Raw genomic sequence first — 72,089 nt, 5'->3', positions numbered from 1 at the left:
TTAACAAAGTTTGCACAGCTGCATAACAGTGATAGTAGATTCCAATGCAGTTTGTTAAGTAATTGGACTTGCCAGTTTTCTGTGATACATAAAAAGAGAAAAATGACCTTACAAAAAATGTTTAGGTTCTGTGTCTGTAGCAATTACCATTTACATAATTAAAAGTACAACATTATCCAACTTCCTGCACAATAAACTCACCCAAAGGCCGTCTTCCATATCTTAGTAATTTGTGTAGATTTACACTTTTTTTTTTTTAAATATATATATTGAATGTGCCAAAACTGACACACCCTAGTGTTGCAAGATTAGTGGTTTGAGTGCAGTGAATCCTACTTTCGCAATGTCCTCCAAAAATGAAAGCACTGGGGGGAAGGAGTTAAAGAAACGGCCTTTGGAAACAAAGAATGCTTTGGGTGAGGTGAAACTTTGGTGGTCGGTGGCGAGGGGCCTTGAGAGTATACTCTACAAAATGGTGCTGTAGGTTTAAGGGACTGGGAACAGTGAATATTTACTTCAAAGCTCATCTTATTTCCATAACTCTGGTACTGTGCAAAAATAATAAGGTAGATGTTCAGTTTCTTCCTGTGCAGTAACAGACAACAGGGAAAATTAATTCCCATTCCTGTGATAAGCATGCCTATTTGAAAGAATTATGAATAATATTACTGCATCGGAAAAGAAGCTTGCATCACGATGTAAAGTCATATGATCCAGATGGTGGCATAAGTGAATGAAACATATTGCAGAGGGTTTGGGAAGTGTGATATCCCAGGAAACACTGAGCTTTGTAGTAGTGGTAGCAAAGAGTATAGAGAAAGATAAGAGAGGACAGACGCACCATCCCCGTGTAACTGTGGGTGACAGTGGCGCCCCAACCGGCGGGTGCGGAAACAGAGCAGAAAAATGCAAACATCATGCCGGGCAGTCAGGTCTGTGCAACTATTAACTGTGGAAATTCTAGGCAAAAAAGGCCGGGATTATCTTTTTTTCGATTCCCAAGGGACAAGGAAAGGTGAGTGATATATTGACAATCGCATCTTATCTAAACTAAGTTTACGCTGATGAAACTATCAGAAATATTGATCTGGTTGGTTATTCTCTCATTGTTGCTTTGGTATTTAATTCACCGTGATTTATCTAGACACTACAAGTGGTTACTGAGCGTTGTTATTGGGTATCAGGCTCTTTTTATGTTGCTCGTGCTATGTAATTTCTCAGTGTTTTATCTATAGACTACTATGGTTACTGAGTGTTGTTAACTTAGAGGTCAAGGAGAGGAGGGCAGATCTGGGGAGAACATCCAAGTCTCCGCTAGAAGTTGTGTTTTTTGTGCTGAGCATTTCGAAGACAACCAGTTCATGAACTCGGACATAAATAAGTGAAAATACGATTCCTGATTTAGTCTACGGGCAAGCTTTTATCAGCCAGCTACACTTGTTTCACATGTTTTTATCAGCTTTTATCAGCCAACTACATTTGTCTCACATGCTTTTATCAGCCAACTACATTTGTCTCACATGCTTTTATCAGCCAACTACATTTGTCTCACATGCTTTTATCAGCCAGCTACATTTGTCTCACATGCTTTTATCAGCCAATTACATTTGTCTCACATGCTTTTATCAGCCAACTACATTTGTCTCACATGCTTTTATCAGCCAATTACATTTGTCTCACATGCTTTTATCAGCCAGCTACATTTGTCTCACATGCTTTTATCAGCCAGCTACATTTGTCTCACATGCTGTTATCAGCCAGCTACATTTGTCTCACATGCCTTTATTAGCAAGCTTTTTATCAGCTAGCTACATTTGTCTCACATGCTGTTATCAGCCAGCTACATTTGTCTCACATGCTGTTATCAGCCAGCTACATTTCTCTCACATGCTGTTATCAGCCAGCTACATTTGTCTCACATGCTTTTATTAGCCAGCTTCATTTGTCTCACATGCTTTTATTAGCCAGCTTTTTATCAGCCAGCTACATTTGTCTCACATGCTGTTATCAGCCAGCTACATTTGTCTCACATGCTTTTATCAACATTTATCAGTCAGCTACACTTGTCTTATATGCATGGAAGACTTCTTTTACTTTTGCAATTGAAAAATTTTTAAATTTAGTTGTAGGGGAGAGAGAGAGAGAGAGAGAGAGAGAGAGAGAGAGATTTGGTTAAAAAAAAGGCTAGGTTTAAACCATTGGTTTAAAGCCACCAACCCTGTATATACATTTATAAGATTTGACATTACACCCCCCCCCCTCCAAAAAGATCCAGTTATTCTTTTTCTGTTGTAAAAAAATACATTGTTGGTACAATAATTCCTCATATGCAGCAAAAATGCTTTGATTAATATTGACATTGAAATTATCATTTTTCCATGATTCTTAATATGCAGAGGTTGAAGTATTTCACAGAATAATTTGAACCAAGAGATAATCTTCAATAACCGATATATATTCATCACTATTATATATTTCTTGTAATTTACTGGTAACCCTCCCTTCCTCCCTCTTCTTTATCATTCTCTCTCTCTCTCTCTCTCTCTCTCTCTCTCTCTCTCTCTCTCTGGGGGTCATCCCTATGCTGCCAAGGATAGGTTAGGTTAGGTTAGTTTAGGATAGGTTAGGTTAAAAAGTTAGGTTAGAAGAATAGTTTAGGTTAGGTTAAGTTAGGATGTAAAACTGGGGAACATAGATATGCTGCCTGTCTGCATTCATAGCTATACATGCAGACAGAACAGATATTTTCTTAAAATCATACTAATGCTGACCAGATACAAAATTGTTATTACTTATTTGCAGTGGAGAGTTTCAATTTCTTAATAAATTGGCCTGATATACAGTATCTCATTTATTTACTCCTTAAGTCTCAGCCTTTTGAATGACACTTGATTTAGTCCCAGGAGTTTTAAATGAAGATGTAACCACAGTCAGAGGCCAGTGTGTGAAGTCGTGAGGTATGAGTTGTCAGTGACGAACGCCACTCTCATTTGTATTTAAATTTTTTTTTTCTGCAGAATATTTAATAAGATTCCCAAAATAGTGCGTCGTTTTATATATATATATATATATATATATATATATATATATATATATATATATATATATATATATAGGCTATAATGGAGCTTCAGATAGTGTTACAACCTACATAAGTGCTAACATTTGCCATAAACACTGGTGTGGTGTGAGCCAGCACAAACGACTGCCATCAGTTTCCGCGCCCTCCGTCGGGCGGCGCCACTGATCCAAGAGTTACACTTTTCCCTTAGAGACTTGCGTGACTGTCCCTTCTTATCTTTCTCTACTCTTTGGTAAAGCAGTATATTATCTTTCTCTATACTCTTTTGTAGTAGCAGTAGTAGTAGTGTAGTAGTAGTAGTACCGTAGTAGTAGTAGTAGTAGTAGTATTACAGGTGGTGGTAGTAGCAGTAGGAGTAGTAGTGGTGGTAGTAGTAGTAATAGTAGCAGTACAGGTGGTGGTGGTGGTGGTACTAGTAGTAGCAGCAGTACAGGTGGTGGTGGTGGTGGTACTAGTAGTAGTAGCACAGGTGTGCTGGTGGTACTATTAGTAGTAGTAGTAGTAGTAGTAGTAGCTGATGTAGTTGTTGTTGGCAGATGGGAGCCCATTTTACATTATTCGAGCAAGCGATGCGAGCGAGAACACCAAATTTAGTCACAGTTTGGACCCCTGACACATGTACCCAAGCGAAAGATTAATCGCAACGGCAAGAAATGGGGGCAGGGGTCGGGAGGAAAACTCTGTAGTACAGTAGCGAACTTTTTAGGATATCTCTGCCAATTTTGAAGTTACAAGAAAGACAGATACCAATTTGGAAATTGCATAAAAATCTTCAATTATTTTCATTTCATAGACAACCCGTAATTCCCAATAGCCTTCTGGTAAATCAAGGAAACGATTTTTTATTGTGATACCAACTCTGATGTATGGAAGTGAAGCTTGGACCTTGTTGGAGGGACACAAGTCAAGAGTGAGAGCAGTGGAAATCAGTTATTTGAGAGGAGCATGTGGAGTCACATGGAGAGACAGACTGACAAATGAGGATGTGGAGGAACGTTGTGATGTGGATGTGATAGAAAGTGTTAGAAGAAACACGTTGAGGTGGTTTGGCCATGTGGAGAGGATGGAGAGTGAAAGACTGACGAGGAGAGTATATGTGAGAGATGGAGGGGGAGAGAGGGAGGGGGAGGCCAAGGATGAGATGGAGGAATGGAGTGGAGAGGTATATGAGGGAGGGGGTGTCAGCTGGGAGCAGGGCAGTGAAATAGCGGGGGACAGGGCGACGTGGAGGCGATTTGTTTGTGGGCACCCCATATGGTATTAAGGCGTCTGGCAATAGGTAGATAGATGGAGAGATTTTTTGTAAGGCAGATTAGCGAAACAGCCGGCTGCACATGATGTAACGGTCTAAAGCTGCGTGAGTAGCGCAGCAGTATTTTACGACGTTTATTGAGTGCAACCAGGTTTTGCATTTTCAAAACAAGTAATACCTTCTGTTTGGGTTGTTAGGGAAATTTTGGACTGAATCCGAGTCAGACTAATACAATACCCTAATCTACGAAAGAAACTCTGAATTTCTGATTTCTAATTTTAATCAGAGCACACTGAGAGATTTGGCAAAAGTAATTTTTGTGAGTAGTGAGTTAGCATAGAGCTAAGTCATTATTAACCTGCTAGGCCCCAAGCCCTAAACCTAAAACTAATACAAGATGAGTATTGATTAATCTCCTTAACTGTGGGGATGTCTGTAGAACGCCATGCCCCTCCCGTGGGGATATTTGTGCTCCAACTGACTTTTTAAAAATATTTGCCAAAAATCAGTTATTAGTCCTAGAATATTATAATCAAATATGCCTATGGCACATACCTTCAGTTTTCTCCTGGGATGTTTGTTGAGCCTTCGTCTACTACTGTAGGACTTGTGGAGACTTCTGCAGTTGGGTAACGAAGTCTCCATTTTATACTTCCCGATACCCCGTAATATGGTTACCACTGCCTGATATTATCAGTATAAACACTATTCTATGAATTTCAAGTCGTTTGGAATCCATATTATAAAAAAAACACTGTGAAAGCAATGTAAATTATGAACACGTACGAGCTTTCCACCCGCGCACGTTCCCCATTGGTATTCTGAGGCGGAGCTGTCATTTATTATTCATACACACACTCACACTTTATATTCCTAGTACTTTATACACTTATTTATACATACAATATTTATCCATACGCTTCCATTAGAACTAGTAGATTATTTCCACTCCAGGCATTCACTTTCTCGTTCAGTAAACTAGCATAGGGAGCGAAGCTTTCACTTTCACTGTCATTACTTCAATTATTTATACTCATATTCTTATATTACTAATTTTTACATTTCTATTTACATTCTCTATTTAATTTACATTTCTATTTTATTTACACTATGCTATGCACTGTCACTTGCAGTAACTTATAAAACTATTTTCCACTGTACAATTATATTTACATTCATTACTTTCACTTGCTATTTACACGTTTTTACCCTTTCCCACTGTACTGTCAACTCTGTGATCCAGACTTTTACATGGTCAAAAGGGGCAGAAAACAAGTCACTATTGATGACCACTGTGTGCTGGAACAGTCAGGAACTCAGATTGATGGAGATTCTCTCCCATTAGCGGCCTCTTCGGTTTCGTTTATTACATTTCAAGTGGCCAAATTAAGGGTGGTAGCATGCCAAAATGACAGGGCCAGGCTCCAACTAGGCCAACCCAAGCCCGACCTTCGCAGTTTCCCAGAATGCTTCTAAGTTGTACATTAATAAACTACTAAGTAAGCTCTACACGACCAGTTCTCAAGGGTTATACAAACAATAAAGTTCGAGTGGGAGGGAATGTGTATTAACAAGACCAAAAAGTAGAAATCTTCTTCAGTTACCTGCTTTACAGATTAAACATGAATCAGTTGGCACATTGTTCGAAAAATATATGGTCCTAATATCAAATCCACAAAAAACTTAGCTCCTCTGTCCCGGTCCAATGTGTTTCTTCATAATCGTCCCTGAGCACAAATTTCACTGGTCCAGTCCTCTGCCACTCCCGACCTTAACTTCCACACTGGCACCTTCGACCACCACGCCTGGACTTGGATTCTCACTGGTGTTTAGACCTCCACACTTGGACCTTGACTCACTCAGGTACTTCGACCTCCACACTGGGACCCGCTAGAAGTTAATATGAATAATGAATAACTATTCTTCCCAATGCAAGTAATCCCTTCACATGATCAGGAAGGTCTCATAATAAAGAAACATGAGTTACAACACTCGGCATCTCAAGTAATAACAGAATAACACAGGGCACTACAGACACATAGGTCTGCTCAAAATAATACATATTGTAGGGATAATATAAAAGAAAAAATATATACTGTAACATACACAGTAAGCATAAATAACTGTAACTCTATCCATGAAAATCATGACTGCATCAATATCAATGTGTCTCACAAAGTAACTACATGAACATTAACTCACAACATAGCCCTAATAAATACGGAATTGCAATGTCATTTTGACACAATAATAAACAATTCACAGTCCCTGGGCACCTGATACTTGGCCTACAAAAATCACACATTTATCTGAGGCTCAGACAGAACTAGCTAGCATTCTCGTATCCTAGTTACTAAATAATATAGTGTACAGTACACAAAAATATAAGAAATACCTCACTATCCAGCTCAAAAATGTAGGGGAGGTGAGCGGGAACACAGGACTCGCTTCTCCAAAGGCTAATGGCGTCACCGTTACATTTCCTGAGGTAAGACAACACGATTCTACCCGAGTCCGTTTCACTATTTCGTCACTATTATCACTTGTGAGATATCACTATTCGTGCTTCAACATTTCAGACATCATTAATATCAAATTACTTACAGAATTCCTTGGAGGGGAGGGGGAGGATGACAACCGTACCGACCATCTGCCACTTATCACGGTCGGTCAGCGAGTGAGACACGCCAAAACTGCGTGGTGCAAGGGGGAGCGGGGGTGATGACGGCGTACGCAATTAAAGATTTTAATTATTACAGACTCGTGATAGACTCAGTGTGATGTCTTTCCCCTTACAATCGATTACTCACAAAAAAATAACATTCTCTAGTTACAATAATTACTCAGCAACCTCTCTCTCTTTATACTCTTACATCAAAAAATAATGAAAATCATCGTGCTTTACATCACTTTGCCCACGCGTACATTTTGCTGGATCACGTGACCAAAGGCATATGTTCCCATCGACTCGAGATTTTATATTATAAAGAGATTTAATACTAGTAAATTACAGTAGGAAAAAGAAAGTGACTTAGAAACTATGTAACTTAATCTATATTCTGGCAACGTCCGCATGGAAACAGCCATGCCCGGCCACACTCTCTCACTTAACCGAACTTTTCATCATATAAAATAAACTAGATACAACTCATTATCACTTCCGGGCACTACATCCGCCCATGGTTAGGGAAGACCAAAAGTTCGGGCGACTGGACCTGAACTCCTCCGAAATACCCAGTACCCATACTTAACACACACGGTACGCAAGTTCACCTACTTGATCAGTCTCTCTCAATACTGCTACTGTGGGGTGTTTCACACGCTCCTTGCTCGTGAGGGGAAACCAATCTATACACCTCCAAAACACCATCCAGCGTGTCCTATACCGCGACTGTGGGATATTACATAAGCTCCATGCTCGAGAACAGTCGGCTGCTATCATGTCCAAAAAAAAAAAAATCCTCTACCACAAGTAAATTTTCTCCTGCTACTCACTATATGCAACTGACGACATATGCCACTCACCAGGCATATTATTCACAAGGAGAATGTCCTGCTACAAGGAGAAACTTTGTGCTTAGCTAAGAGTAACACGAGTCGCTCCATTGCGTTCTGTCCAGAGAGACCGAATGAAACCTACCTACCTCTCCTAACATGCGAGAGCCCCATAGTTCAACTTCTCCAAGCCCTATAGAGAAACTGGAAACTTCCCCTCTCTCTCTGAGCAATCCTATACTGCAGTTTGGGTATTACATACACTCAGCGCTCGAGGTTCTCAAAGCAAGTAGGAAACCTCCAGGTGGAGACCTTCAGGTAGAACTGCCCCTCACATCTACAGTTCCCTAACTCTGGGAAAAAATAAATAAATTCCTAACTGTGAGATCTCATTTTCCCTATCTGAACCTAACAATCTAACCTAAAGAAAAAAAAGAATCGAGGTAAGGCAAGAACGATGGTCTATACAACGAGGTGCACGCGATTTGACAACACGCAGCTTCCACGCCTCATCTCTCCAAAAGCTGAACATACCCTAAACAACTACTCAACCCTATTAATCCAAAATTACAACATCATAGGTACTGGTAGAAAAGATAAATACGCAAGTACAGTCCGGAGAGACCTGGAAGGGCACACCTGACTCCATGTTCCCAGCTAGTTAAGGCAAGGACAAGACGCGTTCAGAGAGAAAAAAAAATGAGTATATACAATATATACACCATACACCCATCATCTATGTGTACTGCAACCTCTCAGGCAGTCTCCGGGATCTTACACTCTAGTACTACCGAATTTCTCTGATAGCTCTGCATGCCTCCTACAGGCAAATTTGACTACTGTGGAGTTGACTGCCTAAATGGATTTCCAGACTTAACGGGAGTATACTGTGATGGACCTCCAACCTTGATCGGGGTGAGTCCAGGTGGGCCTAACATCTCCTCCGACGTTCTAATACACTCAAAACACTCATCAATTGTGGATGGTTCCTGTTTCACCTCTACTCCTTCAGGCATCTCAGTCTCAATGTCAATCAATATTTCAACACGGGACTCCATCATGAATTATACAAGCGTGAGCAACCCCAGGAGGTGAATGCTCAACTACGAAAATGCCCCAACTGTAACTTGAGCAACCCCAAGAGGTGAATGCTCAGCTGCAACACCAAAATAGTACCCACTACAAATACACATACCTTATAATGCTACACATAATGCTAAGTACATATACTTTTGAGAACTGGGGATGAGCTATTACCTTAATTTCAAGTTAAATTACCCTCATATTAATAGGTCATCCCAATGCTGTGCCACCACTTGTACTGTCACCTCTGCAATCCAGACATTTACATGGTCAAAAGGGGCAGAAAACAAGTCACTATTGATGACCACTGTGTGCTGGAACAGTCAGGAACTCAGATTGATGGAGACTCTCCCATTAGCGGCCTCTTCGGTTGCATTTATTACATTTCAAGTGGCCAAATTAAGGGTGGTACATGTCAAAATGACGGGGCCAGTCTCCAACTAAGCCAACCCAAGCCCGACCTTCGCAGTTTCCCAGAACGCTTCTAAGTTGTACATTAATAAACTACTAGGTAAGCTCTACACGACCAGTTCTCAAGGGTTATACAAACAATAAAGTTCGAGTGGAAGAGGAATGTGTATTAACAAGACCAAAAAGTAGAAATCTTTCCCAGCTACTTGCTTTACAGATTCAACATGAATCAGTTGGCACATTGTTCGAAAAGTATATGGTCCTAATATCAAATCCACAAAAAACTTAGCTCCTCTGTCCCGGTCCAATGTGTTTCTTCATAATCGTCCCTGAGCACAAATTTCACTGGTCCAGTCCTCTGCCACTCTCGACCTTAACTTCCACACTGGGACCTTGATTCACTGGGACTTCGACCTCCACACCTGGACTTGGATTCTCACTGGTATTTAGACCTCCACACTTGGACCTTGACCCACTCAGGTACTTCGACCTCCACACTGGGACCCGCTAGAAGTTAATATGAATAATGAATAACTATTCTTCCCAATGCAAGTAATCCCTTCACATGATCAGGAAGGTCTCATAATAAAGAAACATGAGTTACAACACTCGGCATCTCAAGTAATAACAGAATAACACAGGGCACTACAGACACATAGGTCTGCTCAAAATAATACTTATTGTAGGGATAATATAAAAGAAAAAATATATACTGTAACATACACAGTAAGCATAAATAACTGTAACTCTATCCATGAAAATCATGACTGCATCAATATCAATGTGTCTCACAAAGTAACTACGTGAACATTAACTCACAACATAGCCCTAATAAATACTGAATTGCAATGTCATTTCGACACAATAATAAACAATTCACAGTCCCTGGGCACCTGATACTTGGCCTACAAAAATCACACATTTATCTGAGGCTCAGACAGAATTAGCTAGCATTCTCGTATCCTAGTTACTAAATAATATAGTGTACAGTACACAAAAATATAAGAAATACCTCACTATCCAGCTCAAAAATGTAGGGGAGGTGAGCGGGAACACAGGACTCGCTTCTCCAAAGGCTAATGGCGTCACCGTTACATTTCCTGAGGTAAGACAACACGATTCTACCCGAGTCCGTTTCACTATTTCGTCACTATTATCACTTGTGAGATATCACTATTCGTGCTTCAACATTTCAGACATCATTAATATCAAATTACTTACAGAATTCCTTGGAGGGGAGGGGGAGGATGACAACCGTACCGACCATCTGCCACTTATCACGGTCGGTCAGCGAGTGAGACACGCCAAAACTGCGTGGTGCAAGGGGGAGCGGGGGTGATGACGGCGTACGCAATTAAAGATTTTAATTATTACAGACTCGTGATAGACTCAGTGTGATGTCTTTCCCCTTACAATCGATTACTCACAAAAAAATAACATTCTCTAGTTACAATAATTACTCAGCAACCTCTCTCTCTTTATACTCTTACATCAAAAAATAATGAAAATCATCGTGCTTTACATCACTTTGCCCACGCGTACATTTTGCTGGATCACGTGACCAAAGGCATATGTTCCCATCGACTCGAGATTTTATATTATAAAGAGATTTAATACTAGTAAATTACAGTAGGAAAAAGAAAGTGACTTAGAAACTATGTAACTTAATCTATATTCTGGCAACGTCCGCATGGAAACAGCCATGCCCGGCCACACTCTCTCACTTAACCGAAGTTTTCGTCATATAAAATAAACTACATACAACTCATTATCACTTCCGGGCACTACATCCGCCCATGGTTAGGGAAGACTAAAAATTCGGGCGACTGGACCTGAACTCCTCCGAAATACCCAGTACCCATACTTAACACACACGGTACGCAAGTTCACCTACTTGATCAGTCTCTCTCAATACTGCTACTGTGGGGTGTTTCACACGCTCCTTGCTCGTGAGGGGAAACCAATCTATACACCTCCAAAACACCATCCAGCGTGTCCTATACCGCGACTGTGGGATATTACATAAGCTCCATGCTCGAGAACAGTCGGCTGCTATCATGTCCAAAAAAAAAAAATCCTCTACCACAAGTAAATTTTCTCCTGCTACTCACTATATGCAACTGACGACATATGCCACTCACCAGGCATATTATTCACAAGGAGAATGTCCTGCTACAAGGAGAAACTTTGTGCTTAGCTAAGAGTAACACGAGTCGCTCCATTGCGTTCTGTCCAGAGAGACCGAATGAAACCTACCTACCTCTCCTAACATGTGAGAGCCCCATAGTTCAACTTCTCCAAGCCCTATAGAGAAACTGGAAACTTCCCCTCTCTCTCTGAGCAATCCTATACTGCAATTTGGGTATTACATACACTCAGCGCTCAAGGTTCTCAAAGCAAGTAGGAAACCTCCAGGTGGAGACCTTCAGGTAGAACTGCCCCTCACATCTACAGTTTCCTAACTCTGGGAAAAGATAAATAAATTCCTAACTGTGAGATCTCATTTTCCCTATCTGAACCTAACAATCTAACCTAAAGAAAAAAAAGAATCGAGGTAAGGCAAGAACGATGGTCTATACAACGAGGTGCACGCGATTTGACAACACGCAGCTTCCACGCCTCATCTCTCCAAAAGCTGGACATACCCTAAACAACTACTCAACCCTATTAATCCAAAATTACAACATCATAGGTACTGGTAGAAAAGATAAATACGCAAGTACAGTCTGGAGAGACCTGGAAGGGCACACCTGACTCCATGTTCCCAGCTAGTTAAGGCAAGGACAAGACGCGTTCAGAGAGAAAAAAAAATGAGTATATACAATATATACACCATACACCCATCATCTATGTGTACTGCAACCTCTCAGGCAGTCTCCGGGATCTTACATTCTAGTACTACCGAATTTCCCTGATAGCTCTGCATGCCTCCTACAGGCAAATTTGACCACTGTGGAGTTGACTGCCTAAATGGATTTCCAGACTTAACGGGAGTATACTGTGATGGACCTCCAACCTTGATCGGGGTGAGTCCAGGTGGGCCTAACATCTCCTCCAACGTTCTAATACACTCAAAACACTCATCAATTGCGGATGGTTCCTGTTTCACCTCTACTCCTTCAGGCATCTCAGTCTCAGTGTCAATCAATATTTCAACACGGGACTCCATCATGAATTATACAAGCGTGAGCAACCCCAGGAGGTGAATGCTGAACTACGAAAATGCCCCAACTATAACTTGAGCAACCCCAAGAGGTGAATGCTCAGCTGCAACACAAAAATAATACCCACTTCAAATGCACATACCTTATAATGCTACACATAATGCTAAGTACATACACCTTTGAGAACTGGGGGATGAGCTATTACCTTAATTTCAAGTTAAATTACCCTCACATTAATAGGTCATCCCAATGCTGTGCCACCACTTGTACTGTCACCTCTGCAATCCAGACTTTTACATGGTCAAAAGGGGCAGAAAACAAGTCACTATTGATGACCACTGTGTGCTGGAACAGTCAGGAACACAGATTGATGGAGACTCTCCCATTAGCGGCCTCTTCGGTTGCATTTATTACATTTCAAGTGGCTAAATTAAGGGTGGGAGCATGTCAAAATGACAGGGCCAGTCTCCAACTAGGCCAACCCAAGCCCGACCTTTGCAGTTTCCCAGAATGCTTCTAAGTTGTACATTAATAAACTACTAGGTAAGCTCTACGCGACCAGTTCTCAAGGGTTATACAAACAATAAAGTTCGAGTGGGAGGGGAATGTGTATTAACAAGACCAAAAAGCAGAAATCTTTCCCAGCTACTTGCTTTACAGATTAAACATGAATCAGTTGGCACATTGTTCGAAAAGTATATGGTCCTAATATCAAATCCACAAAAAACTTAGCTCCTCTGTCCCGGTCCAATGTGTTTCTTCATAATCGTCCCTGAGCACAAATTTCACTGGTCCAGTCCTCTGCCACTCCCGACCTTAACTTCCACACTGGGACCTTGATTCACTGGGACTTCGACCTCCACACCTGGACTTGGATTCTCACTGGTATTTAGACCTCCACACTTGGACCTTGACCCACTCAGGTACTTCGACCTCCACACTGGGACCCGCTAGAAGTTAATATGAATAATGAATAACTATTCTTCCCAATGCAAGTAATCCCTTCACATGATCAGGAAGGTCTCATAATAAAGAAACATGAGTTACAACACTCGGCATCTCAAGTAATAACAGAATAACACAGGGCACTACAGACACATAGGTCTGCTCACAATAATACTTATTGTAGGGATAATATAGAAGAAGAAAAATATACTGTAACATACACAGTTAGCATAAATAACTGTAACTCTAACCATGAAAATCATGACTGCATCAATATCATTGTGCCTCACAAAGTAACTACGTGAACATTAACTCACAACATAGCCCTAATAAAGACTGAATTGCAAAGTCATTTCGACACAATAATAAACAATTCACAGTCCCTGGGCACCTGATACTTGGCCTACAAAAATCACACATTTATCTGAGGCTCAGACAGAACTAGCTAGCATTCTCGTATCCTAGTTACTAAACAATATAGTGTACAGTACACAAAAATATAAGAAATACCTCACTATCCAGCTCAAAAATGTAGGGGAGGTGAGCAGGAACACAGGACTCGCATCTCCAAAGGCTAATGGCGTCACCGTTACATTTCCTGAGGAAGGACAACACGATTCTACCCGAGTCTGTTTCACTATGTCGTCACTATTATCACTCGTGAGATATCACTATTCATGCCTCAACATATCAGACATCATTAATATCAAATTACTTACAGAATTCCTTGGAGGGGGGGGGGAGGATGACAACCGTACCGACCATCTGCCACTGCTCAAGGCCGGTGAGCGAGTGAGACACGCCAAAACTGCGTGGTGCAAGGGGGAGCGGGGGTGATGACGGCGTACGCAATTAAAGATTTTAATTATTACAGACTCGTGATAGACTCAGTGTGATGTCTTTCCCCTTACAATCGATTACTCAAAAAAAAATAACATTCTCTAGTTACAATAATTACTCAGCAACCTCTCTCTCTTTATACTCTTACATCAAAAAATAATGAAAATCATCGTGCTTTACATCACTTTGCCCACGCGTACATTATGCTGGATCACGTGACCAAAGGCATATGTTCCCATCGACTCGAGATTTTATATTATAAAGAGACTTAATACTAGTAAATTACAGTAGGAAAAAGAAAGTGACTTAGAAACTACGTAACTTAATCTATATTCTGGCAACGTCCGCATGGAAACAGCAATGCCCGGCCACGCTCTTTCACTTAACCAAACTTTTGTTCATATGAACTAAACTAGATACAACTCATTATCACTTCCGGGCACTACACCACACGAGGTTTAGTAGGGGTAAAGGTCACACGGCTCTTTGCAGTGACCTCAGAAGCGGCAGAAGTGGACGGGCGCAAATCAGACATGGTTTCACCTCGGAAGACTACAGTAAACTGAGTGATGTGGCATATATTGGCAGGGGAAGGATTGACAGTGTCAGCGTGGTGACAGCTGCTAATTTATATGCTATAAAATGACTGGCAGGAAATCTAGACAATACATAATAAATTAGGTAATTCCAGGTGAATGTAAATATCACTTAGGCTTCTCCCTTCCTTTCATATATATATTTTTATTATGAGAATAGGTCATACGGCATATTTCAAGGGGAAATAAGCAGGGAAAATTAGCGAACGAGTGTATGTGGGGTGTTGCCAGGTGATAATTAGCCAATTCCTGGTGTATGGGACTATTAATTGCCTTTTTTCCTTTTTATATATATTATTTTGTATAAGAAGAGGGCACATTTCAATGGATGAAATCAGTGGAAAAATCCAGGCAGGATTTGCACAGCACGGCGCGGCTGGGCAGGTGGGAGGAGAGGGTAATGGAGGGGAGGTAAGGAGGGGGAGTCAAGGACAGGGAACAATGGGTAAATTGTCAACAATGGAATGGGAGTACAGATGACATTAGCAGTGCTGAATATAGCTGGACACTGACAGTACTGACAGACGATACAAGCCACCACTTGAAAGCCCGGGTGAAATCAAAATGACACAGAATCAGAAAAGCGATGCCCTGCGGTATGATCCATTGCGCCTGAGCTTCACGAAAGTGACGCCTCGCAGTTAAGGGGTTAAGGAAGTGTGAGGGAATATTTTTGGTGTAATCTAATAAATTCGTTTTTGTATTTTCAGGTCAGGAAATTAGAGGAAGATGATGAGCCACATGAGACAATATTCAGCACTGCCTGACTTGTTCGCTTGACCACTCAAACACGTTCCACCTATTACATGTTTAGAAAAATTTGATAACAGTGAAAGACATTATTAAGGAACCAGACGAACTAACCTGAGAAGTCTGAATCAGTTTGCTCAGTGTCCCCTATTTCTGATTGTTTTTATTGTTGGAAGATGAGTTGATTCCCTTTGAGGAATTGTGGAGGCAGGTCACGCTCCCATAATATTGCATTACGGATGACAGTCTATTGTACAACATTGCATTAAGGTCTCAAAGCTATATCTGGCCTCCTTTCACTCCTTCAGAGAATTTTCAGTTTGGTAAGCAACTTGATCGCACGAAAAATCGTGGTTGGAAAATAATATTAAGGGAAGGCTTTTGGAGTAACCAGATGAAAATCAAACGTACAAACATGGGAAACTTAAAAAATAAAAAAGAATAAAAAGCTTGCTTATGAGAAGTTAAGGCACAGACAGACAGACAGTTAGACACAGAGACAGTGTGATTCTTGCACAACGTTTTTGGATGCCTTGCCAAAATTATGCCATCCTGTATCACTAAACTGATAATAATAATAATAATAATAATAATGATAATAACAATAAAATAACTAATAATAACTAGAAAATAGAAAGTACCATTAGCAGATTCAATAACTCACCACACAACAAGCTATCACTGGACCTGGTGATTTCAATGCCTTTCATATAGTGAGCATTTCGAAGATATGAGCTCGTGAAGTAGGGCCCCCATAGAAGAGTGTCAAACATGTAGGGTGACGGCAAAAGCAATAAATCCTGTCAGAACAAAAATGGCGGAGCCCAAACAACTTTCCATTGACACCTGGGAGTTCTCAGAAACTACTGTCCCAAATGAACCCATAATCATTTCAGACCTGCTCCCCAACCTTGGCTATGTCCCACAAGAATGTGGTCTGTACCTTTAGGTTTCTCTGAGATTCCACAAATAGACTTTTTCTTTCTTTTATGCAACTTGAAAACCAGTACTGGGAACTAGATGATATGGGGCCATACGAAGCTGCCAACTGAGGGACTCAGATGGCAAAGCATGTTGGCCATAGCTTTGAAACTCAGTGAACACGACCAATTTACTTCGTCATAAGAAAGAATAAAAATAAGAATAACTAGAAAACGGAAACTGCCATTAACAATTTCAATAACGACACATGACATGGTCATCAGTGCATGTGGCCTCAGTACATAAAAAATAAGCAAATTTTGACATTTGACCTTGTCTCTGTGACCTTGAGTTTTGGGTCAAGGTCATTCATACTTGGTAACCATGTATAGCTTATCAAGTTCTATAAATGCACCAAAGTTTGGCGATTGTAGCTCAATTATATATATATATATATATATATATATATATATATATATATATATATATATATATATATATATATATATATATATATATATATTTACTCTGCACTCAATGACCCCAAACTACTTTCCATTGACCCCTTGGCTATCTCAGTAACTATTGGCCCAAATGGGCCCATAGTAATTTCAGACCTGCTCCCTGATTTGGCTACGTCCCACAAAAACCTCGATTCTGTACCTTTAGCGGTTTGTGAGAGGCATCAAATCTACTTTTTTTTTTTTTTTTTTTTTTTATGTAACTGGAAAACCAGCACTGGGAACCGGATGATGTTGGGTCATATGAAGCCGCCAGCTGGGGGACTCAGATGGCCAAGTATGATGGCTTAGCTTTGAAACTGAGCAGATACGAGCAATTTACTTCTTCGTAAGAATGAATAATAATGATGATAATTATCTTAATAATAATAATAATAATAATAATGATAAGAATGATAAAACTCACCACTTGTGTGGTGAGCCACAGTAATAATAATAATAATAATAATATTAATAATAATAATAATAAGAAGAAGAAGAAGAATATGATTCGCCACTGGTGTGGTGAGTTATAACAATTATAATATTGGTCAGACATTATCGAGAGTTTGAACCACCCAGCCATCTGCAGTTATCGTTTCTCCTCATACTTGTACCACAACTTCGGCATTTTGAGGGATAACATTTAGATGGGGTAGCATCTCTAAGTGCCGTTCCGCTCGTTTGTCTGTAACTAAAGATTTTCCGACTCGAGGTTTTCAGTTCCGTACATTTTACCGATTTTAGCAAAACACGCCAGAGTACACCACGCAACGCAACACATCTTGGCCCTTTTTGATAACAGACCACACAAAATCACCCTCCCCCACAATAATACAACACCAAATGCATAAACCGAAGGGCCCTCAGGCTCCCGCAAGTACAGTGGTATATTTTGTTTCCTCGGGTGGTCAAAGACGCCGATCCACCCTTAGTTTTTGTCACAGTTGACGATATTGTCAACACTTTGTTTCTTCGATTGTTGGAATATCTTGTTTGAAGGCATATGTTCAGTTGCAAAATAAACATAGTTTTTCACAGGCAGTATTACAGGAAAAACTTAAGCTCCACAGATAATTATATCCAGTCCATTTTTCTTTGTAGAAATTCAAAAAGGAGTCTGCAACAAACGACCAATACATGAATTCATGTTTCTTACGGTATGTATAATGTGCATATAATAATGCCGGTACTAAAATGCTTATGCATCCATTGTATTTACAAGTATCTACCTATCTATCCATCCATCCATCCATCATCCAATCCTACATTGCTCCATGAGAAGCGTAGGAGCCCGGGGCTAGGCATTTGGTCCCGACATTTAAGATGAGAGTGACCAGCCTGACTCACCCCTGAATGGCTCCACATGAGCAGTCAACCCCATCCACCCCTTAGATACAAACCTTCGCTGGCTCAATCCGATTGGAGCGCAGTAATTACCCACTAAACTACCAGGCACCAAAATTTGGTTATATGGTTACCACCCAGCGTAGTAAATGGCTTCCTGGTGTACAGGAAACCATTTGGCTTCTCACTCTGTGTAGTCACCCACAGGCAGAAGGAAGAGGAAAGAATGATGGAAAGAAAGACAGAAGAGGGAGTGTAAAGTCACCCGTAGGCAGAAGGACAAAGAAAGAATGAAGGAAAGAAAGACAGAAGAGGATGGAAGGAAAGAAGGATGGAGGAGAGGAAAGAACAGACACCCGACAGCAGCACTATATCGAGTGAGTAGATGGTGAGTGTCCCCACCTACCAGAAACCTATCTATCTACCCATATAATTATCTATCTGTATATGTCTATACCAACTGTATATATCTGTCTTTCTACCCATATAATTATCTATCTATAATTTATCTATATCTGCGTATCTATCTGTTTAGCTATTTATCTATATCTATCTATTTGTGTATCTATATATCTAATGTATATCCATCTATCAATCTATATCTATCTATCTATCTATCTATCTATATATGTGTGTCTATCTATCTATCTATCTATCTATATGTCTATCTATCTATATCTATCTATCTATCTATATCTATCTGTCTATCTATCTATCTATATCTATCTATATCTATCTATCTATCTATATCTATCTGTCTATCTATCTATCTATATCTATGTCTATCTATCTACTGTATACACATATATTAGGGCTATCGGCCATATATTATGCAGTATAACGTTTCTATAAAAAAAAAAAAATCCCGCACCCTGCTCCAGTTTCCACCCCTAATTGTCATGATAACAGTATAATATAAAACTTAATCATTCTCGGGGGCTGTGAAGGTCTCTCCCAATCTCTTCCCGAATGGTTTATTATGAATATTCTCATAACATTCTCTCCTTTTTTTTATTAATAAAATATTTTTTTATATATAATGTTGATAAGACTATTAACGTATCACATATATCAATCTTAATGAATTGTAGTTTAAATTAAAGTTTAAAATGCATCAATATGCTCGTTGTTCATTGCTACGGTAAGTTTGGCAAATTTAGGAAAGTTCTCGTATAGACGGCAGTTTATGTTTCATATTCAGAAATAAATGCCAATTAAGAGGTCCTTGGGGGCCTACTAAGGCCAAAGAGTATGGCCGCTAATCACACAGTCTTAGTGCAAGCAACTAATGTCAACAAATATAACAGAAACAGCCGCATTCTCGCTCTGAAAACTGACGGTTCCCACGCACGTTATTTTTTTTATTTTATTATATTACTGTAGCATATCTAATATTGCATTGTACTGTTACCTAGTTTAATTATGGAATCCATATCGACATTAAAGAAATGTACTCCACTTTGAAGAATATTTCCAAATTAGGTATGCAACACCAGTCGACAAACAACACATGCTACAAAGCCTCGTAAGCCATGGCCATAGTAGCATGCTGTTTCATGACTATTTGAGTCCCAGCTTATCCCAGCAAATACACACACACACGCACACACACACACATACACATACACACACATACACACACACATGTATATATATATATATATATATATATATATATATATATATATATATATATAGTAGGTACCCACAGTATGCTAGTTTATGGGTGGCATAGGACGTCGTGTACTAGGAATTCGCGTACTGTGAATACATAAACTTATGGGAAAAATTACATATGGGAGGCATCCCCCTTCATGGGTAACCCTTGGGACACCTTTCAGACATAAGTATTGTACTGTACAGGAAAACTATCTAAGACATATTACCTAATATAAAGTAAACCAAGATTATGGCTTTACTAGGAAAAATCAACAAGGATATGGCTTAACTAAATTAACAAGAACATGGCTGCTCACTTTAACCCAAGAGGACAACAGGCTTGGTGGAGGTAAGAAGAGGATCTGAGGCACCTAGAGTGCATCTCCTGCATCACCCACCACACCACCCGACACACCACCTTCCTCACCACTCGTGTCACCAGCACTTTCGACACTTCCACTATGTAATGCACTCACTTCATTCATAAACCCTTCAAAGTCTATTTCTGACACCTCAAACGCATCATGCTCTTGATCATCCTCAGGATATGGCTCTTCTGATTTTGAAGGGAGTGATTCCTCACTTTCTTCAAGCTGCAGGAAACGGGTGATGAGTGTTTGCTTCCATCTGTTTACTTCCTGGTTGTGCTTGTCAGTGTAGTAATGGAAGGTTCTGTACAGTGAAGACATCACCTCCTCCACTCACAACTGAGAGTGTTTGATGTCCTTTAATTCTTCCTTGAATATATCAAGGGTACACTGTACCCTGCTGATCTCCATCTTTGTCAAATCTTCACTCTCTATCACTGGTGTTGCTGCCTTTTCTGCTGCTATCTCCTGCTCATGGTGGGTGGAGCCTAGACAACCATTTTCGCTTCTTGGGGGGGCAATGTTCCATACTCGGGGTAACCCCGGATTTGGGCCACTCTTCACTGCCCGTCTCACTTACAAGGAGTTCAATTGGTATACTATTAAAAAATACACTAAAATTCGGAAAAAATAGGTCATCGTGTATAAGGAGGATCGCGTACTCTGAATTCGCGTACTGTGGGTACCTACTGTCACATGAAGCCTCTGTGGTACAGTGGTAAAGTGTGCATTTTCGTACACTGGAGAACGAAGGCTCGCGCGCTGCCAGGGTAATAAACTTTCGGAGTGTTCTCCAGACGCTAACCACTTTGGCGGACGTAAGGGGTGCTGTGGTTGAACCAGTGTCGCATATCATAAAGTGCGTTTGCACCCAGATGGCTTGCACGGGCCAATTATACTTGGTGCACAGACTGCACACACATCCAAAGCCACTCTAGCACTACAGTCACACTTACAAGCACTTCTCATCCTACACACAGTCTCTACCAGAGAGCCCAAGCCATGTGGTAGATACATATCTGTATCATCCCCCTTTCAGTCGGGCAAAGGCCGGTCCTGCAGTGGATACTCAACCGGCTGATGATGATTGTATATATATATATATATATATATATATATATATATATATATATATATATATATATCATCATCAGCCGTTTGAGTATCCACTGCAGGACCGGCCTATCCCGACCGAAGTGGGGACGATACAGCCAATGCATCTCTTCCAAGTGGCTTAGGCTGTCTGGTAGAGATTGTATGTAGGGTGAGAAGTGCTTGTAAGTGTAAGTGTAGTGTTGGAGTGGCTCTGGATGTGTGTGTAGTCTGTGAACCAAGTGTAATCGGCCCGTGCTAGCCGACTGGGTGCAAGCATACTTAATAGTAAGCGACACTGGTTCAACCACAGCACCCCTTGTGTCCGCCAATGCAGTATGTGGCCTGGTGAACACTCTCAAAGTTTATTACCCTGGCGGGGTGCGAACCCTGGCTCATCCATGTACGAAACGCACATTCTACCAATGTACCACAGAGGCTCCATATATATATATATATATATATATATATATATATATATATATATATATATATATATATATATATATATATATATATTTAATGTGAGGAAGAAGGAACCAAAGGCCGACCCCGCATGAACGCTCCTTCCAAGAAAAAACAAAAACAATACAAAGGAGAGCCAAATTCAAGATCCTTTCATTTCGAGATGCATGGACACACTGCATTTGAAAAACTGGAGATCATAGGAAGTAGGAAATACAGACAGAGGGAGACAGTTCCAGAGTTGACCTGTTGCATAAATGAAAGACTGGGAGTAACGGTTAACTCATGCATTAGAGAGTTGGACAGAAAAGAGATGAGAGTTTATTGCTAGACTGGTGCTACACGACCATTGTAGAGGTTGAGGGATGCAAACAGACAGTTCAGAGGGGCAGTGACCATTGAAGTAGCGACAGAAAAGAGATAGAGGCAACAGTGCGGTGAAGAGACAGAGGTTGAAGTGAGCCAGTAAGAGGAGGAGAGTTGATGAGACGAATAGCCTTTGACTCCATCCTATTGAGTAGAGCTGTATGTGGGGAGCCTCCCCACACATGAGAGTTGTACTCTAAACAGGGTCGAATAAAACCCGTGCATAAAGTCAACAACTGTGCAGGGGTGAAGAAGGCATGGAGTCGGCTTAGCACACTTAATCTCTTGGAAGCAGATTTTACAAGAGATGCAATATGATTTTTCCAAGATAAGTGCCGAGTGAATGAAACCCCACGCATGTTCAAGGATGATGCTGGATTGAGCTGGATATTAATAAACATTAGTGGGTACTCTTGTCGAAGATTTTGACGGGTTGATAGGTGTAAAAACTGAGTCTTTGATGCATTAAAAACAAGATTATTTTTACCCCAGTCAGATATACGAGCCAAGTCAGACATTAGGTGTGCCATAGCTTCATCCCTTGTTTTTTGAAGTAACTGCTGAGATGGACGTTGTGGGAACCGAATGGAAAGGTGAAGGGTGGAATCATAAGCATACGAATGGACAGGATTAGATATACAGCTTAGAAGATCATTCATGAATAAAAGGAAGAGAGTTGGTGATAGGACAGAACCCCGAGGAACACCACTGTTGACAGATCTAGGAGAAGAACGATGGCCGTCTACAACAGCAGCTATAGAACGACCAGAAAAGATATATATATATATATATATATATCATCATCAGCCGTTTGAGTATCCACTGCAGGACCGGCCTATCCCGACCGAAGTCGGGACGATACAGCCAATGCATCTCTACCAAGTGGCTTAGGCTGTCTGGTAGAGATTGTATGTAGGGTGAGAAGTGCTTGTAAGTGTAATTGTAGTGTTGGAGTGGCTTTGGATGTGTGTGTAGTCTGTGAACCAAGTGTAATCGGCCTGTGCAAGCCGACTGGGTGCAAGCATACTTTACAGTAAGCGATACTGGTTCACCCACAGCACCCCTTGTGTCCGCCAATGCAGTACGTGGCCGGGTGAACACTCTCAAAGTTTATTACCCTGGCGGGGCGCGAACCCTGGTCCACCCGTGTACGAAACGCACACTCTACCACTGTACCACGAAGGCTATATATATATATATATATATATATATATATATATATATATATATAATATGTAAAATGTTTCCTACAACAATTTTTGTATTTGCATTAATCATGCTTTATTCTTGCTTGATTTTGTCAAATACTGCTCACACACACACACACACACACACACTAGAGGGAAGTAGTTCTGATCGGAGGTGCTTGACACAGCTTCGTACTTTGCTTGATGTTTATGATAAAAAAACAGTCTCCTGGTAGCCATCATTGCCCAGAAAAGCACTTGCGAGTAAAGGCATCTGTTACTTGCTGTAATTTGTGAATTGTGCCCAGGAAGCAGTGTTCATCACCAAAAGAGAGAGAAACTGTCATTCCGTCCCAGCCTAGGCTTCCCACGTAAAGAAATACATTGCGCTAAATGCAAACTACAATGACGCGATTTGTTGGTTCAGATTTAAAGCGAATACTACCTAAGAAGGTGCAAAATAAGCTGTGAAATATCTCAAATGAGAAAGAAAGGAAATAATGGGAACAAACAAAATTGCCAAGAAGGTAGCTTCTTTGATTATTATGCGCGGCATCGCCAATATAATTACAGTTGCTGTGTCGGTGATGACGTCTGATGCAGTGCTGTTAGAGATATTGCTGATAAACTGGCAAGTAGTGCATGTGCAAATGTACTGTATTTTGAAACAGTATGAGAACACCAAGTTGGAATAATTTAGAAAGCTTGAGTATTTTTGGCATCGGAGAGGAGGAACACGAGAATGAGGGAATATTGGAAGCAAAACTGGCTGAATTTGCTGGCGATATGGGAGTCACTGTTATGCCAGATTACATTTCTGTCGTACATAGTTTGGGGAATGCAAAAGACATGAGTAGGCCAGCGTTTGTGCGTTTTTGTCCCAGTAAAATAAGAGAATGAATTTCTAAATAAGAAGACGAACTGGAGGGGAAGAAAGAGAAAGCTTTCATTTATGAAGATTTAACACCTTTACGTGCCACAGTGTTTAATACAATTAAAGAACATGGGGCAGCGAAATATGTAACAACTAATGATAGACTAATAATAGTTTCGCACACTAACTGGAAAAGCCCTGTTGAACTAAGCGGCTCTGTTGACCTTACACAAGGCTGGCTTGACTTCAACAGATTCGAAATGGATGAAATTAGATAATCTGATCAGTGAATAGGGTTATGAAGGAGCACATGGCTTAAACACGCACACACACTCCTACCTGCAACACATCACAAACGCAAAACGCTGTAAGTGAACCTGTACCTTGTGTTCCACATCTACATAATATTACTCTGTTATCCTTTAATGTGTGTGGTGTCAAATCTAATTTTTTATCAAAAGAATCTGTTGATCTTTTATGAGGTTATGATATAATATGAATAGGTGAGGCAAACGTGCTGATGATGATATAAGGAATGTGCAGGAGTGAATGACAAGTATAAATATCTGACATTGTGTATAAGAATAAGTATGATTTACGTAGTTTTATATCAGTTGGTCTCCTCATTGCTGTTAGAAATGATGCCTGTTTTAAGTAGAAGCACAGATAAAATGCCTGTGAAACTTAACTGGCAGTACCACGTTGAGTACACCGCTTCCCGTCCGATCAGCGAAGTTAAGCAACGTTGGGTCTGGTTAGTACTTGGATGGGTGACCGCCTGGGAAAACCAGATGCTGTTGGCATCCCTACGTGTCAAGTGGGGTTGGTGGAGGATTAGTGCCCCTTCCTGTAAAACAATTAACTTTAAGCCGTTGGCCACCCCGTTTGGGATACATGGCGTCTGGCAATGAATGAATGATGAAAAGTATATGGGACGAATGTGGGTTCAGATAAGGACCTTTAAATAATCAGTGCTTATATCCCTCCTTCACATTCACGATAATGCTGAAGTAGATCATTTTGATGGACTAGATAACTTCGATGATTATATATTTACATGTTTATGTAGTGATATTAATGCTAGCATTGGCACCACGGCAGACAGGCTTAATGTGACTGATGATAATAGTGATGGTCATATACTTGCTTATTTGGTTTCACAAACTTGAGTGATTTTTCTCATACCAGAAAACATGTGTAATCAAGATTTAACTCCACAGATATCCGTACGTAAAAAATTGACTGAAATTTTTAAAAATAATCAAAAATTAATTTTTAATGGGAAGGTGGGTGGTGATTGGGGACTTGCAATAGTCACCACTACTTACGGTACAACCGTAGACTACGTTTTTGGTTCACCACTATTAATGCAGCATGTTACAGAATTTACAATACTAGATTATGATTCATTATATTCTGACGTTCATTGTGGTTTACATGTATAAATGAAATTTTACACTACTGAAACTACTGTAAGCACAACAGATGCTCAGGCAGATGATAATGTATGTGTGAAGCCTGGAAGCTGGAGAACAGAAGAGTGAGTACGAGAGGAAGAATATTGCAGAGTGAATGAGTTGGTTGTGACGGTGATGAGTTGTCTGTTGATGAGATAAACCAAGAACTGAAAGAAGTATTAGTTGAACCCGCACTAAAATTTTTTCACAGCTGAAGAATAATACCTATATATTAAACAAAAATCAACAGTGCTAGTTTTAAAAGTTTTTTTTTTTTTTTAATAACAGAACAGAGGAAGGAAAAACAAATGAATAAAAAAAAAAATCCATGCACCAGATTGCTGGTGTCCTCTGTTCATAAAATATTTGTAACAGTTAGACTCGAGCAGCAGTAGGTTAAAGTTTGGAGGGAAACAACTCTCGGGAAGCAAGTTCCACAGAGATGCAGTTCGGGGAATGAAAGAATTCTGATAGGCAGAAGTTCTGCATTATGGCTGAGTGACATTCCAGTCATGAACGCTGCCAGCTGCCCATGTAGCAAGAGGGAAGGCATGGAGAGGTGGCACCATGGACGCAACTTCGTCTGAACATTTGCTGTAGAAATATCTGTAAAATAATGCATGAGAGGCAACATTCCTTCTTACTTTTAGGGAAGGTAGTTTATTAGTAATAGCAGGGTCATTAATAATTCTAACAGCTTTGTTCTGAATCTTGTCTACTTGTTTTTATGCAACCTCTCCACATCTGCTCCACAAGGGTGAGCAGTATTCAAGCTGAGAGCACACATGACTCTTATAAATTATAGCAAACTGCTCGTCAGTGAAGAAGTTACGGACACTGTACAATAATTCAAGTTTCTTTGAGGCGGTTTTAGCAAGTGATCTAACATGAGAGGCCCAGCTGAGGGCATTGTTAAGCGAGACGCCGAGAATTTCATTACTTTTGGAAATGGGGATATTTGTAGCATTGAAGGTAATATATGATTCTGGTAATACCTGCCTATTAATAAGTTGTATATATTTAGTTTTATTAGCATTAAATGAGACAAGGTTGTTTTGTCCCCATTCACTGATCGTGGATAAGTCTTGATTTAAAGAGATGGCTGTACTGAGGTGAGAGTTGGAGATATCGGACTTTGTAAATGGATGTCTGAGTGTGAATGAACTATGAAGTGTTGAGTCAACTGCATAGGAAATGAATGGGATTGTGGGTGACAGATAAGAGATCATTAATATGAACGAGGAACAGGGTTGGTGCCAGAACTGATCCCTGCAGCACGCCGGCATTAACTGAGTGGAAAGTGGAATATACATCATCTACTTTTACTCTTATTTTTCTATTGCTGAGATATGAGGAAATCGAAGGAACAAAAGAGTATAGTCCATAGCAAGGGAGTTTGGACAACAGTGAACGGTGCCAGACTCTGTCAAAAGCTTTAGAAATATCCAGGGCTACTGCATGAGTTTCTCCATGTAGGTCAACTGATTGATGGATGGTATGAGTCAGGAGATTGCGTGTGTCAATGGTGGATCTTTTTTGGCAAAAAACATATTGTCTATCACTAATTAAGTTGTTGGATTCAAGATGTTTAACTATGTGCTTATTAATTACAGTTTCAAAAACCTTACCAATAGAAGTTATGACAGCTATTGGTCTGTAATCAGAGGGGTCAGAGGAACTTCCTTTCTTTGGAATTGGGTGGATATTGGCTTCTTTCCATGAATTAGGGAATGAAGAAGTACGAATGCATAGTCTGAATAATTTTGCAAGAACAGAGGCAGGTTCTGGGGAACACTGTTTCAAAACAATTGGCAGAATTCCATCTGGGCCTGGAGCTTTGTCGGTAGGTAAATTGTCTAGGATGGATTTCACGTACCTTGTCTGTATTTTAAGTGGAACAATGTCGGGAGAGTCAAGTTCTAGTGGTGGGACATTCTGGCTGGCTTCCTCTAAGGTAGAATTTCTGGCAAATGTACTGCCAAAGATATCTGCTTTCCCATGCGGGTCATTTGTAATGTTGCCATCTGGAGATTTTAGTGGGGGAATGGATGATGACTTGTTTAAGTTATTATTGAAAGAATTGAGAGTTGACCAGAATATTCTACTGTCATTAGGGTTGTTAAGTAGTTTTGATGCTTGGTTTTGAAGAAAGTTTGATTTAGCAAGATTTATTACAGCTTTTGCATGGTTTCTAGCAATTTTAAAATGCGAAAGTGATTCAGATGTTTTTTATTTCAAGTAATAGTTATATGCTGATGACTTTTGGGCTGTTGCTCTGGCACAGTTGCTATCAAAACATTTTGGAGAGTTCGATCTTTTAGTGAATTGTTGACTTGGTATGAATAAATCTATACCAGCTAGTATTAAATCGCAAATGTGGGACTGGGTATGATACCCATTGCTAGAAATGCTGAAAAGACTACCACAAAGCTAGACTCATGTATACCGTGCACAAGAATAATGAAAACTACAACAAAATGACTGAGAAAAGTAGAACATATAAAAGGGAACTAGACTTAAAATACAGAGAAAAATAGTTTAATAGAGGAGTTACGAGGATTGAAAGAAAAGATCGAAAATCTTATTGGGAAATATTAAGAGGCAATAGGGGAAACAGTGAATTCCAATTACACTTAATTTCTGTGAACATTTTAAATTGCTGGCAAATGAAGATGACAGTGTTAAAGGAAATGAAAATAGGGGAGACTGGTCCTAGTTGTGATTTTTTTTTTCCTTATTTCATCATAGGTTAATGGTATAATATAATGATTTTTTGTCTGGAAGCAGGAAAATATGTCCTTGTAATATAGTCAAAATAAACGAAAACATTTTTGCCATATAATTATTTACAGGTTAATGATGGTTTGTCATTCGTCACAATATACCCCAGATCCGGGGCAACTTGTTATGCACTCCGGGGTATATTGATATGCATGTTATAGAACCTAAATATGTCCATAATTATTCTACTGTCATTAACATGTGAATACATGTGAAGTGGCCTACTGGATGTTGTGCAAGTAAAATTAAATTATATCATTATCATGCATTTAGTCACTCATCACAAACTCTGTCAGTAAATGAATCATTCAGTTGTGCAACTGTTATAATTCAATTACTCCATCACCGTCACCAGCACTCGCAAAATCACTCACTTGCTCCATTTTCATTATTAGAGAGAGTTAGACAGATATAAATTGCTTGATTTATATTGACAGACTGATTCACTGATAGAGATAGATAGATGAAGAAATAGATAGTCTGCGACATATAGGCAAATACTGACAGATATATTAGATAGGTAGATAGACAGATAGATAGAATGACAATTAAACTGACAGATAAACACAGATACCACCTAGATCTACAGAAAGGTTACCTTTACCAACACCGTTCATTAACGAATATGTTATTTTTACATTACACTGTCCTGATCTGCAACACTTTTATATTATTAGTATCCATAACTTGTTTGACTGCTGCCTCCATGACAGCCTGTTTTCCAAGGGTAAACCGGGCATGGTTGAAGGGATTGGCTGAAAATATTGGGATAATTTAGTACAGTTGTTCTCGAATAAAGTAAATTGATTCTGTAACAACTAACCCATAACAACAAAACCCAACACTGGTTTTCTGAACACTTGGCCATTTTTATTTATAAAAATGATGCCTCCACTATAAACCTGTGCTAATTTCATAGCCTTTTCACATATCTGGTTCCACACAACAGGTGGCTCAGCTGCATTAACAGGTGGCTTTGATACAAAACGTTGAACATGAGAAACAGTTTCGATGGTTAAAATATTTATTTTTTCTCATGGTTCTTACTCAAGTAACGCTTTCAAGTTGCCACTTCAGGCTTTACCTTTGTTTGAAGGCTGCATAACATGGCGACGACCATCTATAGACTAATTATGGAGATACTGAGGGTGTAACAACTTCGACATGTAAGATGTAGACCCGGTCTCCCTTGAAAATGAGGTAGATGATGAAAACACCTCACCAGTGCCCAGTAACCCCCAAACTGTCGATGAAATATAGAGGATCATTAGTAATTTAAAGAATAATAAGACCCCTGCACGTACTATGATGCTAAATGAAAATACTAAATGCATCCAGCAACTCTTGGACCCCTTATACTTGAATGTGAAACTGTTTAGTAAGATCCTTGATACTGGTATCATTTCATCTGAGTAGCTCATCTGTGCTATACTGATAGTGTCGCTAAATTAAAATAAAGGTGACATCCTTGGCCTTAATAATTATAGGAGGATCAACACTCCTTAGTTGTATGGGAAACCATGTACTTCTGTATTAAGCGAACGTTTAAATGAACACTCAGATACTACGGATATTATAAGTGAAACAAGCCGGTTCTGGACAAGGATATTCCACTTTAGACCATATATATATATATTTTTTAAATGCATAAAAGTCTGGTTTAACTGAAAAAAGATGAAACTTTCATCTTTATTTGCTGACTGCAAAATCATTCGATTTGGTGTGGCAAGAACGTTTGTGGTACAAATTGGTGATGGAGAATGTAAACGATAACATACTTGATGTAATACGAGATATGTATAGTATTATTATATCCTGCATAATGTTAAACCAACAGATGTCTGATATATTTTTCTGTAATATAGGGATTAGGCAGGGTGAAACTTGTTACCTTTCCTTTTCACATTATATATTATCAATACTGAGGCGAAGTTAACTGAATATAATTGTAATTATATAGATCAGTGATGATCTGGTTAATTCTTATTTTAAATTATTTGTGTTAATGCATGCAGATGTCAAAGTTATACTGTATGACGGTGAGTAGGGAATGAAACAGGTACTTATAGTTATGTATACCTATTGCAGTGACTGAAAATAAAGGATAACCTGTATTAAAAATTAATGTAGTGTTAGCAAGGACCAAGTTCAGACTAGTGATTATAAGTTTGAATCTGGGAGGGAAAGCATTCTAGCAGTGGAAGAATATAAGTATATTGGTATATTGTTTAATTTTAATTGTAAATTTCGTGAAGGAAAACCGGGACGACAATTACAGGCAACGAGAGCTATGTATTCACTAACAGTTACATGCTGCAAATACGATTTACCAAGTGATATGCAGATTGGAATGCTTAATCCAATAGTGTTACCAGTTACGATCTATGCTGCAGAGATATGGGGTCATTATTATCGCCCACCTTTACCAAGACAAGGAGATAGGCTATAATTTTTGGTGTGTGTGTGTGTGGGGGGGAATCAAAATATCTGGAAAAAGAGGTGGACGAATTTTCACCAAACCTTCAGGAAATAGGAACCATGTGGATGTGCGGAAGCCTATTACTTTTAGCTAGAATATGGTCAAAGACGATCGAATGCCACCCGACATATATTGTTAACTGTGGATTAGCTTTTTTGCGAAATGCAGTGACTGAATTCCATAGAGCTTTCAGATTTTTCTTAAAATTTGATTTGGAAGTAACTTGTACCTTAGCCAACAGCAGGTTTTGTTGAGTGATTAGAATTCGGCCGGCTGAATGTTTTCGTTTAATACTGAAAAAATAGAAATATTGCAAATTCTCAAAGCAGGTTTTACTTTTTCACAAGAATACAAGTACTGTTTTTGTGTATGGAGAACTTGGAATCTATCCACCATTTAGTGTTGAATGAATGGTTACTGATCTAGAATAATTTCAGATAAAAACACTAAGTTCTTTTATCTAATGTGCAAATGGTTGTTGCAGCTGAACATGTTAGGCATTTACACCTCACCAAATTGGTTTTAAAAAGCAGTTAAACTGAGGTTCAAAAACCAGCGTATTACTACATGGAATTATAACTTATTTCAGTCTATTTGTGGAACTTAAAGAAAGTACAGTTGCGGACATATCAAACAGAAACATCTCGTCCCCCAGCAAGGTGGTGTAATGCTGTCCGCACCTGGCAACGCTGATAGGTATGGAACTTCACCAGGTTTCGTTTGGTGGCTAGGACGAACCGAATGCGATGATCATAGCAGCATTTATTGGTGTACATAAACAGTGCCCCGCCTGACAGAATACTAATTAACAACGTTTTGTGAATATGGTAATCAAACAGTTACAAACAATACATATTCGTATATTAGTCACATGAAACACACAGGTTTCGTAAGTGTGACTTTCGACAAACATCATGAATCATACAACATATACTGATAGCCAGCATATAAGCCATTATAACATTACCTGCATTCCCACACTTATTATAATAACCACAAAATTACCGTGACCCCCCTCCCCTCTGGCCGTGAACCTGAAATCGGTAGACCTCTTAAATAACGCAATTTCGTAAGAGGTGACGCCAAAGGAGGAGGCAGGGTGGGGCGCCTGGGAGACAGGAGGGGGGAGGGGGGTGAGAAGGGGGCAATAGTGGGAAGGGGCTGGTGGAAGGAGGCCTCCTTAGGAGACGAGTCATGGGGTAGGGGAGTGTGGACTGTGACAGGAAACTTGGATGGGATGGACAAATGATACGCTGGTGACACGGTGCCAAATCACCTCTAGTTTAAAGTAAATTATTGAATATGATAGTCAGGCCGTTAAATGTTACCGGTACGCAGACTTGGGCACGTTAGGTAGTCTACCAGCATGTTATATCGTCTATAGGACGACCTACTGCCCACGGAGTGGCACATTACACAAACCCTGCATTACCAGTGCATGGTGACGACTGTCATCACATGGTGATATATGAAACGCCCCTAGAATGTTTGATGTCACACTTGTTGTCATAGCAACTAGGAAATATTCTTCTTGTGTTTATGTAGTAACATCACGGATGACGATTGTGATATCGAAAGCAGAGGAGGGGGAGGGAATAATTTTCTCTAGTCACCATAAATAATATTTAGCAGTAGTAATTCGTGCCTATGGTTCTCGTTAATATCTGTACGGCACCGATTTAAACGAAAGCATGATTTACTAGGGGGGAACTGGACTGGGTCTAGGACATAGGCGATACTGGGGTGGCCTTATAGGTGGGTAGAGAGATGCCCTATCAGCTGTATTACATGATCTTTATGTTTGATTACTTTTAACCCTATACTAATAGAGTTCATCGTGGTATTTGATTCACACCCTCAGTGTCCAGTTCTCTGTTCGCCCCTCCCTCTTCCCAACAACTGAATGCACTCAGACTTGGGTACTGACGGGGAGGAGAGATGGCCATATTGACTGCCACACCATGAATAGCAGATCACATGCTTATACATCAGCGATTGTGGTTCATCCGTGTTCTTTAATGGATTGCAATATACACCGTTACTCAGCCAGGGCAACAGCTCCATGTTCGGACACTGTTGACGTGTGTGGCTCAGTAGTTGCTCTTCGTGAACAGGTCAATGGTCCTCGTATTTATCTTTATCATGCATTGTGAACGCTACTCGGTTGTTTACCATAACAAAACACTGCGGATAAAGTATGTGTTTGCATTTAATACAAGCGATTCCTGTAACTAATGGCATAGTTGATGTAATATGCACGTGCTGAAACTGGATAACTGAAGACATTACAACCATATTCCATCATTATTGGCTCGAGAATTTGTGAGGGAATGCTTGGGGGATACGACAGTTCCTCAGTATGAACCTAAACATAACTAATAACTACTGGCAATGTGTAAAATCAACAGCCAAGCACGGCATACAAAAACGATAACAAACCTGGGTTAGGTAAATCCACCTTTATTTCACATTGGTGCTTTACAGTTATTAATGAAAAACATAGGGACCATCATTACTGTCAGAATGTTCGTATTTATTGGTGATAATGGAAAAATCTACATAAGCCTATCCCAACTTTCTCTGCGATATCAGTCGTCATCCATGATGATACCAAGTAACTGGCTACAAGAGCAATTCCCAGTCACTATAGAAACCGCTGTAACATCTGACAAACTGTAGGTACGTGTCATATTATTGCACATTAACAAATAGTCACCATACTCAAAATACAGAGGTATTGAGCACCCAGTGGAAACTGAGTCGTGAATTATTACCAACTATGACGGTCAAATACAGTACGTGGGAACGTCAACATAACGTTTCATGGTCTGACCGTAAAATTCCATATTCTCCATGAAACAATGATTTGGCCCAGCCATCACCTTGTAATCTATCCCTCCCACTGTAGCTCTTGTCGTCTACCAAAGTCCCCTACCCCATCATCCCTCTCCTCTAGTCCCCAGTTCGACCACTATTGCCCCCTTCCTCACCCGCCTCTCTCCTCCTGTCTCCTAGGTCCCCCTCCCCCACCCTGCCTCCTTTTGTGGTGCCACCTCCTGTATGTAGTGAGCTTGCTTCGATTTTAGAAGCCTACAAATGCCAGGTTTACGGTAGGGAGGATGGACGTCACGATAATTCTCTGTTCGTTGATGGATGTGGGGAAGCTGATAACTATAACTTGTATGATGAACTGTTAGCCTAACTGTTGTATGGTCCATGACGTGAAACTAAACCACTCATGAAATCCGTGTCATAATTTTTAAAAACTTACCATAATCATAACATGCTGTTATCAGTACAATAACTGGCGGAACATTGCTTATATAATATATTATTATCACCAATACTTCGTAACTGCGCACAGCGGCAATGATAAAAACGTTCGGTTCGTCCTAGCGACCGAACGAACCCTAGTGAAGTTACACACTTATCAGTGTTACCAGATGCGGACAGCATTACACCACCTCGCTTGAGGACTGAATGTTTCTGTTCGATATGTCCGCAACTGCACAAAAATGATTATGGTATGGGAAACTATAAAAAAATAAAAATAAAACTGCTGGGGGGGTAACCACATTCTATTGAGCAACTACGAATTTGTAATAGCAGAATAACAAATATTGGAGGTAGATAACTTGGTTTAGGAGGGAGCTGTGCTCTATTTTTTTTTTTTTTAATAAAAGTCTGAGCAAGTAAATATATTCTATTCAATTACACACACACACACACACACACACACACACACACACACACACATATATAATATACTGCAATATATATATATATATATATATATATATATATATATATATATATATATATATATATATATATATATATATATATATATATATATATATATATATATATATATATATATATATATTGTAATGGGGGGTATATTACGGTACACTCTTAACCCTTAATTAAGCAACCAAAAGGGATAAGATGAAGTTTGCAAGAAAACTAACATAACTTTACTGTACACTATAACATACACAACAAACAAGAAACCAGGGTTCATTTTACAAAAGGGAGGATTCATATAGGCCTCAGGATACAAATATAAAACAAGTTATTTCTTACCTAACCAGGATACACTCTGTGGAGGCTAAGTACTCACAAAACTCGAGGAAACGTGGAGACTTCGAAGGTTAAATCCAGATATAAATCACACACTAGTGTAAATGGAGGAGTGAACCAAAAATGGGAAATGATGCACAAACAGTGTGTTTTGTAATCAAAGTCACTTATTGATTAGTGTTGGGGAAAAGTGCAACACAATGTGACAAAAGTGTAAAGTGACAGTAAATGTGTTCAAATGTGTGCAAATGACAAAATGTGTACAGGGATGTGTGAACAAAAAGAGACAAAATGTATCTCTTCACATATTCCTGGAGCTTATAAAGGAGACTTACTCCGCCTTTCTCAGCTAATTAACCACTAGGCTGTCTTAAAAACAATCTCTGTCCATACAGAAACAATAGAGCCACCTGCTACCAATGAGGGCCTCATGCATTCCAAACAGAACCAATTGCGTGCCATCAAGAACGTGATGAAAGTGCCATTTAGGCTTCTAATTGGCAAACATCCCTACTTTGCTTCTCCCACATTATGTCACACCCACAGTTCAAGGACAAGAGGAACTTTCTGGGTAATTTGTGAGAAAACATGTGGGGTGTTATCAGTTGAGAAGGCAAAAGTGACCGCTTGAGTAAACACAGCTGGGGATCAGGGTCACCCTTTACAGGCAGCAAAACTGATTAGAAAAAAAGATTTATTTTCTTAATGGCTCGCTTCTCTCTCTTTTCATTATTACCTTATCTTCTATTTCACCCATTCGCTACTGGGGTAACTACGCCAGTGACACCTTCCTTCCTGAGAGAAGAAATTTCCCAAGGGGAAATTTCTGGATACTGTACAATCAAGTTCTGGACAGGTACTCTGCTAAAACATTACTAACACCTTTTACATGTCTTACATCAATGGAGGTATGCTTGCAAAAATAGGGCCCAGCTGGTCAATCTAAGATTTTTGTCCTTAAATCGGGACAAAAATTTCAGAGGGTGGTGATCAGTGTACACTACATCACCTGACCCTGGACCAACATATACAGAGAAGTGTTGAAGGGCAAGTATGAGTGCAAGGAGTTCTTTCTCAATAGTTGAATAATTTCTCTGGGCCTTATTGAACTTTTTGCTAAAATAGCACACAGGCATATCAAAGCCTTCATCATTATCCTGAAGCAAAAGTGCGCCGGCCCCTAGGCCACTGGCATCAACAGCTAATTTAAAGGGTTTATCAAAATTGGGAGCTTGAAGCACTGGGTGACTTGACAGGATGGCTTTGACTTTAGAATAGGCTTCCTCACATTCTGGCTTCCACTCATACTTGACTCCTTTTCTTAACAAATCAGTGAGGGGAGCTACAAGATCAGAGAAGTTCAGGACAAAACGTCTGTAGTACCCTACCATACCAAAGAATCGTTGCAACTTTCTCTTATTTTTGGGTTGGGGGGAATTGACTATGGCCTGGACTTTAACATCAGGTGGACTCACTTGGCCTAAACTGACCATAATAACCTAGGTATTGCACTCGAGCCCTCACAAATTCACATTTAGCTAAATTAAGTACTAAATTAGCAGAGGACAGTCTCTGAAGCAAGGCATCTAATTGGCTCAAGTGTTGTTCCCAGGTGTTGCTAAAAATAACAACATCGTCATAAGGAATACAGTTCTCAACATCCTTGGTGAGGTCATTCATCAGCCTTTGGAAGGTGGCAGGAGCATTCTTCATACCATAGGGCATGACCTTACATTTATAAGTCCTGCCACCGACCACAAATCAGGAAATTTCTTGGGCCCTTTCTGTGAGTGGGACTTGCCAATATTCCTTCATTAAATCTAATTTTGTGATAAACTTAGCACTGCCTATCGCGTCCACACAATCATCTACTCTAGGAAGTGGGTAAGTATCAGTCTTGGTAAGGGAGTTGACTTTACGATAATCAATACAAAAGCGATGGGACCCATTGGGGAGCACTACTCACTTTGACAGGACTCGATTAACCCCTGCTGCAACATGTAGTTCAGCTCCTCTCGAATGATGGTCTGCTTCTGAGGACTAGCTCGGTAGGGGGACTGCTTTACAGGGCTGGCATCTCCAACGTCCACATCGTGCTGTGCCTCTTCCGTCCATCCTGGGGTGTCCTGGAAGACATCAGGGAACTTCCTGAGAAGGGCAACAAGCTCAGCACACCGCTCTGCAGTCAAGTGGGAGAGTTTTATCAGTCAGTGTACTCCAAGCTTCCTGGTTTTCTCTCCAACTGGTCATCTGGTCCAAAGTCAAGGGCAGCCCTCGTTCTCCGCCAAGTCGACAGCCGACACCACGCATGCAGCACTAGGGGGGTCCAAGTCTCGCCTGTGGTACTCCTTCAACATATTTATGTGGAACAGTCTTCGTTCCTTCCTCCGGTCTGGGGTTAAATTGACATAATTTACTTCACCTACCCTCTTTTCCACTAGATAAGGACCTGCAAAACTTGCCTGCAGAAGCTGACCATGAAAGGGAAGCAAGACAAGAATTTAATTGCCTGGGTGAAACACTCTGTGCCTAACTGTCTAGAGTGGTCATACCACCTCTTCATCTTCTCCTGAGAGGACTCCAAGTGTGCCCTGGCTACTTCCATACTATAGGCCAGTCTTTCTTTAAATTTTGACACATAGTCTAGCAAGTTAATTTGGTCATCATCATTGACCCATTGTTCTTTGAGGAGTTTAAGAGGACCTCTTACTTCATGGCCAAAGATTAACTGAAATGGGGAGTAGCCCAAGGACTTGCTCGGTGCCTCTCTGGTTGCAAAAAGTAGGAAAGGCCATCACTTTTTCATTCCTTTTCATCAACACATAGTTTTCTGAGCATACTTTTCAAAGTTTGGTGATACCTCTCTAATGCACCTTGACTCTGAGGATGATATGCTGAGGAAGTGATCTGTGAGACTCCTAACTCCTTAAGGGTTTGTATGAACAGTATGGAATTAAAATTACTGCCTTGATCTGACTGCACTTCTTTAGGGAGACCAAAACGGGTAAAGAAGGTTAGCATCTCCTTTACAACCAATTTAGCTGAAATATTTCTCAAGGGAATGGCTTCAGGATATCTAGTGGCCATGTCTAACATTGTGAGGATGTACTGGTGGCCTGAAGACGTCTTAGGCAAAGGGCCAACAATGTCAACAAGGACTCTAGTGAATGGGGCCTCAAACACTGGTAGAGGAATCAAAGGAGCTGCAGGGATGGGCTTATTGCTCTTACCGCCTAGCTAACAGGTGTGACATGACCTACAGAACCGGGAGACATCTCGACGGATTCCAGGCCAGTAAAAATGCTGCCAGATGCGGGAGAGAGTCTTCCTCACCCCTAAGTGACCTGCTAAAGAAGAGTCATGAGCAATGGACATAATTTTTTGCCTATAGGGTCTTGGAACCACCACCTGATGTACAGTCTCCCACTCGTTATCATGAGCAACACTAGGAGGTCTCCATCTTCTCATTAACACGTTATTTGGCCTTAAATAATAACACTCTGTCAGTTCAGACTCACATTCATTTTCCCTAACTGCTGAGTCAATTAAAGTGGCAATCTCTGGATCAGATCTTTGCATATCAGCTAACTTTCCACTTGCATCAATCTGGGGAGAATCATCAACCTCTGAGTCATTTAACTGGGCAAAAAAGGTATCACCAAGCCCAATATCATCATCTGCATTGCCAGTGCCATTACTGTCAACATTCTCATGGCTGGCTTTTGCCATCATAGCTCTAGTTACAGCACATGTGGGAAACAATTTAGGACATGTATCTTTCAACTCTTTAGTCCTATCCTCACTCAGGGGAGTTTTTGACACACAGGGAACAGCAGTCACTTTTCCTCCTGCCAGGTCATTATCCAAAAGGAAAGTGATCACTTGTACAGGAAGCTGGTCAACTTCACCCACAGGCACTGAACCAATAACTAACTCTGACTGGAGCTTCACCTCAACTAGGGGAACAGATACAAACTCAGCTATACCCTGTAGCAAGACACATTCATTAGGGTCAGCTACATCAACAATCCCCTTCAACATTAGTGACTGTGAAGCTCCTGTGTCTCTAAGTATAGTGACTTCCTTACCACCTTTTCCCTCAACTGAAACTAACCCCTTAGAAATAAAAGTTAGGAAATAAATGACCTGGGAAGGAGTCACCTTGAGTACTGCTTTGGGGAGGACACTCTGATGGAGTCTTATTACCACTCTCACCTGAACCTGATGGCTGCACTGCTCCAGTCTTACTAGTGTCTAACAATGGCTCTAAAGGAGTGTGTCTATCCACCACTGACAGTTCCACTCTGGCCTTATCAACAATATACACCTGCTGGGGTTGTGTCTGACTACTGCTAACAATATCTGTGGGTGGCTGCTCTCTGTTGGTGTCAAAAGATCCCCAGGAGTTTACCAAATAACAGGTTTTTTTAAGGGGCTTTTCCCTCGTTTTTTCCAGCACCAATCCTCCAAGTGCCCCGTTTTTTGGCAATAATGGCAAAACCTGACACTTTTTCTTGACCCTCTGGCAACACTGTCCTCACTTACTTTCGTAGAACTAACATGGTCTGGGGTTGCAGTGTTCCCACTAGTGTCACTTGACATTAACTTGCCTTGCCTTTACCAGAAGAGGGGTTCACTAAAACTGGTTGGTTCACTCTCCTACCCTTAACAAATAACTGAGGCTTACGTTCATGCTTATGAATTATACTATAGTTATCTGCTACAACAGCAGCCTCAGCTAGGGAATCTAAATCTTTCTCCACTAGGCATGTAGCCACATCCCTATCTATCTTGCCAGTGAAGTTCTCCAAGATCATTAATTCTTTAAGTTTACAGAAATCATCAACTTTCTTAGAATGCAATCATTGATCAAATTAGTCTGTGAGTACTCTACCATATTCCACATGAATCTGATCTTTCTGTTTAAAGATGGATCTAAATTTAAGCCTATATGCCTCTGGCACGAGTTCATATGCTTTGAGAAAGGCATCTTTTAAACAATCATATTTGGCACTTTGATCAACAGATAGAGAAATATAAGCCTCTTGAGCCTTTCCTTTCAAAACACTCTGCAGCAGTACTGTCCAAGGGTCTTTTGGCCACGGGAGATGACCTGCTACCTTTTTAAACATATGGAAATAGTTAGTGACATATTGCTCATTAAAGGGAGGTACTAGCTTAATGTTCCTAGCTGCATCAAAAGACTCCTTGGCAGATGAACTATTAGCTCTAGGTAAGCTATCAGGGTGCTTCAGTCTGAATTCGTGATCCATTTCCTTTTGTCTCATTTGAGCCTGTAAATCTATTTCCCTCATTTTGGCTTGCACTTCAAGTTTCCTCAATTTAATTCTGGCTAACTCAAGTTGCACTTTGTCACCAGTATCATGAGCAGAAAACTCACTAGAGCCAGGTATCTCCGATGCCAAAGGCTCAGGATCAATACCTTGTGCAGTATCAAATGGCTCAGAACTAGCTATAGAGGTCTCACTTTGCTCAAACATGGTGTCCAATATTAAATCAAGTAACTTAGTCTTAGTGACTGAGGCAGGAAATCTCAACTGTAAGGCCTGGGCAAGCAATATGAGCTCGTGTTTTGTGAGTGTTTTCACTCTGGTTGGGGATGGCTTAGAATCCAAAAATGCTTTCACATCACTATCACTCATTAGGGCCATGATTACTGATTATAGTTAAGTAGGTAAGAGTAAGCATTGTGTATGTGGCCAAGGTTGCCAATATTATGTCACAGAGCTATCTTGGCGGGGTCGCCAAATTGTTATGGGGGGGTATATTACGGTGCACTCTTAACCTTAATTAAGCACCAAATGGGATAAGATAAAGTTTGCAAGAAAACTAACTTAACTTTGCTGTACACTATAACTTACACAACCAAAGAAAAAACCAGGGTTCGTTTTACAAAAGGGAGGATTCATATAGGCCTCAGGATACAAATATAAAACAAGTTATTTCTTACCTAACCAGATTACACTCAGTGGAGGCTAAGTACTCATAAAGCTTGAGGAAACGTGGAGACTTCGAAGGTTAAAGCCAGATATAAATCACACACTAGTGTAAATGGAGGAGTGAATCAAAAATGGGGAATGGTACACAAACAGTGTGTTTTGTAATCAAAGTCACTTATTGATTAGTGTTGGGGAAAAGTGCAACACAATGTGACAAAAGTGTAAAGTGACAATAAATGTGTACAAATGACAAAATGTGTACACGAATGTGTGTACAAAAATAGACAAAATGTGTCTCTTCATATTTTCCTGGAGCTTATAAAGGAGACTTACTCCACCTTTCTCAGCTAATTAACCACTAGGCTGTCTTTAAAACAATCTCTGTCCATACAGAAACAATAGAGGCACCTGCTACCAATGAGGGCTTCATACACTCCACACAGAACCAATTGCGTGCCATCAAGAACGTGATGAAAGTGCCATTTAGGCTTCTAATTGGCAAACATCCCTACTTTGCTTCTCCCACATTGTGTCACACCCACAGTTCAAGGGCAGGAGGAACTTTCTGGGTAATTTGTGAGAAAACATCTGGTGTGTTATCGGTTGAGAAGGCAGAAGTGACCGCTTGGGTAAACACAGCTGGGGACACCCTTTACAGGCAGCAAAACTGATAAGAAAAAATATTTATGTTCTTAATGGCTCGCTTCTCTCTCCTTTCATTATCACCTTATCTTCTATTTCACCCATTCGCCACTGGGGTAACTACGCCAGTGACTATATATATATATATATTGCCAAATAAATCTGTATAGTTTATCTCCCCTCAATGCATCATTAGAACCCTGTGTATTTGACTCCATGTCAACACAGTTGTCCTACCTAAACCTCACCCTTACTAGTGAAATTATTTTGCTGGGTGATTTTAATGTTCATAATGTAGAATGGTTGTTGCATTCTGCCAGGACTTATGTTACTGGTGTAGAGTGAAAGTTGTTCACAAAATCATTTAATCTCACGCAACTTGTACAAGAAAAAAAAAAAAAAGCTAACCAAGAATAACAAACAATCCGGACCATAGTTCCTATATTTTGGACCTATTCCTGACAACTAACCCAGATTAATGCAGGATAGAGGTACTGTTATCACCTGGATCCTCCAAGCACAATCTCATCAAAGCGTCATTCGTCAGTTGCCTCAAACCTCCTGGTTCGGAACCAGTCAGGGTGACCAGATGGCGCTTTGATAGGGCAGACTGAGATGGATTTAGAAATTAGCTAATATTTCATGGCAATCTTTCTTCTCTACCAACATTAATTTTACCCAGTCCCACACTAATGACCCACAAAATGATATGGAATTGACCTTACCCAGTCAACAATTTACTAAAAGATCAGACTCCTCTAATTACTTCAACAGCAATTGTACCAGAGGAACCACTCAAGAGACCTAGGCCAATAACAGTTACTAAAAGAAAAAACTACTGAATCCCTCAATCAGTATAAAATTGTTAGAATCCGTGCAAAAGCAGTAATATGTTCCACATAGTCAAAGTTTCAACCAAGCATCCAAACTCTTAAATAATAATGACAATAGAATATTCAGGTACACTCTCAGTTCTTTTGACAGTAACTTTAACAACTCATCACTCATTCCCTAACTAAAATTTTCAAACTGAAACACTGCAAATGGCTCTCATCGAACAGCTACGGTAACATTCTTGCCAGTATGTTTGCCAGAAAATTGATCTTACAGAAGGTCAGTCAGAACGTTCCTGTACTAAAACTTGATTCTCCAGAAACTGGTTCACTAAAGATACAGACGAGACACGTAAAATCTATTCTAGACAAAATTCCAACCAACAAAGCTTCAGGTCCAGATAGAATTTCTCCAACAGCTTTGAAAAAGTGTTCCCTCAAATTTGCTCCTCTTCTAGCAAAATTATTCAGATTATGCACATAAACTTTTTCATTCCCAAATTCCTGGAACCAGGGGCAGGATCACATAACAATGCTACCTGGCACCTCCCAGGGTGGCAGCTAGGGGAAGGCATTCCAGATATAACAGGAACCATCTTCGATGGCATGGACTATGGGACCCCCATAGATATATAGGACTCCACTGAATACATTGAATAAGGTGGCACAAAAAGTACATGTCATTAGAAACTATTTGGCAGGGAGGTGAGATTATTTGCCACAATCCCTCCAACCAGACATTAATTTTAAGGTTAATGATTTCACAGGTGTTCCTATTGGATCATCTTCCACTTAAGGTCCAACTGCACTGTCCCCTGAACTTACAGGCTTTGTGCCACCGAAATTCAGTTGGCACTGTCTCGGCAAATCAGAAACCGGGACGTTAAACAAACTGAAATCCATGTAGACCTTCGCATACAGTGTAAAAAGCCTTGCAGACAACTAAAACTGGATACCTTAATGACTGAATTAGAAAACATTAGTTGTTATATTGTAGGTCTGAGTGAGATCCAGAGAAAAGAATAAAAATTATATCATTTCCAAGAAAGCAACCACCTAGTTTACTATAGAGGAAGACAAAATAAAAAAGTTAGTGGTTTCTAATCAACAGAAATTTTACACAAAACGTTATTATATTCAATAGTGTATCCGACATAGTAGGATGTATTGTAATTAGACTAGGCAAAAGATACGTCCTGACAGTATTTCAATATGTGCACTGACTTCCAAAAGCTCAGATGAACAAATAGAAACATTCTATGACGACATCTCCCAGATATATGGAAGAAGAAAAGACAAAATATACTATGCTCATGGGAGACTTCAATGCAGAATTTGACAAATCGAAAAATGGAGAAGCATGTATGCAAAGGAATGACAGAGATGAAATGGTGGTAAATTTTGCCGAAACGTATAACATGAGAAGCACGAACACATTCTCTGACAAACGTAGAAGGAGAAGATGAACCTTGAGAAGATGAAATGGAGAAACAAAGAATGAAATCGACTTCTTTATTGCAGATAAGAATAACACGATAATGGATGTCAGTATCAGCAAGGTAAATATAGGAAGTTACCATAGAATTGTGGGTTCAACATCCAGATTCAACTTAAGAAGTGAAAGAAAGCTGATTAAAAATAAAAAGATATGCCCAAAAAAGGTATGCGAAGACAATGCAGCCTTTCAGTTAGAAATAATGAACAGATTTCAGGCTGTAAGTAATGCAGAGCCTGACAATGATTAGCTGAAAGATAGACTAAAAAGAATAAGTGCTAAGATAATCAGTAGTGGAACAAGGGAAAGCAAAAACAACCAAAGCCAACAAGTATTCAAACATGACCCTCGGCCTCATGAAAAGAAAGACGATGAATGTAAAAAATAAAAAAAGTTGAAATAGGTCATAATTAAAGAAGCACATGAACAAGAAATAAAAAGAAAAAAAAAGAAAGAGCAACATGGATCGGACCAAAGGAACCATCAAAAAATGAAAAAGTCTGAAAGGGTCCAAAGTAAAATGGCACTAGGAAAGCAACAAATTAAATACCTGAAAGACAAAAGCGGTGAAGTTATTAAATGCAGAGATACGATCGCGAGGAGAGCTGATGAATTTAACAAAGCACTATATATCAAAGACAATAGTACCAATAGCTAACTTACTGGCTGACACAAGTGAAATACCTGAGGTAACACCAGACGATGTAAAAATTTCCAAGTATGAAAAGAGGAGACACCCCAGAAGATGAAATAGTAGCAAATTTACTGCCGGATGCAGGACAGCAGAACTAAAAAACTGGCTTGCCTACTTTGTTGGAGGGACAGAAATCAAGAGTGAGAGCATTGGAAATGAGTTATTTGAGAGGAGCATGTGGAGTCACATGGAGAGACAGACTGACAAATGAGGAAGTGAAGGAGTATTGCGGTGTGGATGTGGATGTGATAGGAAGCAGTACGAGAAACACATTAAGGTGGTTTGGCCATGTGTAGAGGATGAAGAGTGAGAGACTGACAAAGAGAGTGTATGTGAGTGTCGTGGAGTGGTGGAGAGGGAGGGGGAGGCCAAGAATGAGATGGGGGGATGGAGTGAAGAGGTATAAGAGAAAGGAGGGTGTGAGCTGGAAGCAGGGGAGTGAAATGGAGGGGGACAGAGCCACATGGAGGCGATTTGTCTGTGGCCACTCCATACGGGATTAAGGCGTCTGGCAATAGACAGATAGATAAAGAAGAAGAAAATTCCAAAAACATGGTGTAAAGCAATAGTTATTTTGCTTAACAAGAAGGGTGACTCAAAAGATCTTAGTAACTATCGACTCACTAGCTTAAAAACACTTCACTAAAGTCCTTACGAACAGAATAACAATAAATCTAGTAGAAAACCAACCTTGTGAGCAGGCAGGATTTCGATGCGGGTATTCGACTACTGATCATCTACATACATTGAATCAGCTACTTGAGAAAACTATAGAATATAATAAACCACTGTGCTAATTCAGAAAAGTACAGAATATAATAAACCACTGTGCTTAGTTCTTGTTGATTACAAAACGGCTTTCGACTCAGTAGAGCAGAAAGCAATTATAAATTCATTGCAGGAAGAAGGAATAAATGAGAATATTGTAAAACTGCTCGAAAACATATATGAAGAGGGAACTGTGAGAGTTAAATTACAAAAAGACTCGGAAAAATTAAGATTGAGAGGGGCATGAGTCAGAGAGATACAGTTTCACCAAAATTATTTACAGCACACGTAGAGAGTATTCTCAGAAAGCTAGACTGGGAGAACAAAGGAGTAAACATAGATAGAGAAAACCTAAAGTACTTAAGGTATGCAGATGGCAAGTCCTAATCTCAGAGAAAGCAGAGATATTGCAAGAAATGTTAATAACCCAAATAAAGTCTCAAAGTACGGCTAAAATGAATCAAAGTAGAACTAATGTTAAATCCAGATACACCACAAAATATCATCAGAATAAGCGAAGAAATTGTTGTAGAAGTCGAGGAATACAATTACTTGGAGCAAATACTAAAACAACTGAAAGACCATGATAGCGAAATAAAAAGACGCATTACAGCTGGATGGAAAGATTTTGGTAAACACAGAGACATCATGAAAAGTAGCTTGCCAGTATGTATGAAACGAAAAGTATACAACGCATATACAATCCCAGCTACGATGTACGGTTGTGAGACCAAGAAATTGACAAAATAGAGGGAAAATCAACTAATCTGTTCTCAAAGAACAGTTGAAAGGTCAGGGTTGGGAATATCTCTAAGAAACAGGAAAAGAACAATTTAGGTGAGAGAGCAGACTAAATTCAAAGGCTTTATAGAAGTTGAAAAAAATAAGAGAAATGGAGGTGGATAAGATATGTAGAGAGGATAAGGGATAACCGATGGAGCATAAGGCTGACTGACTAGAGTCTAAGAGATTGTAAGCGTAGTAGAAAAAGGCCAGCTAGTTGATGGAGAGACGAGACAGAGAAGTTTGCAGTTAAAACGTGGCAGAGATTGGCTCAGTCAACGAATCGGCGGAAAATGTTGGGGAGGCCATTGTTCAGCAGTGGACTTGCAATGGCTGCTGCTGCTGATGTTGATAATAATGATGATGAAAAATTCTTGGAAAGAAGCAAATATCCACCCAATTTCAATGGAAGGAAGTTCCTTTAATCCCTCTGACTTCAGACTAGCAGCTATCACGTCCCTTGGTAAAGTATTTGAGATTATTGTTAATAGACACATTATTGAACATATTGATTACAACCATTGAATTAGTGAGAGACAGTATGGTTTTCACCGTGAAAGATCCATTGTTGATATCCTCACTCTCATTAATCATACCATCCATCAATCAGCTGACAACTTGGAGAAATCTACGCAATAGCCCTTGGCATTTCTGAAGCTTTCGGCAGAGTGTGGCTTTATTTCCTGCAGTCCAAACTCCCTTACCACTGCCTATCAACTTTTGTCCCCCTGATTTCCTCATATATCAGGAACAAAAAGATAAGAATAAAGGTAGATGATGTATATGCCAGTTTTCACTACTTTAATGCTGGCGTGCCAAAAGCATGAGTCCTGGCTCCAACCCTATTCCTCATTTACATTAATGAGCTCTTGTCCGCCAGCCATAATCCCCTTCGCTGATATGCAGATGACTCAATGGTTCACAGTTCCTTCACACTTAAACACCCATTCACAAAGTGTGACACCTTTAACTCCCACTCAGCACAGCAATCTCCATAAATCAAGACTTATCGAAGAACAATGAAAGGGGGTAAAGCAACATTTTCTGATTTAATGCTAGGAAAACCAAATATATCAATTTACTAATAAGAAGATGCTCCGTGATTACAAGACTCACAAAGGACTCACAAAGGAGAATTACTAACACAGACTCTTGTAAAGAGCTACAAGAAGAATTAAATAAACTTCATGAATGGAGTAATACATGGCAAATGGAATTTAATGTGGACAAGTGTCATGTAATTAAGTTTGGTAAAAGTGGAAAAAGACCTGATTGGGATTATACGTTAGGAAATAAAACCCTACACACATCAGAAAGAGAGAAGGACCTAGATGTGCTTATCAATAACAGACTATCTCCGGCTGACCACATCAATGAGAAGATACGGAACATGTATACACTGCTTGCAAATATAAGAATAGCATTCACATACATAAATGAAGACATGCTAAGAAGGATAACATCATTCATCAGACCAACCCTGGAGTATGCATCAGTAGTCTGGAGTCCTCATCTCAAAAAACACATAGACAAGATTGAAAAAGTTCAAAGGGCCGCTACAAGATGGATACCAAGCTTAAGGGATCTAAGCTACGAAGAAAGGCTAAATAAACTCAATCTACAACACTACAGGAGAGAAGGAAAAGAGGTGACATGATAATGCAATATAAATGCATATCAGGGAAGGAGAAAATAGACATAAATGATTACTTAACATATGGGGAAGCATCAGCAAGAGGACACTGCAAAAAACTGCATAAGAAGAGAGGTGATAAAGACGTAAGGAAATTCAGTTTCCCAAACAGAGCAATTGATCAGTGGAATGCACTACCGAATGAAATAGTGTGTGCCAAAACAAGTCAAAAAATTAAGGATATGTACGATAAATATGGTTTAAGACACGGGACAGTACGAGCTTGACTCATTGCTGTAAAGATACAAATAGGTAAGAACAATTAAGTAAGAACACACACACACACACACACACACACACACACACACACACACACACACACACACACACACACACACACACATACACACACACACACACACATACAAAGGAGAATTACTAACACAGACTCTTGTAAAAAGCTACAAGAAGAATTAAATAAATTTCATGAATGGAGTAGTACATGGCAAATGGAATTCAATGTGGACAAGTGTCATGTAATCAAGTTTGGTAAAAGTGGAAAAAGACCTGATTGGGATTATAAGTTAGGAAATAACACCCTATACACATCAGAAAGAGAGAAAGACCTCGGTGTGATTATCAATAACAGACTGTCTCCGGCTGACCACATCAGCGAGAAGGTACGGAACATGTATACACTGCTTGCAAATATGAGAATAGCATTCACATACATAAATGAAGACATGCTAAGAAGGATAATAACATCATTCATTAGACCAACTCTGGAATATGCATCAGTAGTCTGGAGTCCTCATCTCAAAAAGCACATAGACAAGATTGAAAAAGTTCAAAGGGCCGCTACAGGATGGATACCAAGCTTAAGGGACCTAAGCTACGAAGAAAGACTAAATAAACTGAATCTACCAACACTACAGGAGCGAAGGAAAAGAGGTGACATGATAATGTTATATAAGTGCATATCAGGGAAGGAGAAAATAGACATAAATGATTACTTAACATACGGAGAAGCATCAGCAAGAGGACACTGCAAAAAACTGCATAAGAAGAGAGGTGATAAAGACGTAAGGAAATTCAGTTTCCCAAACAGAGCAATTGATCAATGGAATGCACTAACGAATGAAATAATGTGTGCCAAAACAATTCACAAATTTAAGGATATGTACGATAAATATGGTTTAAGACACGGGACAGTACGAGCTTGACTCATTCCTGTAAAGATACAATTAGGTTAGGTAAGAACACACACACATACACACACAGTGCAAAACTCCTCACCTCCCAACCGATGTGGTCCTGCAGGAAGATCATCACCACTGAAGAAGTACTTGGTATTCTTTTTTTATTTATCTATTTACCTTTATGTCAGTATATTTACATCTACATATATATTGATTTTTACCTCATCACAAATGACAGGGAAGTAAGTACAGCTTCAGTTTCCATTGGTAGGAACAGGTTTAGTGTTCATGTGTGGTTTCTGGGAGGACTAAAAACATAATAGAAGTAATTATATGAAATAGTTGGTATAAAACCAAAGAAAGCGACGCTAGCAAGCATAAAAGTGTTAGCGCGCTACGGGAAACCAGCGTGAGTGCAGCTGATGGCGTGTCAGCGCGTGGCAAAATACGACATAGTTTTTTGCATTTTTCTAGAAAACTATGAGGCCTAGGATCACCGTTCTTGCTGAGAAGAGGATGAAATTGTGCATAGGATGATGAAATAAACACATAAGGGTGCCGGCAACTGAAAGTTCTTTGCAAACCCTCCCCGAATAACAAAGTTGTTTTCTGTCAAAAATGGCTTGTACTTTCTTGCTTATTACTCGAGGACCATTCATCGTATCAAACTGGGACCTGACCAAGACGCGCGGCAGCTCGGCCAGGTTGATTAGTTCCGCATCAGCTGTCGAGGGAGAATGTAGCGTGCGGCTGGACATTTAACCCTTTCGCTCGCGGATAAGTTTTTAAGTTTTCCAGGCTCTGACATGGAGGCTTTTCTCCCCTCCGCGCCTGGCCACCGTGCGTTCCAAAAATGTGTATTCTCGGCTTATTTTCACCACCCAAACATATTTATTTTGCCACAAAACCTGTATATTCGTATTCGCCGATGTTTGTTCTACACGATAAGCAAAAACACCCCCCCACCCCCCCCCACACACACACACACCAAAAATCACACTATACGTACGTTCGGGCACTCACAATAAACATTCGGGATCATATATTTCACTTCCCAACATCACAAGTCGAATGTTTACTAATCAGTCTCTACATGTTATACATTCAATCGAAAGAGAATTATATTAGCTTTCGAATGGGTCAGGGCCCAGTTTGATACGATGTATGGTATTCGAGTAATAACCGAGAAAGTAAAACCCATTTTCAACAGAAAACAACATTGTTATTCGGGAAGGGTTTGCAAAGAACTGTCAGTGGCACCCTTACGTTTTTATTTCATCATCCTATGCACAATTTCATCCTCTTTCTTCTCAGTAAAGAACGGTGATCCTAGGCCTAATAGTTTTCGAGAAATATGCAAAAAACTACAGCGTATTTTGCCGCACGCTGACTCGCCATCAGCCACGCTCACTTACGCTAGGTTCCCGTAGCGCACTAACACTTCTATGCTTTCTAGCTTCGTTTTCTTTGGTTTTATACCAACAACTATTTCATATAATTACATCTGTTTTGTTTTTATTCCCCTCAGAAACCACACATGAACACTAAACCTGTGGCTACCAAATGAAACTGAAGCTGTACTTATATCCCTGTCATTTGTGATGGGGTAAAAATCAGTATTTATGTAGATGTAAATACAGTATAGTGAGATAAAGGTAAATAAATAAATAAAAAAAAAAGAATACCACGTACTTCTTCAGTGGTGATGATCTTCCTGCAGGAACACATCGGATGGGAGGTGAGGAGTTTTGTACTGTGTGTGTATGTAATTCACCGGGTCGGTCAGGATCACTTGATGGTCGTGATCGTCAGCTTTTTACCCTCCCGGAAGGGAGCTGAGAGCTCATATAGTCCGATCTAAGGGCAAGGCTGTGACCTTCACACACGCACACACCCATCCCCTTGCTCAAGGGGCACAGTTACCACCCACTTCGTCAGTGAAACTTTTCGCAGCCTGAGCGAGGCGCGAACTCCCGTCTACCAGATGGCAAGCGAGAACGTTACCACAGAACCAGCGAGCGGTGTGTGTGCGTGTGTATGTGTGTGTGTATGTGTGTGTGTGTATATGTATGTGTGTGTGTGTATCTGTGTGTGTGTGTGTGTGTGTGTGTGTGTGTGTGTGTGTGTGTGCTCCACTAGCGAAGGTATTGCTCGGTATGGTACCGGTCGAAGCAATTACCCATGCAAAGCGGCACATCACATACAGGGCACGTGTTCCTTGTGTCTTTCCTCCTCTCCAACTTGAAGCACAAGGCACACATGAGCCTCTTCTTGTCAGGGATCCTCGCCCGGTGGTGGCCCAGAGTGTGACCCGGCAATGCTTGCTTGGATACCCTCGTGCTCTATGGTCCTGTCGTGTGGGAGCTGCAGGCCCAGGCACGGGTTCTCCCGACAGACGAGCAACTGGAGGTTGTGGTGGTTCTGGCACCCATGATGGGCCTCCTGCAGGCGGTGCTGGTGGTGATGGAGGCACCTGTGACGGCCCTGCTTCTGGTGGTGCTGGTGTGGGGTCTCCTGCAGGCTGTGCTAGTGCTGGTCATGGCTGGGCCAATCCTGGTGCTGGTGGTTGTACCTGCTGGGTGCCAGTTGATGCTGGTGCTGGCCACCAGGTAGGTAGGTCTGGGGCGTGGTGGAGTGTGTGTCCAGATGCGGGCCAGTCCTCTTTGTGGAAATGCAGAATATCGTAGATGATCTGCTCCACAAATTCCAGGAGAGTTACTTGCGCGCATCTGTTCTTCTTATACAAGGCAAACGCATTGAACAGTGCCATTTGGGTGAAGTAGAATGTGATCTTCTTCATCCACTTGATAGTTCGGTGTTGGATGGGGGTAGTACTGGACCATCTGATCGAAATGATCCACCCCACCCATGTACCTGTTGTACTCCTCCACAACGACGGGCTTGTGAACGACCTTCTCCACATAGGTTGTCTGCCTCTCATTACCCCGCACCTTTCCTGAAACCCTCATACTTGTTGGGCTTCTGGGGGTTGTAGATGCGGAAGGACATCGGGCCCTTCCACCCCAGGGAGCCCTCATCCAGCCTGAGCTGCTCCTCGGGTAAGTATGCTGACCGGAACCGCTGAAGGAGGTACTCCATGACCGTGTGAACACGGATGAGCCGATCTTGGTTGTCCCGGGGAATGGCGAGCGTGTTGAAGGAGTGGAAGTGTTTCAGGATGGCGTTGAAGCGCCTTCCACTCATTGCCCACCAGACCCTAGGGTAGTCAAGCAGCTCGGAGCTCCTCCAGTAGTGCCTGATGGTTGGCATGTGCATGACTCCCATGAAAAGGAATAGCCTCTGGAACTTAGCCATTTCCTCTTCATTGCAGGAGAACCAGGCATCCAGCTGAGTCCCCAGGAATGTGGCGTACCGGTTGGTTTCCACGGTGAGGTATGAAAACAACTCCCGCGTGAAGAAGTGCTGGAAAAACCACAGGGGAGTTGTTGGAATATCCACCTTTAATACCAGGGAGCCAGTGATCGGCCCATGGTTCGGTGTGATCAGGCCACTGCTCCACCCAGGATCCTCTTTAGTGGCGGTGGTGGCGGTGGCAGCAGGTCGGCCAGTCAACATCCTTCGGCTTGCCCTCCAACCCCTTGGATGTCCCCTGTGTCAAGGCAGCGGACCACGACACCCTCATCTAGGAGGGTATGCCTCGGATGAGGACAAGGACGAGACAGAGGGCTCTGGAGACACCAGTCTCCTCGGCTTCACCAGCAAGGATGTCACCGTAGCATCCTGCACGGCAGAAGAGGGTGGAGAGGCCATCACAACAAATGATGGCCCAGCTTCCGGTGACACTGGCTCGCCCAGGAGGGCAAAGGGGCCTGGAGATTGGGAGCCGATGAAGAGAGCAGTGGGACCGGCAGGTCCTAGAGGTGGGGAGGGTTGTCTGGTGAAGCCGGCTGATGATGGTGGTGTGGTCTCCCTCAGAGGAAGGCGGTGGGGCAGCTTCACTTACTGACCGGATGGCGTCAGCTCAACCTCCTCCACCCCAGAACGGTCGTTCTCAATGTCGCTCTCCGACTCTACATCCTCGAGGATCTGATGCCACTCGTGTGGTGCCAACCCAAGTCTCATTTCTGCAAGACTGCTGTCGCTGCAAGCCAACTGGAGAATAAATTGCTGTCTGTGGGATTGTGGAACCTGTGGCAGTCCAGTGCTGTGGTAGGAGTGTGAGCTGAAATAAAGGAGTCAAGATATGTTATTCACAGCCAGCCAAGGACTTGGCTCAACACTGGCACAATGCAAGGGTTCATGATATACGTGTATGTCCTTGGAAAATATTGTCTCCTACACCTGACATAGTACACAGGTAGGGGTCAGTAGCACGTGGTTACTCCTTTCATTTTCTTTGGACATTACACATAACCAAATCTATCATTTTTATGAGATACACAGTACATTTCACCAGTAACATGTAAATGAAAGTGTTATGTAGGACATTACCTGTACGCTAAGGTGTAGCAGACGGTGTTTCCCTTACGAGAACACATTGCAGTATGTCAGTCCTTGACTGTCTTTACACATAAACCATAGCCAAATATATCGGTACATGGGAAACACTGTAGATTTCACCAAGAAAGAAAAAAAAAATGTAAATGCACGTGTTCCAAACCTCGCGTTGCATTTCGCTGCCTTTGTGCTAGCTCAGGTGTATGACACACACACTTCCTAATGAGCACGTGGCTCACTTTTTCACTGTCTTTTCACAGAATACATAGCCAAATCTGTCAATATATGAGATAAACAGTATATTACACCACAACAAGTACAAGTATGTGGCCCTTACCTGTCCGGTAAGGTGTAGCAGATGATGTTTCCCTTACCAGAAGACACTGCTGTGTTTATGATTTTATTTCACAATACACACAACCAAATCCATCATTTTATGAGACATACATGATATTTCACCACAGCAGTACCTGATCGTGCTCTGTATGTCACATCTGTGATACCTAAGGTATCGCAGACGATATTTTTCGATGTGCACGTGGTGGAGTGTTTATGTTCATCCACACAAGCATACGCTAAACATATCAATAACACTCATGCTTTATTTCACACAGAAAGCATACGGAATAAATATAACAATATGATAAAATCAAATATCCCTGTAAATCTCCTGTATCTTATCCCCTCCTGACATTGGCGTGCCATGGCTGTAAGGCATACGTGACTCCTGCCCTAGCCAATATTTCATCATGTGCACCCACACACCAAAATTTATGTACCTCCTTGGTGGAAGGAAGTGGATGTCAGGGTTAGAGAGAGGGCAGGCGATCAGACAACCGTGAGTAGTAGTTTGGAACTGAGCTACAAGGCGAATGGTGAGAAATCTAATAATACTGGATTCGAAACGTTTCCATGCCATTCACCTGCAAAACATTATGCGTTCGTAACATACATGGCACACATTATAACATAGACTAATATGTTACCATGGTGTCCTGTGAAACTGGTCCAGACATGACCCATCTGCTTCGGATCCTCATCATGCAAATAGAGCACCGAGCCAGTTGTATGTAAGCTGCAACTAGTCATTATCACTATGGACTTTTTTGCATGGTTGCGAAGAGAGCAGACGTGTGCTGAGCTCTTCTCTAGTTTATAGGGCTGTCTCACTGGCATTAGTTTTTGTTTATTTTCACCACTAGGGCGTTTCTTAAATAAAGTTAGGGTAGCTAGTGCTCATTTTCTTCCCCTCCCTGTTAGAGATACAATAAGTGTTTGTATCTTTTTCTGAGTTTACCTTTGCTTACTTGCCCATGGAGGTCCCCCCCACCAATCGCTCTGGGGCGTGAATCGACACGGTCGGGCCTCCCTGGAGTGGTTTGAGAGGGCAACCTCAGACATAGGTGTGTGGTCCCAGGTTGAGTGTCCTTTGCTCGTTTTCTCACCTTCTTCCCACTTCCCCCGTTAGGGGGGAGTGGTACTATGGCGGACGCCCCTACTGCCTCCCCCCCCTTCAGGGGGGGAGGTAGTCCTGACCGACCCCCGACTGCTGCACGGACAGACTGCCCCAAGACTGAACGGCCCCAGACACGTAAAATGCTAGACATAAATGTAAATAATGCATCCTTTGTCTTAATTCATGCAGTTGGTTCCACTCCCCTGTCCAGCCTCAATCTCTTCATCATCAAGAAGGTGATTGATGGGTGTGCAGGTGAAGTGGAACAAGTAAAAAAAAACTTGCAAGTGGAGATCTCTTGGTAAAGACTATAAATTCTGCCCAGGTCATGGATTTGCTGAAACTGGGGAAGTTCCACAGTTACGATGTCCAGACAACGATCTTGCACGCCATGAATTCCTGCAAGGGTGTTATCACCTGCAGGGATCTTGTGCTTATGGAGGAGGAAGAAATCGTACAGGAACTTGCTCAGCAAGATGTAATAGAGGCAAGATTTATTACAAGATTTTCGGAAGGCATAAGGACGAAGACCACAACAGTTGTTTTGACTTCTGGAAAAGTATCTCTTCCAGCCAATGTGAAAGTTGGACACGAAATTGTAAATGTCAGACCATACATCCCGAACCCCCTTTGTTGTGCAAAATGTCAGATCTACGGACATCATGAAAAGACTTGTCGAGCTTTGAACGTGGTTTGTGGCAAGTGTGCGGCTGTAGGCCACTCTGTACATCAAAGACTGAATGTTGCTTTCACTGCCAGGGCGCTCACCCCACTTCCTCTCGGGTTTGTCCCAAGTGGAAGGAGGAGAAGGAGGTCTACTCAGTGAAGGCAACTGAGGGCATTTCCTTTTATGATGCAAGGAAGAAGGTGAAGGAGTTGCATGCAACTCCCAAGCCTAATATCTCCTATGCATCGGCAGTTGTGTCCCGTCCCGTGATGTGCACTGTGGAAACGCAGACTGACCTTACATGCGTGCCTCATGCCCCAAGCCCTACCTCTCAGTCTAAGCCTCCTGTACATTCCAACTCTCTGACGGACATCCTTGTTGTTACTTCATACTCTCAGGCTGCCACTGCTCCTTCGCAGTCAGTGCGACCAAAACAGAAGTGTGACAAGTCTGACAAGATTAACTTGACAACCCTCACCAAACAGTCATGTCCTCATGTCCTTCCTGCTCCTGGTCCAGCGAGGGAGAGAAAGAATAACTCTTCCTTGGTGGAATCTGGGAGCCCTGTCATTGATGAGATTATGGAGATCTCCACAAGCAAGCACCGGGAAAGGTCCCCCGGTAGCCACTCGCCTGGACGTGGGGGGCATAAAAAAGCTAAGCATACTGGCCACCCTCGTAAATCTTAAACCGCTGCATTCACTCTATTACAGTGGAATTGTACAAGTGTCGGGAATAAGTTACCAAATATAGCAATCTTGCTGTCAATACACAGACCAGACGTTGTTTGTTTACAGGAGATGTGCCTGGAGGATCATCCTGATCCTCCACAGTTCAAACACTATCACTCGTATAGAAGATATGAAGGTCACGAAGTTGCCATATACACACACAAATCACACCCACAAACGGAAGTGATTCTAAATTCTACAATGGAAGCTGTCGCGTGCAGAGTAAAATTTAATAACACGTATCTGTCTATTTGCTCTTTGTACTGTCCTCCACACGGCCCCATTGATAGTGATGCTTTAAATTCACTAGTTGAACATCTACCTGGGAATAAGTTAGTGTTGGACGACTTTAACGCCCATCACTATCAATGGGGTACCGTAGCTTGAGGATCGATGATCATGGGGAGCAAGTAGCGGACCTAATACTACAGTCCAATCTCTGTCTTCTGAAGGATGGTAGAGCGACTCGTGTAGATGATTGTACTGGTAACTTTTCAGCCATTGACTTATCTCTGGCCTCCCCTGGTATACATCAAGTTTTCTCATGGGACCCTTATGACAACTCCTAGGGAAGTGATCATTTACCCATCTGTCTTTCTTATACACGCAACATCGTTTTGGACCCTCCACCTCCAAAATTTAACTATAAGAAAGTAGATTGGAGATCCTTCTCAAGGATTGCCAATTTAGATATATCTGGGGAGACCATAGACATTAAGGTCGAAAATATAACTACTTCCATATTACACGCAGCTGAGGCTGCTATTCCCAAGACTTCTACAGTTCATGTGAAGCATAGAGCACATTGGTGGATGCCAGATTGCCGACAATCATTAAGAAAACGCAATAGGAGATACAGGATTTTTGATAGTCAGCCCACTGAGGAAAATTTTATTGCATACAAACAGGCACAGGCTGAGGCAAGGAGAATTATAAGAAGGGCCAAACGTGACTCCTGGCGGTCCTTTGTGTCCACGGTGACTCGTACAACACCATTACGTAAAGTCTGGTCCACAATAAGAATATTAAATAATAAAGGCCCATATTTCCCTGTAACCACCCTGCAGGTGAATAACACCATCTATGACGAGCCCGTGGACGTCGCTAACATCCTCGCCAGGAGTTTTTCTCATGTAAGTAGCTTAGCCAATTATGATCTGCATTTCCAACATCATAAACGCATGGCTGAGCTACGGTTAATTGACTCTGCCACAGGAGACATAGACTACCTGTACAACCAAGAGTTTACACTAGATGAATTGCTCCTTGCCCTTAAATCCTGTAAAGACACCAGCCCTGGACCAGACACCATCACATACGGTATGATCCAGCATCTTAATCAGGCCAACCTGATTAAGATGTTAGCATTGTACAATGAGATTTGGGCGTCTCGAACGTTCCCAAACTCATGCCACTTTGCGCACGTCATACTGATACCCAAAGAGGCTGGTAGTCTTATGAATCCCACTTCATTTCGTCCTATTGTGTTGACTTCTTTTCTATGTAAGGTCATGGAACGAATGGTAAACAATAGGCTTCTTTTTGTTTTAGAGTCGAAGAATTTGTTAAATGATCAACAATGTGGCTTCCATAAATACAGAAGTTCACTAGATCATTTAATGAATTTGGAGCATTGTATTGCAGAGGCATTTGCTAATAAAGAATTCATGATAGGGGTGTTCTTGGACATCCATTTGGCCTATGACATGACATGGCGACACGGTGTACTAATGAAGCTCTATGCTTATGGATTAAGAGGAAATTTGCCTATTTTTATTTCAAATTTCTTAAAGGACAGGACTTTCTCCGTCAAATTGCCCCATAACGTAACATCAGATATATTTAGCCAGGAAAACGGGGTGCTGCAGGGAAGTGTGCTTATTCCCACTTTATTTAGTATTATGATCAATGATATTCTGTCATCAGCTCCCATCCCAAGGAATCTTAAATACTCGCTCTATGCTGACGACTGTGCAATATGGCACTCTTCCCGTAATGCACAATTTTCGGCTGGGCGGATTCAAGCAGCCCTTGATTCCGTCCACCAATGGGCCTTGCAGTGGGGATTTAAGTTTTCTGTCCTTAAGTGTGCCGCTGTAGTATTCACTAATCGTAACGTACCTAGTTTGTGCTTAACTTTGGATAATCAGGAGGTTCCTTTTCAAAATTCTGTAAAGTTTTGGGGAATACATTTTGATCGTCGTTTGAACTCCAAAATTCATGTTAATAATTTGATTGCTCATTGTGATAAATCAGTAAATATCCTCAAGTACCTAGCGGGTACTACATGGGGTGCCGACAGAAAATCTTTATTAATGGTGTATAAGTCCCTTATTCGATCGAAGCTAGACTATGGCGCACAGGTGTATGGCTCGGCATCCAATATTATGCTGAAAGGATTGGATGTGTTGCAGAATAAATGTTTGCGGATGTGTCTTGGAGCCGTCTGGCGTACCCGTGTAGCTCATATGGAAGTGGAGGCGAATGTGCCTCCCCTTTGAATTCGCCATGACCACCTGGCATTATCGTACGGGTTACGAACATTAAGGAAAAGTAATATCGGCAATGTGGCCTGTATCCCCTGCGTCAATACCACCACCTTCTGCGGGGGGTGCGTCGGCCACTTGCCGTTCACCTCCACTTACTGACTTAGGAGCTTGGTGTGGATCTCAGTGACTGCGACAAGTTGGCGTTAAAAAATATAGCGCCTTGGGAGCCACCTGGCTTTACAATTGATGTTTCCTGGCTCTCAGCACCTAAGACCAAGGCGCCGGAGGCGGAGATCCACCACTTGTTTCTTAATATCATCATTCATCACTTGGGGTCCCACCAATTGTACACCGATGGCTCCAAGTCGAGTGAATGTGTTGGTGCTAGTGTGTGGTCGACTCAATGTGCCCTCAGGTATCGATTGCCGACTCATATATCTGAGTTTACCTCCGAACATTTTGCTATTGACAAAGCCATAGACTATGCTCTCAATGCTAGGCATGGCTCATTTGTCATATTTTCAGACTCAAAATCAGCCCTTCAGGCAATTGATTCCTGTACTACGGACTCTAATGAGATCCAGGGCCGCATTATTAATAAATTGCATTCATGTGACAAGTCATTCACGCTGATCTGGGTGCCTGGTTATTGTCTTATCTACGGCAATGAGCAGCCTGACTTACTTGCAATGTCGGCTGTAGAGCTCGGGGAGACTTGGGACGTTCCTCGTGATCTATGGTCGAGTCTCTCTCTCTCGGAAAGAAATCAATAAATCTTCTGTGGCAAGGGCAATGGACCAGACTTAATATTCCAACTTGTAAGCCGTACCTGGGCGACTGGGACACTGCCAACCGTCCCAGTCGTCGTGAGGAAAAAGTGTTGGCGCGATTACGGCTTAATGCAACCACATTAACACACATGAAACCTTATATGGAAAGACAATTCCCACGGCACTGTGACATCTGTGATGCGGTGTTATCTATCAGTCATATCGTCCTGTGCTGTCGGCGATTTATTCGTGAACGTGCTTCACTTATAAATTACTGCAGCGCAGCAGACGTCCCCTTCACCCTTTCCACCATCCTGGGTGATAGGGACATTGTTATGACTGATAAATTGATGGCTTTCCTGATAGAGACCGGACTGATCAGAATGATATGACTTTTTTACTGTATGGTTATGGTTTTTATCAACCGTAAATATGTATATATTGTACTGTTAATTAGAGTTGACAGTTGACGTATTTGAAATAGTTCCTCCACCTACTGATCTATTTCTAATATTGATGTCTCCTACATTAAACCCCGTTCCTCGACTGACAGTCACCAGCTGATGAGTGCAAGTGTGCAATATAGAAAGGTACTGGGCATTTGCAGTCGATGGTGGTCTGCTAGGGGAGGCTCTTCACTTTTTGTACATAATATGTAAATATATTTAACATCTTGCTTAAGTTATTCTAATTAGGGCCGACAGCTGACGTATATGGAAATGTTCCTGACTCGTCTGGTTCTCTTTCATATATTGATGTCCCCTATATTTGGTTGTGCCTCGAATGACAATCACCAGGTGATAAGTGCAGGTATGTACTGTTGAAAGGCATTACATATCTGCAGTCCATGGTGTTCTCTTGGCCGAGGTCTTTTTACCATTAGTGTAGGTTTAGTTATTTGTCTCTTTAGGATTTAGCATAGGTTAGCGATTTGTCAGTTAGGTGAATAGTTTTAGGTTCTTTAGATTATGCATTTTTAGTTATAATGTAAGGTAAAAAATATAAAAAGGAAAAAAATAATAATAAATAAAAATACAAAAACCTTATAAAATAAAGATTATTATATATTACGTGTGCATGAAAGTGTGTATGTTCATATGCATGGATATATATATATATATATATATATATATATATATATATATATATATATATATATATATATATATATCACTGCAGCGACAGTTTTGTGGATATGTTATTCCTGGATTGTCTATAGCTATAATATAGAATGATTAATTTAATGCTGATTCCCACAGTAGCTGTGCTGATGGTTATAAATGTTGCAATTATTTTATTTGGATGAAATAACCACATTGTGATGGGCAGCGGAGAGCATTCACCAATAATTTACTAAAAACAAATGAAATTAGATGCAAACAACACAAAATATTATGAGACAACAAAGATACAGCTGTAATATCCTGCTACGCCACGTTATCCAGGCCTTAACTGTTGCTTCGTCTCATACATGCATTATTTTCCTTCAGTCTCTGCTTATTTCATTACTCTTACTTCCCGGTATCCTCGTATTGCGAGCTGTCATATTCCTTAGGGGGTTCCTAGTCGTGCGGTCCTATAACCCCTACTGTATTACATTATTCCTCACATCATCTTTGCCACACAAACAACATTAGCACAAGCCTGCTGAATCTGTTACTACCATTATTTGGCACTGCCACTACTGATCCCCCGTCTCCCATTGTGTCTAATTTCCCTCAATACTACTACTGCTACTCTTACTACTAATCCACTATAAATCTGTATAATAATACATATGATTGTCCTTATGTCTGTATATCTACTAACCACATCGTCCCTGTCTCACCGTCGACAACTCGTCACTTACCCCACATCGCTACCCCAGCTGCACCCCCCCACCTCTCTCCCACCCACCATGGACACTACTCCTCCCCCAATCCGACACCACACTATCCCTCACCTCATGCCTGTTGTTCACGCTTTACCGGTGAATATACGTGGTATGCATTAATAATGAAAAAAGGCATTTGGGAGCCGACTGCTAATCGCCCGCCAGAATATGCTGTTGGCCAAATCCAAAATTTGTACCATATTTTGATACCCTGAAGGTTTTATGTTGATAGCTCAAGCCGTTCATCAGATATAATGGTGCTAAAGGCGGGCGATAAAAACTAGTTGACCTTTGGCAGCCATTTTGGTGACCTTGATCCTGACCCCGAGTGTCCATTTTCGAAATCGTCCAAGATTTTGCCAATATCTTGATACCCTGAAGGTTTCATGTTGATAACTCAAGCAGTTCATGAGATATAATTGGAACAGATATATACCACACACACACACACACACACACACACACACACACACACACACACACTCACACACACTCACACACGCACACAATTACACCGCTCGCTGGTGCAGTGGTAACGCTCTCGCTTGCCATCTGGTAGACGGGAGTTCGCGCCTCGCTCAGGTTGCGAAAAGTTTCACTGACGAAGTGGGTGGTTACTGTCCCCCTTGAGCAAGGGGACGGGTGTGTGCGTGTGTGAAGGTCATAGCCTTGCCCTTAGATCGGACTATATGAGCTCTCAGCTCCCTTCCGGGAGGGTAAAAGCTGACGATCACGACCATCAAGTGATCATGACCGACCCGGTGAATTACACACAGATGCAGGCAAAAACATTATCGCTCCGCCTTCTAACGGTGGACGATAATAAAATAATAATAACAATAATAATAACAAGAGATGTATAGTGTTCCTAACATTAGACATAAAAACTGCAGATCCAAACGTGCCTATATTACGGAGCTCTGACACAATTATTAACATCAGAACCGACCACAGACCGTTCTTATTACCACGGGACCTTCCTTATAGCACTTGACCATGGTACTACAGTCCATTGAAGTCCTTTGTGGGATCACTACAGCTGTTTGGGGAAAATAACGTACTGCAGGACATGCCTACAACCCAAATAACACACCTGTGACGTTCCACATCCATCCATCAAATTTAAGAAGTTAGCGGACAAACAAGTAAACGACTGGACATAAACAGGGGCCGAGTGTCTCGCATTGGTATATGACGACCTGATAAAACTGTTAACATCTTGCTTTGTAGGTGTCATCATAGTTTTAGCAGCAATAATAATAATAATGATAATATTAATAATAATAATAATAATCACATGTTATTAGGCACGATACAGAGGAGGACAAACACTGGTATAGCATGTTTCGACGCAATGCAGAATCTGTTTGCCATGACAGAAGGTTGGGTTGTCATTAATTTAGTATTACTATAACCCTACCATTACAGCATATTATGGTAATGTTTGGTTTCATATGTCAAAGCTGTGTTCACGTGTTTTATCAGGGAGATTATGGTGTTTGTCCTCCACTGTATCATGCATATTAACATGTGATTACTACTACTACTACTACTACTACTACTCTTATTATTATTATTATTATTATTATTATTGTTGTTGTTGTTGTTGTTGCTACAACTATGATGACACTTACAATGCAAGTTTTGTCAGGTCGTCATATACCGATGCGAGACATCCAGCCTCTCTTAATGTCTAGTCGTTTGTTTGTTTGTCCGCTAACTTCTCCTATTCCCAGTTTTTTTTTTTTTTTTTTTTTTTAATCGACGCGAAGATGCACTTGACAGGTTGGTATTGACTGGCTGAATGCAACATGTCCGAATAACGTTTACTAACCCAAATTTCCCCCTCAGATATATGTTGTCAGTTAATAATGCTAACGAGTAAAGAGATTATGAAGTAATGATGCATTCAGCCAATCATCACTAACCTGCCAAGTGCATCTTCGCCTCGTTAAAAAAGAAATAAATAAATAAAAACAAAATGAGTGTAGGATATTTGATGGATGTTAATGAAACGTCACAGGTGTATTTAATTGGGTTGTAGGCATGTCCTGCAGTACGTTATTTTTTTTCCAAACAACTGTAGTGATCCTACAAAGAACTTCAGTGGGTTGTATTACCATGGTGAAGTGCAATAAGGAATGTCCAGTGGTAATGATAAGAACGGTCTGTGGTCGGTTCTGATGTTAATAACTGTGTCGGAGTTCCATAATATAGGCAAGTTTGGGTCCGCAGCTTTTATATGCAATATTAGGAATAGTGCACATCTATGTTCTTGTTGTTATTATTATAATTATTATTTTTAATGCATACCACGTACAGTCGTCAGCATAAATTCGCTGCAAGTCTACTAGTGTGATGCAAGTCCTTTTGTCTGGCAACAGTGTAAAGGGATGAGTTGCCACATACACTTTTATACACTTTAACGATGTGTTTTTCAAAAGTGGTACGAGAGACTGCCTAGAATACAATTCTCTGTATACCGTAATTGATTAGCGTAACAAAGTGCAAGAGTTGACAATGTTATGGAACGACGAATGAGCGTAATACTCTGGTATTCTTCATTATAACAATGTGTAAGCTCCCTTCCCGTCTCTCCCCCTTACTCCTCCTGATGTCCCCCCCACCCCTCCCTCTCCCTCCTACCCCCACTCACTTTCATGCCTCTCCACTGTCTCCTCTCCCCATCCTCTACCTTCATTCTTTTATCCACGGCACTAACCCGATTGGCGCATCGCAATTCTCTCTTTACTGTTTCTAAACCCAGTCTGCCTTATTCCCAGTTGCTTGCAATACTACCAACTATATACAAGGTTTATTATCAATATTCCTTCCTGTTCTAGTCCCATTCTTACCCTCCTCGTCTTCTTCCCACTCCTTTCCAGTTGTCTTTCTGTTCTCCACCGTTTGTCACTACCAATAGCCGGGAGATACAGGAACATTGAGGTCTCGTTCTTGTGATGTATTCCTTGCTAGTATTTGTTTGAGTGAGCCTGGAAGTCTGCGCCTATTATATCAGTAGGCGAAATTAAACAAACATTTGTGCCCACTCCTCCTACTTCTCGACCTCTCTCTTCCCTAGGAAAATGTTCCCATTCTTTTCATACTGTTAACTGAATCACGAAGCAGTATCAGAAACACTAAAGTTTCGAACTGCTGCATCATGTGTGGAGTAACGAGTGGGTGAAAGAGACTGTTGCATGGCATGAAACTCTCGAATGTTGAGGAGCAAAAAGGTTATAGGAATAGTCAAGAAATAGAGAGGAGTGCGGTTTATTACGTAGATTAGCGTTGTGGGTGATATAAGGTAAACAGGGCGGAGAGAGAGAGGAGTGGAGATGAAGGATACCGGGAGAGGGAAGGAGGAGGGGAGGGTGGGGAGGGACAAGGGATGGATACGAGGGAGAGAACAGGAGTTTCACCACGCGACAACATTCATCTGTCGTCTTTTGCACATTTTTACGCTAATCAGATATAAAGAAGATTGTATTCTGGGTGATTTATAGTACTAATTCTTCCAAACACGTCTTTAAAGCGAATAAAAGCCCGTGTGGCAACTAGTTCCCATACACCGTTGCCAGACAAAACGACCCACATCACACGAGCAGGTTTGCAGCGAATTTGTGTTGACGACTGTACATTCACCGGTAAATGGTGAACAACAGGCATGGTGACCCAAGGATGAGGTGAGGGGTAGTGTGGTGTCGGATTGGGGGAGGAGTAGTGTCCATGGTGGGTGGGAGAGGGGGGGGGGTGCAGCTGGGGAAGCGATGCGGGGTAAGTGACGAGTTGTCGACGGTGGGACAGGGACGATGTGGCTAGTAGATACACAGACATAAGGACAATCATATGTATTATTATACAGATTTATAGTGGATTAGTAGTAGGAGTAGCAGTAGTAGTATTGAGGGAAATTAGATACAATGGGAGAAGGGGGATTAGTAGTGGCAGTGCCAAATAATGGTAGTAAAAGCTTCAGCAGTCTTGTGCTAATGTTGTTTGTGTGGAAAAGATGATATGAGGAATAATGTAATGCAGTAGGGGTTATAGGACCGCACGACTAGGAACCCCCTAAGGAATATGACAGCTCGGAATACGAGGATACCGGGAAGTAAGAGTAATGAAATAAGCAGAGACTGAAGGAAAATAATGCATGTATGAGACGAAGCAACAGTTAAGGCCTGGATAACGTGGCGTAGCAGGATATTACAGCTGTATCTTCGTTGTCTCATAATATTTTGTGTTGTTTGCATGTAATTTCATCTGTTTATAGTAAGTAATTGGTGAACCATATAAAATAATTGCATCATTTATAACCATCAGGACAGCCATTGTGGGAATCAGCATTAAATTAACAATCATTCCATATTATAGCTATAGACAATCCAGGAATAATATATCCACAAAGCTGTCGCTGCAGTGATAATGACCAGTTGTAGTTTATATACAACTGGCTCGGTGCTTTATTTGCATGATGAGGATCCGAAACAGATGGGTCGTGTCTGGACCAGTTTCACAGGACACCATGGTCAGTCTATGTTATAATATTACGGAAGCATAATCTTTTGCAGGTGATTGGCATGGAAATTTTTCGAATCCAGTGTCATTAGGTTTCTCACTATTCACCTCGTGGCTCAGTTCGCCTGCCCTCTCTCTAACCCTGACTTCCACTTCCTTCCACCGAGGGGGGGTAGAGAAACTTTGGTGCGTGGGTGTACACTCGTTGCACTATACTCCTATCTGTTGCACAATAACACTATCCACCATATATCAGCATAAAACAAGGACTTTATCAACACCTTGGCAAATATTCCCTTCAAGACAACGGCGTGTCGTCAGGGGTTTTCCCGCCTTCCCCAGCTTAACGCTTCACTGTGTCCTTCCTCACTGGCTATTGCACACTTTATTCACCTGATTCACTGACACTATTATTCAGTGGTTGAATACTCACATTGGGTGCAGGGTAGAGGGAGTGAGGTTGTTGGGAACCGCCGATAAACAGGGTAGGCCTACCACAATCTTCGTTGGGCCAACGGCAGAATAACGGCCACGAATGATTCACAAAAACCTAATTCCCTATTGCAAACACCAAATCTAATCACAATAGTGTCCAAAAAGTAAACACAAGCACTATTGGTATAGTGGAATACGATGTGCGTCCCGGGATGGGGTAACTAGAGAAAGATTTAAATTTAGAATGCTAGAATCAGTATATACTCGTACGAGTATTACGACCCATAACCCACCTCTAGATAACACTATGTCTGCAGTAACTGTGATGTACTGCACCTTTCCGGCCACCTATCTTTATTAATTCTTATTTATTTACTTAGTATAATTGTGTGTGTGTGTGTGTGTGTGTGTGTGTGTGTGTGTGTTTCTGCACTTACAGAATATTGTGATTGATTTGTAGTATTTTGACTTGATTTTCTTTTCCTCTTATATGTCACTGAAGATGACATTTTAAATGTCGAAACGTTTATAATAAAGATGCTGTTCACGTCTACGCTCGTTGTCCTCTTCCATCTGAAGTTGAGGTTCCTTATGAACACGCCACTACCTGTGGATTATAGTTGTAGAATTAGGCCAGTTGATGATAGTAAAAAAAAAAAAAATCTTTGTTTTGAAGAAACATAACTTGCACGGAGAATGACAGGATGTAACGTATTAATTAGCTTACCTTGAAATTTATATAATATTTTAAGATACGTGTATGTACAGATCTTTGCTAATCAATGATAAAGTTTAATGCATCTATAAAGTATTATGTGTAACTATTCCAACTCTGACTCCAGGTACTCTGGTGATGCAGGGGATGGACTGTCACAGGGAGGTCATAATGGCATGATGTTCTCTACTCCTGAGTCTGACCACGACACGTATGACTCGAACTGCGCTGCCAGGTTGGGCTGCTTTCTATAAATTTTCCCTCACCTGTAATGTAATGTTATGAAGTGTTATTTGCCAGTACCATTATTAACTACTGGGTTCTGTATGGGGCAAACTATTGGCTGTCAATAGTCGGGAACATTTACAGGTAGGTAAACCGGCTTATATTCTTGGTAATGCTACATTATATATATATATATATATATATATATATATATATATATATATATATATATATATATATAAAGTGAGGATGCCACTAAAGAGGTGGGGGCAAACCTACCCCACAAAGCAAAACTGGAGAAATGTTTTGGTGTACCTTTATGTTGTAATACCAGATCTTAAGTTATATGGAGAGAGAGAGAGAGAGAGAGAGAGAGAGAGGTTTCTCCAAGATTACATTTTTGTTCATACATTATTCTTTCTAATAAATTATCAACACACAGGGCTCCACCATCCACAACTAACACCATGACTGTGGTTCCAGATCTGTTTTTTCTTCCTATCTTCTTGTTTGGATTATCATTTCTTTTCTTCTCTTTTTTTTTTGGGGGGGGGCTAAGGGGAGTAATCCTTATGAAAATGTTATTACTAATGCACATTTTCAACGTTCAGTAAGCGTTAAAAAAGTGCCAGTTTTTGTAAGGAAAGAGTGTTTAAAAAATTTAAAAAAAAAAAAAAAAAAGTAAGAGAAGTAAAATGATGGACGTGGAACACGGTGACGGAATGGAAGCATACAGAAGGAAGAGAAATTCAATGAGGAAGGGAAACCATTGTGAAACGAGATTAGCGAAGTTGGAAAGCTCAAAGCCCTGTTAAAACATGGAAGCTTCATGAAGGTAAAGAAGTAAAGTACTGGGGATGTATAGTGAGCTTAGTGAAGGCAGGGGAATGATGAAGCCCTTTACACAAAGAAGAGATTAAGAAGGACAAGTAAAGTATCCAAGTGGCTTAAATATTAAATTGTGAAGGCAGGAAAGAACAAGCAAGGAAGGAAAGCTTCAACGGCATATGATGGCATATACGAATAAATAAATTGAAGAAGTATACTGAAGGTTACAAAAGAGATGTCGGCTCATAAGATGGTGAATAGACATCACTCTTCATTTGTATTTTATGTGTAATCCAGTAGCTGAATACAGTGTTTGTTACAGTCGACTTAATGAGGTACTTAAATGCTTACTACTCAGTGTTCAGTTTAACTTAGGGTAAAATTGTCATCTTTCCTTCTTCAGTGTTATGCTGTGACATGAGATGTTCCTTAGAAAACTTCGGTAATAAAAAAGAGTTGCTATGGAAAGGATGCAGAGCCATAGTATTGTCTATTTGTAAATGATCAAACGGAAAATAAGCTGTAAAAGGAAGACCCGTTTAAATTTAATGAACCTACAGTCCTACAAGTAGTAAAAATATGGAATCCATGTTAAATTTTGTTTGCAAAGTGTAAATGGGATTTTGTGTGTTACGTGAATGGTTATAAGGCATCGCAGTGGGTTCTGGTGTAGATAGCAGGCATACTTAGGGGTGGAAGTACTGTACTTGATATACTGAAACGAGAAGTACAGATATGGCGTCCATGAAGTCTGGCCTGCTACTGTTCGAGGGCGAGAGGAAAAGGAATGTACTAAGCCTGAAAGAAGCATGGCTAGACCTCCCAACGGCCACACAGTGTTCCTTCAACTGTATCATATAATTTGTTATACACTTAGGCGCCCCTCTGTAGACGATAATTATGTCTTCCGACATGATATGGTAGGAATAGATTATCAAAGGATGATTAAATTACACGAATATTATCGATAATAAAAGTTGATAATAACAAGATCATATAATAACATGTGTAGAGTAGGTGGCCATATCTGGGTAAAAAAGGAAAATATATATATATATATATATATATATATATATATATATATATATATATATATATATATATATATATATATATATATAGATAGATAGATAGTTATATACAATATATATATATATAGATAGATAGATAGATAGTTATACAATATATATATAGATAGATAGATAGATAGATAGATAGATAGTTGTATATATATATATATATATATATATATATATATATATATATATATATATATAGTTCAGTCTGTCTATGAATGTTGTTATAAAAGAGATACAAGGCAGGGCAGTGGGTGTTGGAGCGGCCCTTTGGAGAGAGAGCATTGTTTTGAAATTACCTGTACTGTTGTTTGCAGATGATACTGTGTTGTTAAGTGAAGACGAAGGGGAGCTGCAAGGCTTGGTGGATGAGTTTGGGGGAGTGTGTCAGAAAAGGAATCTAAAGGTGATTTTAGGGAAGAGTAAAGTTATGGTCTTCGAGAGAAGGGAGGTCAGTGAATGTACAGTGAGGCTGGATGAGGACGATATGGAAAATGTGAGTGCGTTTGAGTACTTGGGTAGTGTGATAAGTAAGGATGAAAGTTTAGAGGGTGAAGTGTTTGAAAGGGTGCAACAGGGAAGAGAGGTTGTTGGTTCCTTGAAAGCAGTGATAAGAAACAGGGAAGTGAGCATGGAAGTGATAAAGTTGCTACATGACAGTATTGTGATACCAACTCTAACGTATGGAGGTGAAGCTTGGACCTTGCTGGAGGGACAAAAGTGAAGAGTGAGAGCAGTGGAAATGAGTTATTTGAGAGGAGCCTGTGGAGTCACATGGAGAGACAGACTGACAAATGAGGAAGTGAAGGAGCGTTGTGATGTGGATGTGGATGTGATAAGAAGCGTTAGGAGAAACACACTGAAGTGGTTTGGACATGTGAAGAGGATGGAGAGCGAGAGACTGACGAGGAGAGTGTATGTGAGTGAGGTGGAGGGGGGAGAGGGAGGGGGAGGCCAAGAATGAGATGGAGGGATGGAGTGGTGAGGTATATGAGGGAGGGGGTGTGTGAGCTGGGAGCAGGGCAATGAAATGGCAGGGGACAGGGTGACATGGAGGCGATTTGTTTGTGGCCATCCCTTACGAGATTAAGGCGTCTGGCAATACATAGATAGATAGATAGATAGATAGATAGATGTACAGTATGTGATTGTCAGAAAGCCCTGTAGATCACAGTGGAGGGAGATGACATCCTCCACTATCATTACTTCACCCTGGCCTAGAGCTTCACCAGTGCCCCTGAGCGGAGGACCCCAACTCCATCTCTATCATCGAGAGATGAAGCAAGTGTGACAAGTGCCAGCAAGGGTGTACACACACTCCACAACATCGTACCTATAATAATAATTCAGATAAATATTCAGATCAGCCAGGTAATCCTGACAGGTGCAGAAAGAAACACAAGAAACAGTGAGAGGGAGATGCTGAGCGAAGCCTTTGTCTGTATTCATTAACAGCTGGGGTAGGTGATGAAGGGGCCGCAGAATTAGAAGAAGGGGTAGGAGGAAAAAGAGGTGTAGAAAGAGGTCATGTAGAAGGAAGAGTGGTTATGGAAGATGCATCACTGTGCTTCCTGACTTTCCGCCCATTTGAAATTCGTTGGAGATCCCTTTAGATCAGTAGTTCCCAAACTGGGGGCCATGGCCCCCTTGGGGGCCATATATCACAATGTAGGGGTGTCATAAAGACTTTGTAGTTACTTGTAGAGAAGTATATTTTAGACTTGTGGTCGAGCAGCTTTTATATCTTGTAGTAGTTTCCCCACCAGATGTCATGTAGTGACGGGAGAGGTAAAGAATAGTATGGGACTATTTTTATTTGTCTTGGAAATATTAAACAGGTATAAAAGTATAAGTCCCGGGTAGCTACCTCCCTGTCTCGCTATCTCTCTCTCTTTCTGTTCTAAGGCTAATCTCCGTCTCGACCTCTCTCTAGGGTCGCTTGTCTCCTTCTAAACTCTCTTTTCTAAAATCTGGTGTAGTAGGGGTGTGTCACATATGTTCCTCATGGCAACAGATCTTTCTCACGAGAGGACTGCTGACAGCTAACTGCATCATCTCCTTACTGGCCGCTGTCGTCAGCTTTCCTCCATGTAAGCATGTTTAGCGCTGCTAGATTCTCGCAGACACAACACCTTCTCATCATTTGACTTCCTGCTTCTATCTGTCTCTCTATCTATCTATTTATCTATCTATCTATTATGTAGTCCTATATTTGCTCGGCCGCGCGAAAATGGCGTACCATCGACATTTAATAGTTATAATATATTAATACATACTACATACACATTATAATGAACTTATAAGCTAATTAAGTGAAATACATAATATTGTAAAGTAACATAATTGTATGAATATTGTATACATATATTATTCATAGTAAATAGTGATTATTCAGTAATACTACATTTTAAATAAGTTGTATACATATTGGAATAAATGCATTAAAGTAAATTATTTAACTGTAATACAGTATGTACTTGGGATATTATAGTGAAATGCATACATGCAAGAATAAAAATAGTTTAAAATTAAGATTATTGTAAGAGTTATTAATATTTCATTCAAAGATAATGGTACTGGTCTGTCATATATGGGTCATTCTTCTTTGTGTTATTATTATTATTTTTTTATTTTTTTTTATATA

At 40.8% G+C, this 72,089-nt stretch overlaps 1 non-coding gene across 1 annotated transcript; it reads left to right on the top strand.

Annotated features, from left to right (window-relative positions):
- The first annotated feature begins 25,081 nt into the window (after positions 1-25,081).
- LOC145405955 (5S ribosomal RNA) lies at positions 25,082-25,199 on the top strand. Its single transcript, XR_013898490.1, has one exon. It is a non-coding gene; the product is annotated as a 5S ribosomal RNA (ribosomal RNA).
- The last annotated feature ends 46,890 nt before the right edge of the window (positions 25,200-72,089 follow it).

The sequence above is a fragment of the Coenobita brevimanus genome, chromosome 68 (assembly GCF_032717465.1).
Source record: "Coenobita brevimanus isolate Jiangsu-jjx chromosome 68, ASM3271746v2, whole genome shotgun sequence".
Classification (NCBI taxonomy): Eukaryota; Metazoa; Arthropoda; class Malacostraca; order Decapoda; family Coenobitidae; genus Coenobita; species Coenobita brevimanus.
Note: the sequence above shows the minus strand (reverse complement) of the source record. Positions and strands in the feature narration are given on the sequence as shown.